The sequence below is a fragment of the Elaeis guineensis genome, chromosome 8, assembly GCF_000442705.2.
Source record: "Elaeis guineensis isolate ETL-2024a chromosome 8, EG11, whole genome shotgun sequence".
Classification (NCBI taxonomy): Eukaryota; Viridiplantae; Streptophyta; class Magnoliopsida; order Arecales; family Arecaceae; genus Elaeis; species Elaeis guineensis.
Genome location: NC_026000.2, coordinates 136,010,115 through 136,082,203, shown reverse-complemented (window position 1 = coordinate 136,082,203; position 72,089 = coordinate 136,010,115). Strand labels below are relative to the sequence as shown.

The 72,089-nt window shown below is 34.6% G+C and overlaps 5 protein-coding genes and 1 long non-coding RNA gene across 6 annotated transcripts in view; 3 read left to right on the top strand and 3 right to left on the bottom strand.

Moving 5' to 3' along the window:
* The window catches only part of LOC105049381 (heat shock 70 kDa protein, mitochondrial), a 3,825-nt gene extending 2,188 nt beyond the window's left edge, over positions 1 to 1,637 (bottom strand). Inside the window, exons 1-3 of the mRNA XM_073262026.1 lie at positions 1,439 to 1,637; positions 350 to 426; positions 177 to 255 (exon numbers count right to left, since the gene is read on the bottom strand). Of these exons, the coding sequence (XP_073118127.1) occupies positions 177 to 255; positions 350 to 426; positions 1,439 to 1,519 (237 nt within the window). The 5' untranslated portion in view covers positions 1,520 to 1,637. The remainder of the gene's footprint in view (positions 1 to 176; positions 256 to 349; positions 427 to 1,438) is intronic.
* Positions 1,638 to 18,689: 17,052 nt separating this feature from the next.
* LOC105049380 (pyrophosphate--fructose 6-phosphate 1-phosphotransferase subunit alpha) lies at positions 18,690 to 29,900 on the top strand. The gene is made up of 19 exons (XM_010929002.4): positions 18,690 to 18,858; positions 20,024 to 20,196; positions 21,175 to 21,287; positions 24,041 to 24,115; positions 24,215 to 24,328; positions 24,409 to 24,476; positions 24,709 to 24,792; positions 25,184 to 25,237; positions 25,581 to 25,661; positions 25,774 to 25,867; positions 25,942 to 26,015; positions 26,161 to 26,271; positions 26,613 to 26,657; positions 26,757 to 26,813; positions 27,137 to 27,241; positions 27,331 to 27,447; positions 27,576 to 27,679; positions 28,149 to 28,314; positions 29,480 to 29,900. The coding sequence occupies exons 1-19, from the start codon at positions 18,769 to 18,771 to the stop codon at positions 29,606 to 29,608; spliced, it is 1,854 nt and encodes a 617-aa protein (XP_010927304.1). The 5' UTR covers positions 18,690 to 18,768; the 3' UTR covers positions 29,609 to 29,900.
* On the bottom strand, positions 29,631 to 30,282 carry LOC140859708 (uncharacterized). Its single transcript, XR_012143415.1, has 2 exons — positions 30,147 to 30,282; positions 29,631 to 29,864 (listed from the first exon to the last, which is right to left on the bottom strand). It is a non-coding gene; the product is annotated as an uncharacterized lncRNA (long non-coding RNA).
* A 3,592-nt stretch (positions 30,283 to 33,874) lies between these two features.
* Positions 33,875 to 37,901, top strand: LOC105049379 (uncharacterized protein At2g39795, mitochondrial). Its single transcript, XM_010929000.3, has 3 exons — positions 33,875 to 34,244; positions 36,503 to 36,852; positions 37,546 to 37,901. Exons 1-3 carry the CDS (start codon positions 33,960 to 33,962, stop codon positions 37,703 to 37,705), a joined length of 795 nt encoding a protein of 264 aa, XP_010927302.1. The 5' UTR covers positions 33,875 to 33,959; the 3' UTR covers positions 37,706 to 37,901.
* A 1,686-nt stretch (positions 37,902 to 39,587) lies between these two features.
* LOC140851246 (putative calcium-binding protein CML19) lies at positions 39,588 to 40,022 on the top strand. Its single transcript, XM_073242806.1, has one exon. It carries the CDS (start codon positions 39,588 to 39,590, stop codon positions 40,020 to 40,022), a length of 435 nt encoding a protein of 144 aa, XP_073098907.1.
* A 1,692-nt stretch (positions 40,023 to 41,714) lies between these two features.
* LOC105049378 (uncharacterized) lies at positions 41,715 to 57,943 on the bottom strand. Its single transcript, XM_073242562.1, has 8 exons — positions 57,318 to 57,943; positions 57,030 to 57,147; positions 48,987 to 49,122; positions 47,588 to 47,624; positions 47,242 to 47,479; positions 46,487 to 46,613; positions 46,314 to 46,411; positions 41,715 to 42,157 (listed from the first exon to the last, which is right to left on the bottom strand). The coding sequence occupies exons 1-6, from the start codon at positions 57,555 to 57,557 to the stop codon at positions 46,516 to 46,518; spliced, it is 867 nt and encodes a 288-aa protein (XP_073098663.1). The 5' UTR covers positions 57,558 to 57,943; the 3' UTR covers positions 41,715 to 42,157; positions 46,314 to 46,411; positions 46,487 to 46,515.
* Positions 57,944 to 72,089: the final 14,146 nt, after the last annotated feature.

Sequence of the window (72,089 nt, the reverse complement as noted above, 5' to 3'; positions counted from 1 at the left end):
CTTAAAATTTTGATGTGACCAAAAAAAAAACAAAAATCTAAAGAAGTTTAATCATAAGCTTCCTTTCGAGTTGGCATCAAAAGCAAGTGGCTTTGATTCAAGAGTGAAGAAACCAAATACAACTTAATTAGTTCTTTAAACAGAAGCAAGAAGCAACTAGGCAAGCACAAACATACCTTGCCCTCCATGACTGAAACACATGAGTTTGTGGTACCCAAATCAATCCCGATAACATCAGCTCCAGCAGGTTTAGAGCTACACAAACCAATCAGATAAGATAGCTCAGCTACTATTACAAGCAGGGCAGAACTGTGTAAGGTATGGAGGAGGGAAATGAACATATATCAACCTGAATGCTCTTGCTGTAGCCGCCAATCTCTGAGATAAAGGAGACATGCCATGTGATGCCTTCAGAAGACCAGAAGCCTGGACATATGTAACAATGTAGCAAAGGTAAGGAAAACTTCAAAGAAGATCTTCTAACTGGTAAATTTTAACTCGTCAATTGTTTTGAGTAAAAAACAAAGAGATCTAATCTTTATAATCCATGAACTTGTAACCATACATTCTCCTTATAAACAACCAACAAATCTAAAATTTTTTGACTAATTTTATTAGAATCCATTCATAAATCTTCTCTTATCTGTGCCTAACAGATATACAACCTACCATGATGCAAGCAAACCTATCTAAAAAATAAGAAAAATTTTCCACATAGCTATGACCTTGCTTCATAGCTAGCGGGCCTCAATGGTAACGTTAAACCTACCATTGTGAACTGGGTGTCATGGGTTTGAAATAATCTCTATAGGGAGCCTCGTGCACTGGGATGCTTTTTTTTTTTTTCTTTGGCCAGCTCACAAAAAAAAAAGGAATTACCAAATAATAGATTAAACAACTTCTCAGCCATGTCTCATGCACAAATTTTCCCTCAAACTTGCTAGTTACGATCGCCATGTGATCTGTAGGAACACACAGGCAAAGGATAACAGCATTCATACATGAAATTGTTATTAATCGAGAGCATCATATATATATATTTTTTTTGATGAATGATTTTATATTTTCTATGTGACAAATGACTAACTTTTTTTTTCCTTTCTTTCTCTAACACAAAGTCATGGACTTGAACGAAGTTTACAACAGGTTCTGGTATAATCTAAATATCATTCATATTAGCAAATACAAAAGAACGAAAGAAGAAACATAGTCCAACATATATATTTCTAGAGAAAAAACCATGCAAATTTATTATCTCACACTTGAAAAAACTCTTTTTTTCCCCTTTTTCTGCAATCTATTGGCCTCCACATATTTGAGACATATCTAATCAAAAAGATTGCAACTTCCTTAACATCAAAATTACAAGATTAAAAAAAAAAAAATCAAAACGAAGAATAACTAGAGATTAAAGATGAGAAGAGCAGCAGACGCCGACCTGAGACAGAGTGGAGGAGACGCCGGAAGCCAAGGCCTTGGACCTGGCCAGCCTCGAGACGAGAACGGAACCGATCGCCATTAGAAACAGGAGGAGAAGAGAGAGAGAGAGAGAGAGAGAGAGAGTTTAACTAGAGAAATCTAGGGTTTTAAAATGGGACCAGAGGTGAGAGACCAAAACCCTAGACAAAACCTTCCCCCCGCCGTGGTGGCTGATGCCCTTAAAAAAAACAGAAAGCATCGCACGCCCGCAAGAAGGTTCTGGACGCGCGGACTTTCCTCCTCTCTCATTGGTCGTTTGGAGAGCCCGACAAGATCCAAACCGGATCCGCCGACCTGTCCAAACCCGCTTTCAAAAACCGGTTCGACTCGATCCATTGATGACTGATGAACCGATTAAGTTTGGATCAAGTTGGACCCATTTTTGTACCCTGGACCTGTCAACCTGCTACAAAATGTCAAGACTGATAACCATAAAAGTAAAATGGATCCAATCTAACGAAGGTATTAGTTGGATTTAGATTGATCATTTGGATCCAGTGGGTTCGAGTTGATGGTTTGTCTCAGTCCAATTCAAGGCTGATGCAAGTTAAATTAGAGATATATCACTTGATCGACAATAACCTTTTCTTCCTACAATTTGTTAGATAGCTTTTAGAAGGAGGAAGATTAGGCTTTTATTTGGTATGTAGGGGAATATATCACTTTGGTTTCTTTTTATTATTTGGTAACTGGTAGCACTTTTCCCATTTTTTCTAAAATAAAATCTATTTTTAATTGGTAATAACAATTAATTGATTTATCTATCTAATCAAGCTAATCTAAATCCTGATATGGTTTGCATCTTTTTCATGGTCAAATCTAGATCTAGTCTCAAGTAAGAATTTGTTGATCTGAATGAGCAAAATTTAACTTGCTCCAAATTGCCACCTTTTGCTGTTTAAATTGCCCCAACTCTTTTAATAAACCAATTAATGGCTCTTTCAAGGGTACATTAAACTTAGTGGATTTTTTGATAGATATTACCTAAACATTTTCTTGTCAATATGAGATGCATTAAAGTAAAAATCTAAGTTGATAGAAAACTTAAAAAAAAATAAATAGATTTTGCATTAATGATTGATTTGACATCAATACTCAAAAATTTAATATCAATTTCATAATCTGGCCAGATTTGAGCAAGAGAAAGATTTTTTTCAAAAGCTTTAAGGCCAACAAATAGAAGATGTGATTCCAACAACACAAACTTGATTTGTCAAAATAATGAGATTCGTGAACAATGATGGAGTAAAGTTATTGATGGTCAGGTATAGATTTTTCCAGTAAATAGATGGAGAGAAAAAAAAGAGTGGACCAATTATGTAAGGTTAATGGAGGTTGCCAAGGAGCTTAAAGGAGGATCTGAGGGAGGTGAAAAGGATGAGCAAGCAGACAAGTGAAAGGGCCTTGTGATCCCAAGGTGATGGATCCAAAGGCGAAGCAAAGGCTCTTCTTCACGTTTTAAAAGAGGGTGAGACATTCCGTACCACTTTTTTCTCCTACAAAATTCTTAGATCTAAATTTTTGCAATTATTTTTATTTAATTTTTTAGCTGAACTTTTACTTTCCTACCCTGCCAACTATTTGATTGGAGGAGTCCCATTCCAATTCCGATTTTCGGATGGAATGGAATGGATCAATCTATATAGAACTCAATCCTATTCTCTTCTATAGATTCAAATTTTCATTCCAATTCCGATTCCGATTTCAGACACGAACCAAAAGCTTCAGAGGATTTGATCATTCCGATTCCGATTCCAAACCATTTTGATTTTCATTCCTATTTTGATTTCGGTTGCAAACCAAACATCCCCTAAGGAGACATTTGGTTCGCAACCGAAATCAAAATGGGAATGGGAATGGGAATTGCTTGAAATCGGAATCGGAATTGCCAAATCCTCCGAAGTGTTTGGTTCACCCCGACTCGAGATTTTGAATCGAGGGTCATGAAACTGCCGCATACCCATAGAAAACTCTTTCCATGAGCATGCAAGGCATCTTATCATACTATCCTAAAACAACAGCGGAATAACTAGTCAATAATTTAAATCTAAAATATAACGATCTAAATTTTTTTCTTTAATATTTCAATAAATTCAACAATGATTCATAGTCCTTACATCAAATTCAATAAGACTTTCAACCGAAAATAAAAGTATAGAGATTCTGCTTCTGATCACTCTTCCATTCATATCTTGTATCATCTTAATTTCTCAACATCTGTAAAAACAGTAAAATAAGAGGTAATGAGCTAGACAGCCCAGTAAGCAATGATCACTTTTCAACAGATTTCATCAGGCATTTAAGTAAATCATCATTTATAGAAAATAAGCATATAGAGTTCATCAATTCGAAATCAATTTTAATTATGCAACATAATTCATGCCAAATTCATTTCTTTTTCAAAATTCAAGTTTCTTTCAGATTTCAATTTTTTTGTTCTTAAATTCTTTTCGTCAACCATGAGCTATGACCACATTTTTTCTGTGGCAGGGTCATAATACCGCGTATCTGCTGCGGTAGGCTGCGAATCATCTGGCAGCCATATCCTTTGAACCGCTGGTCTCGCTGGCGGTTTGTCGCTAGTCTCTCTGGCGACATGTCGCTGGTGACATAAACCCTCAGGACAATCAATTGCCAACGTATATGCCCCTATTGGCAGGTCCTTTACATAGTCAGGTTGTCAATTCATCATGTTTCTTATATTATAATTTTCATAAATCATATTTCATATTCTAATTTCGATAATAAAACATATAATCATGTAGTATCGAAATCAATTAATATAATGCATCATGAAATCAATATGTTCAAACATGCTTCATCATAACATTTCAAATAAGATATTTTCATAATAAAATATCATTCATCCAATTCATGTATCGTTTCACAAATCATGTCAGAAAAATATATTATAATTTATCGATAAATCTAAAAAAAGTGAAACATTACTTACCTCAAACGTATTTTCAATAAATCCACATAATTCTATAAATTTTCTTTCAAAAATTCTGTTCGTAGATCATATCACAATATCCCATGATCAAACATCCACAATCCTATACAGAATCAATTTCAATAATTAGAAAGAATACGAATACCATATTTCAACGGTTTAGATTGGTCCGATCATCTAATTTCATCTAATCAAAATCTAATTAGGACCTAAATGATCCAAAGTTTGACTATCAGATCAAATCGGATAAGAAGTGATAGGACCGAAGTTTCTTCATCGATTTCATAAAATCAAGTGGAGAGAAAAATTAGAGAGAGAGAATCATGAGGTACAATTTGAATTGATCAGACGACACAATCCAATATTATGATTGGTCCAATATCTCGATTGTGAAATCAACATGATCAAATCAAGTTATGGCTAGATCGAAATCATGGATGATCAAATCTAAAGATTCATGGTCTGATTAAGGTGGGTGCCAGTATGCTGTCTGACAATCATGGATAGAGTTCTTCATTAGAATCAGATCAGGACTATTAAAAGAAATTTTTTCATTCACTAATCTTTTTTTTTAGAGAGAGAATCAATCAAAGAGATAATATTTTTAGAGAGAGAAAATTCTAGAGAGAGAAAATCATCTTAAATTCTTCAGATAATATGATTCAACAAATTCGATCGATCAGATCAAATCATGCTAAAATTATCATGTGGATAATTCAATAAAATCATGAGAAATAAAATCTAAAAATACCTGATCTGATCAAAGTGGATGTCGGTGTATCGTCCGACGATCACAGATCAAAAATCCATCATGAGAATCATTTAAATTCATCATCATTCTTCTCAAAATTTTAGAAAAATCTTAGGAGAGAGAAATAATATAAGGGAAGATTCTAGAGAAGAGAGAGAAAGTCCAATTCTAGAGAAGAAAATACTAATTCAGGCTGAAGGGAGAGAGGAAGAGAGAGAAATTTTTTTCTTATATTTTATTATTTATATCATTATTTATTAATTAATTTAATAATTTTTCTTTTCTTTTCTCTTCTTTTCTTTCTCTCTTTCTTTCTCTTTTTCTTTTTTTTCTTTTTCCTTCATGGAAGAGAGAGGAGAAAATCCTATTTATTATTATTAAATTATTATTTATTATTTTTTTTCTTCTTTTTTTTTTTTTTTCTTTTCTTTTTCTTTTTCCTTTCTTTTTCTTTTCTTTTTCTTTTCTTTTCCTTCTTCTTCTTCTTTTCTTTTCCCGTGGGTTCTTTTTGGGCCGAAACAGGGACTGTGAGGTCCCCTCATTGGCTGCCGATCGGCGGTGCAGCCGGCGTGGGGCAGCTGTCGGCAGGAGGGAGGTGATCCGACGGCAAGAGGAGGCCAAACCGGTGGTCGACGGTGACCACCGACGATGGAAAAAAGACAAAAAGGAAGATTCTTCCGCAACAAATTCGGTGACTTCGGTCCCGGCGAGCGTGCACATCGGCACGGGAAGGAAGAGGAGGAGGGAGGAGGCTTACCTCCGTCGCCGGCGAAGCTTTTCTGGCGAGAAATTAGACGGCACAGTGACGGATCTCCGTGAGAAATTTCCGGGATTGCCGCCGTTTTGCTCCGAATTTCTGATGAGAGGAGAGAGGAGGGTTCTCCTCCTTAAATAGGGCCGGAGGGAGCTCGTCTCCGACTCTGATTGGGAGCCGGCGAGAGGAGGAAGAAGACTCCCTTCGAGAGTCTTCTCCCCTGTTTTCTATTTTTTTTTTTGGGCTTTGTTACATGGGCTGGGATTTGTTATCGGATCGGGCCATCACATTCTTTCCCTCTAAAAAAATTTCGTCCTCGAAATTTTTCTTACCTGAGTCTTATAGTTTCTTACTCGAATCTCATCCACAAATATTTAATATTCTAATTCTTGATATAAATTCATTCTTAAATCATTCCATAAGAAAAAAGTCAGTACATTAATATTATATGAAATGGAACCATTTATTTTCTTATTTATCAAAATCAACATCTCAAAGATTTTTAATATTTCAAAAATTTCGAAATTATACTCTCATTCTCTATAAAATAATGTTCAATATCTCATGACTCAAATCAAATCTATCTCTTGTGAATAGAAGAAGGTCAATATCTCTATTCTTGCATAAAATTTTATTCATCATCATTCATTTATTTATTTATTTATTTCAAAATATTAACCACTCTTAATTTTAACCCGTCATGAGATAGGAAAACATACTTTCGTAAATTATACTATGACATCCTAATTAATCAAAATTCAAAAATATTTTCTCTTATTCGTACTTTCAAAATTGAAGATTTATCATTTCAATCTCATTTTCGAACTTTTGATATTTTATTTCTCGATACAACTTCATCATTAAGTCATTTCATAAAGATCAATATCATCAATGTTGATTGAATCAATATCACTATTTCTAATCATCGAAATTTTCTTACTCAAACCCTCAAACTCTTAAATATTCTAATTCTTGAAGCAAATTTTATCATTAAGTCATTCCATAATAAAAATCAATAACTCAAAAATTGATCTAAATCAAAACTATATTTTTCTTATAATCAAAATCAATGTCTCTATTCTAAGTAAGTATATCAATTTTCTTTATCTAAATATTAGCAACTCTTAATTAATCGATTCATTATCAAATTAAATTATAAATAACTCCAATCCTTCTTTTGTAGAATAATCGTCAATATCAATAGATAACCTCAATCTTTTCTATTCAGTCAGAAAAATAATAATGATCAAAAAGTCCAAACTTCAAATTTTATTATACCTAGAGATAATTATTTGAGTATAATAATCTAAGATCAAAATCATTATTCGATAAACGATCTCAAATTCTTCCTAAATAATAGAGAATTGTAAAATTCAATTTTAGGATAGAAAAAATTTATCTCTAAATATTCTAAATCTAAAATCAAAAATCAAAGGTCCACTCATCCTAGAATTAGGATGCTAACTATTTTTGTAGCACAGTAAGTGGAAGCACCACTTTTAAAAATCACATTAGGATATCTAAAATAATTTAAAATTTTAAAATATTATTCTTTCTAATATCAATAAATTTCTCATATCAAACCATATCATCTATCATAATTCTTTAACTCAAAGGGTCAACATTCCTGACTTACTCAAAATAATCCAGATTACCATGCTTCCACTGCGCACTCTGATCTAACAATCAAAATTTCTTAGCTTTACCATAAAAAATTTTGATCAAATTATTTCTTTACCTTATCAATAGAAAAGACCTAAAATTTTAAATTTCAATGAAGTCAAAGATTAACTTTCGATTCTCATTCATACTTTTACTGGTGTACAATAATCTTGATTAACCCTTGAGTCCAATATCATCATATAGATTTACTATAATCAATATGAATCAAATCTTAATTCTCATATCAATTCAATTTGATAATTTTCAAATCAAAATCTTTATAAGTCAAGTCAATGAAAAAAAATCCTTCGATGCTCCATCAAATTTGGACATAATCAGAATATATATGGATTTCAAATCATTAATATATATTTTTTTTAAATTTCTATCATCAGGATCTTCAATATCTATCAAATATCCTTTCATAAAATCATACAAGCTTAAAAAAAATTAAATCTCATTTAATAGTAGATTCAATTAGGGACCTCATTAACAAAAGCAAAGGAACTCCATATCAATTCCTAAATCCCAAATTTTTAAATTATAAATTCACATGGATCCCTTAATCTGAAATAAATATAAATCAGATCTTTTATCTTAATCTAAAGATATCAATTTTTCATTAACAACCTCAACAATAATATCAGAAAATCTCTTGATCAACTTAGATACGAAATCTTTAAATTGAAATTTCATATACATCATGTACTCTCCAAGAGACATAATAAGATCCATTATCTAGATCTAAGGATGATGATTCAAGATTCTAGTACGATGAATATTCTACAAACTCATAATCAATTTCATCAATAAGAAATAGGCTTCTTTGCAATATCTCAAATATGTATTCATCCTAATATGCTACTTTATATATGATCCACATACCAAGTTTACTTTCGATAAATATTCAATCAAGCACCATAAAATAAAACTTTCTTAGCCCATTCTGGAACAACATTTTATTATCAAATCTTTATCTTGTCAATAATAGTCAACTTCTCAACTAAAAGTAATATCATAGTATTATTCTCACATCGAATTTGAACTTACGATTCACTTAAATAACTAATGATCAAATTAATAACCACAATGCACAATAAAATTTTATGTCAATCCTTTTTGTAATTACTTTCAATCAGAATCTAACTAATCATATAATGATCAATAGATCATCCATCATATTTCAAACTCTATATGTCATAATCTCTTATGATCCTTTCATACATAATCTCAATGTTTAATCAAAATTTATAAATACTTCTCCCACTACAATCATCAAAGATCTACACTATAATGTCCCTAGTGTCTATCCACTTACACTAATTCTATATCTGATTTTATGTTTTATAATTCATCCACTTATGCTCTGATACCACTATAATTGTCACTCCCCGACCCGAGATTTTGAATCGAGGGTCATGGCAACCGCCGCATACCCATAGAAAACTCTTCCCATGAGCATGCAAGGCATCTTATCATACTATCCTAAAACAACAGCGAAATAATTAGTCAATAATTTAAATCTAAAATATAATGACCTAAATTTTTTTCTTTAATATCTCAATAAATTCAATAATGATTCATAGTCCTTACATCAAATTCAATAAGACTTTCAACCGAAAATAAAAGTATAGAGATTCTGCTTCTGATCACTCTTCCATTCATATCTTGTATCATCTTAATTTTCAACATCTGTAAAAACAGTAAAATAAGAGATAATGAGCTAGACAGCCCAGTAAGCAATGATCACTTTTCAACAGATTTCATCAGGCATTTAAGTAAATCATCATTTATAGAAAACAAGCATATAGAGTTCATCAATTCGAAATCAATTTTAATTATGCAACATAATTCATACCAAATTCATTTCTTTTTCAAAATTCAAGTTTCTTTCCAGATTTTAATTTCTTTTTTCTTAAATTTTTTCGTCAACCATGAGCTATGACCATATTTTTCTGTGGCAGGGTCATAATACCGCGTATCTGCTTGCGATAGGCTGCGAATCATCTGCAGCCATGTCCTTTGGAACCGCTGGTCTCGCTGGCGGTTTGTCGCTGATCTCTCTGGTGACATGTCGCTGGTCTCGCTGGCGACATAAACCCTCAGGACAATCAATTGCCAATGTATATGCCCCTATTGGTAGGGTCCTTTACATAGTCAGATTGTCAATTCATCATGTTTCTTATATCATAATTCTTCATAAATCATATTTCATATTCTAATTTCGATAATAAAATATATAATCATGTAGTATCGAATTCAATTAATATAATGCATCATGAAATCAATATGTTCAAACATGCTTCATCATAACATTTCAAATAAGATATTTTCATAACAAAATACCATTCATCCAATTCATGCATCATTTCATAAATTATGTCAGAAAAATATATTATAATTTATCGATAAATCTAAAAAAAGTGAAACATTACTTACCTCAAACGTATTTCCAATAAATCACATAATTCTATAAATTTTCTTCCAAAAATTCTGTTCGTAGATCATATCGCAATATCCCATGATCAAACATCCACAATCCTATACAGAATCAATTTCAATAATTAGAAAGAATACGAATACCATATTTCAACGGTTTAGATTGGATCCGATCATCTAATTTCATCTAATCAAAATCTAATTAGGACCTAAACGATCCAAAGTTTGACTATCAGATCAAATCGGATAAGAAGTGATAGGACCGAGTTTCTTCATCGATTTCATAAAATCAAGTGGAGAGAGAAAATCAGAGGAGAGAGAATTCATAAGGTACAATTCGAATTGATCAGACGACACAATCCAACATTATGATTGGTCCAATATCTCTATTGGTGAAATCAACATGATCAAATCAAGTCATGGCTAGATTGAAATCATGGATGATCAAATCTAAAGATTCATGGTCTGATTAAGGTGGGTGTCAGTACGCTGTCTGACAATCATGGATCAGAGTTCTTCATTAGAATCAGATCAGGACATTAAAAAAATTTCTTCATTCACTAACCTTTTTTTAGAGAGAAATCAATCAAGAGAGAGAATATTTTAGAGAGAGAAAATTCTAGAGAGAGAAAATTTTAGAGAGAAAACTCATCTTAAATTCTTCAGATAATATGATTCAACAAATCCGATCGATCAGATCAAATTATGCTGAAATTATCATGTGGATAATTTAATAAAATATGAGAAATAAAATCTAAAAATATCTGATCTGATCAAAGTGGATGTCGGTGTATCGTCCGACGATCACAGATCAAAAATTCATCACGAGAATCATTTAAATTCATCATCATTCTTCTCAAAATTCTAAAAAAATCTTAGGAGAGAGAAATAATCTAGAGGAGGATTCTAGAGAGAGGAGAAAGTCTAATTCTAGAGAGAGAAAATACTAGTTCAGCTGAAGGGAGAGAAGGAAGAGAGAAAATTTTTCTTTCTCATATTTTATTATTTATATCATTATTTATTAATTAATTTAATAATTTTTCTTTTCTTTTCTCTTCTTTTCTTTCTCTCTTTCTTTCTCTTTTTTTCTTTTTTTTTTCTTTTTCCTTCACGGAAGAGAGAGGAGAAAATCCTATTTATTATTATTAAATTATTATTATATTATTTTTTTCTTTTTCTTTTTTCTTTTTTTTTCTTTTTCCTTTCTTTTTCTTTTCTTTTTCTTTTCTTTTCCCGTGGGTTCTTTTTGGGCCGAAACAGGGGACCGTGAGGTCCCCTCGTTGGCTGGCCGACCGGCGGTGCAGCCGGCATGGGGCGGCCATCGGCAGGAGGGGAGGCGATCCGGCGGCAAGAGGAGGCCAAATCGATGGTCGGCGGTGACCACCGGCGACGGAAAAATGGCAAAAAGGAAGATTCTTCCGCAACAAAATTCGGCGACTCCGGTCGCCGGCGAGCATGCACATCGGCACGGGAAGGAAGGGGAGAAGAGAGGAAGGGGAGGAGGCTTACCTCCGTCGCCGGCGAAGCTTTTCCGGCGAGAAATTGGACGGCACAGTGACGGGTCTCCGTAAGGAATTTCCGGCGATTGCCGCCGTTTTGCCTCGAATTTCTCGATGAGAGGAGAGAGGAGGGTTCTCCTCCTTAAATAGGGCCGGAGGGAGCTCATCTCCGACTCCGATTGGGAGCCGGCAAGAGGAGGAAGAAGACTCCCTTCGGGAATCTTCTCTCCTGTTTTCTGTTTTTTTTTTGGGCTTTGTTACATGGGCTGGGATTTGTTATCGGGCTGGGCCATCACAGTTTGGTTCGTGACCGGAATCGAAATCGGAATCGAATAAAATTTGAATCCAAAGAGGAGAGTAGGGATTGAGTTCCATATAGATTGATCCATTTCCATTCCACTCTGAAATTAGAATCGGAATGAACTCCTGCCAACCAAATGGTTGGAATGAGAGTCATCCATTCGATTTCGATTCCAGACTCCTAATCCCCTCAATTGAACACCCTTATTATTTGAAGCCTCTGGATTGAGTATATCCTTGTATCAAAGAGGTAGAATTTACTTCAAATCATCTTACAAGGAACGATCATGTGTCTCGGGAATCAGCTGAAGTTTCAACCAGTGATATTGGTTTTCTTACCATAATAAGATCTTATAGGAGGATCAACATGTTATATTAAGGGCAACTTTTTCTTATGGGGTAACAAACAGCACAACTAAGCCCTATAAAAGACAGTGGTGCTAACAGAGGGAGGACACAGGACTCGATGATGTAGGAAAGGTTGAAATCTAGGTCAAGGACCAAGATTTTTTGTCTAATTCTTTTTTTCATTATTTTTTTCTTTTCATTTTATCTCTGGGATGGTGACTCGGAGGTGAAAGCTTTGTTATGCTAGCCTATTTTGTTTTTTGGCAAAAAATATGGAGATAAACCCCAAAAATTATATTAGAATTTTAGTGGAGCTTGGTAGATGGCATGAACGATTATCCACAAATACAAGGAATGCCCTAAAAGATCAGCAATATAGGTTTGCAATCCATTTTTGGATACACCTTATTACTCTTGCATACAACTTGTTTCAATTTAGACACTTATGGTACATCTGAGAAAGAGCTAGAATTTCTGTATACATCAATAGATAGTTATTAATATATCCATGAGAAAGGAAGAACAAATAAAGCTTTATAAAAATAAAACATTCCAAAAATTTAGTTACAATTCTTTAAATTTATTTATTTTTATTGAAATATTAGATGTTTTAGAAAAACTAGTTTTTCCAAAAATTTTCTTTCGATGAAGTATATCTATAGGTTCTTGGCTTTTCTTTTTTTGACAATGTTTATTCCAAAATCATGATTTCTTAGAATTTTTAGTTCAAAATTTTGAATTAAGATCTCCCCTAGATATATTTATCTTTACCATATAAAATTAAAAAATTTAAACTCTTAAAAATATTTTTATAGGATTGTGCTCATCACCTTTTTTCTAAATGGTGAAACCAACCTATATATAAATTTATAAGATTCTACTCATTTCTTTAGTATTGAAATCGAATTAGATATGGATCAGATACTAGCATATCTATATTCATATTTATTTTATTCGACAAATACAAATATGGATGCGATATTATTTGAATATAAAAATATATATTCATATTTATTTTAAATGGATACAGATATATTTGGACACTGAAAGTACTATTAGAAATCAGTCTTTCAACGAGGATATCACCAAGAGATCTATCTCTCAAAAATCACTGAGGATTAGAAAGAAATTTTCAAGGAATGTTTAGTTGCGTCCAAAATCTAATTTTACTGAGAAATCTTTAAGCGATTTGTTAAGAATTTATTGTCTTTAATAAATTCTTTAGGAATCCCTCGATAACACCTCCGCCTACTGAGTGGCATGACTCATTACCCATGGAGGAGCCATCTATCAATTTTTTATCTCATGTATTTGACAGTGTGAGTTTGATTGACCCTATGTATATAAGAGGCCTGAACCAACTTGTTCTTGAGCCGACCATTAAAGTGGATAAAGTTTACATCATAGTGGAAATGAATAAATAAGTTTTGTAATTATATATTCTTATTTGACATATATTTTTATTGTTATTTCGTATGATTAATTTGGTTAAGTGTTTAATGTGTGGATTCATCAGTTCGAGATGTCACATCAAATGAGTGTTTGGCTGAAACAGTGTTATAAAAAAACTTGACCTTAGTGGGGAATGGGAGAGCAGACAACCAAGGATGAGTTGTTGCACAGATTTGAGAAGATGTATTAGGTTTTTACTTAGTTCATAACATGAGTAAGTTATTATGATAATATAGCATAAGTCTTCAACGTATTTTGCAGATAAGGTACAAATGATCTCCAGTATAAGATCATGATAATAGAAAATATTGGGTGAGTACCAATAGATGTCTATTTACTGATATGATGAGTGAGGTACAGAAAAATATATTGATGAGTTAAAAGAAATCACGAGCCAACTTATAAACATGATCCGTAAAGTAAGAGATATGGGATGAGTTATGCCAGAAGCAATATTGGCTTAAAGATAAGTGACAGTAGAAGCTTAAAGCTGATGGAAAAAATCAAATGCAGCAAAAAAGGAATCGATCACAAGCATTAGGGGGTTCATTCTTTTTGTGATATATAAGAGAAGATAATTTTTTATTAAGTATTTCTCAATTATTATTGATATTTATATTCAATTATATATTTATGATATAATAATTTATTATAGATGTAAGAGAATGGTGAAAACCTACTATTACAATATTTTTTGATCGCACTACAAAAAGAAAGAGACAGGTGAGTTCATGGATGCAAAATCCAGGAAAGTTAGTGTAAATTTTTAATTTTATATCAAATAAATCTATATATTAATATATAGTAACATATGTATATCTATAAGTATATCCACATCCAAAAAAGGTTCTTTTAATATATCTTTTAAGTATATCTATTTATATTAATATGGATATTTTCTATTTAAATATCCTGAATGTAGATTTGAAGTTATTCTAATATTGATTGAGAATTATTCTTGGATGTCTTGTTATGGTGGTGGTTGGATGTTAAATTGAATGGTTGGTATGCATTATTAATAGGTGGTGTGTTTGCTAGTTTGGAAAGTCATAGTTTTAGGATGAATTTATTGAATTTTTGAGAAATATCTAATAATTTTGATTTTCAAGTTTACAGAGTTGGATTGTTACATTAACAGATAAATTATTGCTGTTCTATTTATTTTTATTTTTATCCATATTGTCCATGAAATAAAGATATTTGCTATTCAATTTTTTTAAAAGAATTGAACCTTTTCAATATATGGTTACAAGAGGCATATAAGGTTGCTCTTTAGAAAAATATGGCTCAAAAATTGAATTACAACCTTCATGTGATGCTACTATATGGGTGAAAGTGACAAGAGGTGTTTCTAAGAATAAGGTATACGAATTTAGATCGCATACACATGCATCTAATGTATTCGTAAGGACTCATATATTGTACTCCACTTCTTAATCAGACGATCCTTCAAGGAGTGCATCCATCATCTACTTTGCTATCTAAAAAGTTATGAAGATTATGCAGAAATATATTATAGAGGTTTTGATGAACTCTCAACATAAAGAGATGCTGTGATCTTTTATTTTTGATTTTGATTTTACATCTTCTGAGCAGTTGTCACCTCTTCACAAGAAATTGAGTCAGATAACTCTCCAACCGATCATTCATGTGATTGAAATTTAATTATGAACTTATTAAGTGTAGTTTTATGTTTAATGCTGGATACTAACTGGAGTTGAATTGTTTAATATTTTGATGTGTTATGTTTATTTATCGATTGAAATATTGATGGACCTAAACTTATATTTTATGGAAGCTTTTTTACTTAAATACGTTTGCTCAAAAGTGTTGTATTGTTTTATGTTATAAAATATTTGGTTATAGATGATATATTGAGAATTAGAATATATATAGACCTACTATTATATTTCCAAAATAGTCTTCCAAGTAGAAGCTTTATTAAGAGATTTGTAAGAAAAATAGAATGCTAGATGAAACTTTACCAAGGAATTGTTAAAAATTTTTTAATAAATCTCAAACTATCACTAAGGGATCGTTGGAGGTTATTACTGAGGGATCTGTGAGGGATAACTTCCTCACAAATCATTCAACTAACTAATTTTTAGCGAGGGATATTTCCTCGATGAATTCTTGGTAATTATCCAGGATTTTCGAGTGTATTTTAGTTAGTGAATCTCTTAAAAAATGATCGATTCTTGACAAATGGCTTTTAGTTTTACCAAGAAATTTTTTTTGTTAAAAGTTTTCGATCCCTTGATAATTATCGAGAGATTTCTGAGGAAGACTTTCACCAACATCACATATTCTAAGGAATAGATTTTTCTTGAAAATCTCTCGGTGAATCGATTCACCAAAGGATTTTTGCTTTTAATAAGGGAATTAATCCCTCACTGAAAGGTAGATTTCTGATCGTGAAGTATGGTTATAATTATAGATATAACTTAGATAATTAAATTTTATAATAAAAATTAAAGATATTACTAAATAAATGATGAATTAAGTTAATAATATGTTTATATGGTTGTATAATTTTTTAAAAATTAAGAGGTGCGATATAAAATTATATAGAATTACATGTAGATTCGATATTCAGATATGGATCGGATAGTCGTCTATCGATATACATATCAATTTTTTTTGATAGATATGAATATAATATGGATATTAGTTGGATCCTTAAATTTTTGTTTATATCCAATTTGATTGGATATGAAAATGGATTTGATGGATAACATTCATACCACTTTTACCCCTACATGCCTCCCTTCCCTTCTTCACGATCCCCTAATAACAACCTATTTTTACTGGCATGTTCCTAATAGAAAACTTTGTGTGAAATGCCTTATTTATGCGGTACCAACAATCATTTATTTTATAAGTGATTTTTATATAGAAGTTTGAATAAGTTGTGGGCAAATCAGGCTATACTAGAACCATAACATCGTGAGTGTGTAACATTTGCATGCTATGCGGCTCTTTTATATATTATATATATATTGGCACCATAACACGTATTGCTGAAAGCATCTTAATTGCTTCCATAAATTTTTTTTTTTTACATTTTGATGTCCTTTTCTCTCTCTTTCCCTTTCCCAACCTAACTATGGTCCTAACCAAACTTCCATACCTACCTACCCCAACCACTATCTCTAATGTCCAAGACAATCACGATAAGACCAATATAGATTTAGCATATCTAATATTTGAGATAATCGTGATAAGACCGACATATATATATATATATATATATATATATATATATATATATATATATATATATATACACACACACAATAATATTATACTCATCTTATAGTTATTTTTGTGTTAATATTCTTATCTTATATATTTCATCTCATTTCATTTGCTAGTATTGCTTCTATATATTGAGTTTTTTTATTAATTGTAGTATTTAACTTTTTTTTTTTCGTTTCATCATGTTTCTTTTTTCATGTTTTGGGTTTATATTTGATTTTGTTTAGATATTTCTGTTTTATTTTTTTGTATTGATAAATTTATGGTTAACTGTATTCAAATTACATGTTCTTTGATATCATTTTCTAACTGATATTTTTTATTTTTATTTCATATATTCTTATTCTTTTCAAACTTAATGTTGTGCATTTGGTCTTTTTTTTATTTTTAGTTACTATTTGGTTTATTCCTTTCGTCAGATGCGCATAGGACGTGTCCCTTTTAGGGTTCGGTCAATAAGCATAGGACGTGCATCGCCTACCCAAAATCTGGTACAGGAACAGTGGATGGCATGCGATATGCATGCATATAATTAATTGAAGAGATTTTTTTTTTAAAATAATTTTGAACCAAGAAAGCGGAGTACTCAGGGGCATTTGCAATCTCACCAACCAATCGAGATAAATATTTAATAAATCCAAAAAGAAAAAGCCTGAGGCTTTTTTTTTGTTTGGCATATGAAATCAGTATGTGTTGATCAATACACTTCTATCTTGCTTCATTGTCTCCTTGCAGTATGGTTGCAAGGGTGCAATTAATGAAAAGAAAACTTGCACATCCATTCAATCCTTGTGATTTCACATATAGTGAGATGACTTTGGTTTGCCATCTTCTGAGATTATATTATACTGGCAATTAGTGCCCCTTTGCAGCAGCACAATAATAATAATAATAATAATAAAATCATTCGTCATGAATGACATTGCATCAAAAAGTTATTGAATTAGTTTAATGTATTGAGATCAGTAGATATCTGATCATGTTGCTCCATTTGTGTACCATATAGTAGAGATAAACCTTGGTCAAACCTTTTGCATGCAAGAGGAATTATGTGTTCCTATAATCCTTCATATAATTAAAAGATGTTTTCTCTATTAACTAATTGGCATGAATTAAATAAGATACCATTTGATCAAAGCCTACCTAAAAAAAAAAAAAAAATCATCCATTTAAAGCTATGTTAAGGCCCAAATTCAACATGCAATGGATTTAACCAAATTCAACAAAACTTAGAATTTCCAAATCTATTATATTATACTTAGACCTGATCCATTGAATCCATATAACAACACTTCTCATTTGATCTTGAATTGCTTAAATATAAGAGAATAATGTGGCGAGTGATTGTTGGACTGGTCCGCCAAGCCTATTACGCCTAATAATTACCCTTAAATCACAAGCAAGTAGAGATCTTATATCTATTAAACCAAAAAAATTCAGATCCTTTATATCCATATCAAGCTTCACCTAATAGTCCGAATTCAAGCCGTGCCCCCACCACAGGCCACCAGACCCGGATCCGAAAGCAATAAAATATATTCCAACAGGAAACCTCTACACAAAGTCCCATAAAAATTCCTATACATACACTCAATCGTCCGCCCAAAAGTGAAGCACTGGGTTTGGTGTGGCACGTGGATGGAAGATCATGCATCCGCATAGAGATTAATATACGATCCGTACTCCGTATATACCTCAAAGTGGCTTTCTTGTAAATATAGAAAGTTAGTGGGTCTTTGTGTAAATATAGGGCAGGTGGTTTGGTGTTGCTGTAAGTATCGCCCCCGGTATTAATACCGCTTTCCAAGGGGCGGAGAGGACACGGAGACGAAAGAGAGAAGCGGAGAGGATAGAGAGAGGGAGAGAGAAGACAATGGATTCGGATTACGGCGTTCCCCGAGAGCTCTCGGATCTTCAGAAGCAAAGGACTCTCTACCAGCCGGAGCTTCCTCCTTGCCTTCAGGTCCCTCTTCTCACTTGTAGGGTTTGGTTTTCTCGCCTCCATTGCGCTTCTTCGCTCCCGTCCGAGATCTTTTTCTTCTTCTCATCCCTTTCCCGTTTCGAAATCGATGGGTTTTCACTTTGTTTGGAGGATTCTTACGCTGGTGATCGGCTGTTAGTTCGTGTGTTTTTTCTGTGGTTTTAGATTAGATCGGGCCGGGGTTTGTGGCTTTATGGACAGTGGGACTGGGATGCAGGCATTGCTACATGGAAAGATCGGATCTTTATGACGTTTTCTTGTGTTTATTTTTTTTGGTTGTTTTGATGATTTAATCTGTTTTCTTGTTTTTCATCTCGTGCTGGTGATTGGATCTGCTGTAAATGAGTGGACTTTAATTAGTGTTTCGACCTTTGACAATTTTGAAGATTATATTTTCTTTGGTGTACTCTGTTTTGTTTTATATTAGCGGTCATTTAATTGTACAGTGCCAAGTTATCCGTATTGTAGATCGGCGGATTGTGTAGTTTAATAAGGCGAGGAACGGGTATCCTTTTTGAGTACTGTTCTGTATGCTTTGACCTTTTTTTTCGGTTTGGGTGCATTTTTTGCCTTTTTCCTATGACTTTGATGTAAATTCTGGAACCAAGTTATATTTTTGACGAAGCTTTGACTTTTGCTGAACTGTAAGAGACTCAATATATGCTCGATGGTTTCCTCTTCTTCCCCCTCCATCTTCTTCTATCATGCTTGGTTGGACATGTTGCTTTTAATTTTGACTGGATTCTGCTCGTGATTCTATGTTGTGAACAAGGTCTTAGTCTTGGAAGAAATATGGGATGGGTTCCAAGCCAATATATATATATCCCATCTGTCTCCGATCTCATTAACATAGAGATTGTATTGACTCGTAAAAGTTTGACTGAAATGTCTCTGGAGCCTTTTGTTTGTCGGTATTATCAAAGTCATAGATTGTCTGTATCAACCGGTAAATAAACCTTTGTTCTGCCCTAGCTCTGGTAAATCAATATTTTCATCATGCCTAGTTAATAATGATTTATGTTTTATTTAATTTATTGCATCTTGTGTCATGCTGCTTTAGTGGCAGTAAAATTGATCCTGCTTGATCAGTTCTCTGGGAAGTCAGTCTTTAATTTTTCTTCGTTTTTTCCTGCTTCGCCTAATTCAGGGAACCACAGTGAGGGTCGAGTTTGGTGATGCAACAACCGCTGCAGATCCAGCTAGTGCGCATGTGATCGGTCAAAACTTTCCCCACACATATGGGCAACCTTTGGCTCATTTTCTGAGGGCGACGGCCAAAGTTCCTGATGCACAGATCATAACAGAGCATCCAGCTATCAGGTTTATACTCACCTGCTGCTTTTCTTTTGCTTTCTAATAAATTTTGAATCTTCTGTCTTATTTGAGCGAATTCTTGAAATTTTGGTTTCGAGGATCTAAACAAGAGTTACATGCTAAGTAAATCTTGCAACCTGTTACCTGCCTCATCATGTGACTTTGTCTCCTCTTGAAAGGGGGAAATGAGCAAGTTTATCATTGTAATAGTCTAATAGAAGTACTCAAGTGCTAGAATCTCTCACCTGGGTTGCACTTTTACTTTTCTGGCATCTTATTCTGAAGAGGTTGTTACTTGGCATGCGCCTCCACAAGTTTTGAAACAAATTATATTATGTTATGGTCCTATATGTAACTGTCTGAGTCATCTTACTGAAAGCCATCTCAAAAATGTAATTAGCCTTCTTCATTTTTTCACCTTTGCAACATACATACTGAATGTAGTTGTAGGCATGCTGATCCAGTTAGATAGGGTGACTAAGCACTTCTCATGCATGTATGCCAGTGAGAATGCTGTTATGTCTCTTTCTTTTTGTAATGGTTCATCGTTATAGCAATTGCTGTTGGTAGATTGGTAACTTAATGACTCTCTAAGGTGCTATACTTTGTTTTTTTTTTTTTTTTTCCTTTTAATTTTTTACATTCCTAAAATATCCAACTTTTCCTGTCATAAACTCGCGTTTATGCAGGTATTGCTGAAGCTGAGTCCAGCTGTCAATTGTCTATTCTAAAGATTGGACAGATTGTTTTCCTTGATGGTTTATTTTATCTAAGTGGTGCCATCAGTGAATATCAAACTTTTTCCTTGAATCTTTTTGTTAGTTGGCTTGTTGTTTCCATATAGTATACATTTTATTTTCTGATATCCACAACATCATTCTTCCATGGGAAGATTGGTCATTTGATCATCATTATATGCTTATGGCACATTAGTTTATTTCCAGCAGTACTTACAATTTATATTTTCAAATATCTTTATTGCAGGGTGGGTGTTGTATTTTCCGGGAGACAATCACCAGGAGGACATAATGTTATTTGGGGGCTTTATGATGCTATCAAGGCTCACAACCGCAATAGTACTTTGCTTGGATTTGTTGGTAAGCATCTGTCTTATGATGCATATTTATGGCCAAATTTACAAATAGCAATTTTGTGTTCATTATTTTGTGTTCGTTTTTATGAATTAGCAAAATTCGGATAGCTTTCTAAGATCAGTAATGTTTTCTATCTTTTTCTTCTTGTTATTTACACGCTCCTACACTTTCTTTGGTTGCTAATCAAGTGCCAGGAAAGAAACTTTGTGGAGAAACTTCTTTTCCAGTGTCTAGCAATTGAAAAAAAAAATCAGGGAGGGATGCCTTGTGGGGGGGGGGGGTGTGCAAAGTTTTTAAAGTAACGTAAGGAAAACTAGTTTTTCTTTTCTAGGTTTTCTAGGTTCAATTGAAGAAGAGAATTCTTTTCTTTTCTTTCCATGAAATACTTTTGTTTTCTTTATTTTTCTTGGCAATCAAATAGTGCCTAATTGATAATAAATTTGAGAGAATAGTAACACAAGGAAAATATATCAAGATAACCACATCTTGACCACTTTCTTTATTGCTTTCTTTGCAATTTTTCAGTCCAACCAAATTGGATGTACTTTCAGTTTTCAATTCATCTCTTTTTCCTCTGGTGTACTTCCCTCTTTCCTTTTGCCTGCCACCAGACATAATCTATCTAATATCTCTTTTTGAAATTACTTTTTATTGGATCATCTTTCTTTCTCTAGTTTTAGTTTCAGACCTGATACTATTACTCCTACTGTCGATCTCTTTTGATCTTATACTTGGTATCTTTTGCAATCTTCATCTTTTAAATGAGGGAAGATGGTGTAAGTTGACCAATGAGTTACAAATTCGCTTCAAAGGGATGTCCAAGCTCGTCTGAAATGTTTGTTGGCTTTGGTATGGTCTTGTGACTTGACAAGGTGTGTCACTTGTTGTTGTGGGTCGAAGACTGTTGTCTGCTGATCATTATATTAGAAAAGAGGAAACGTTGTTATTAATCATGTGATGCTATGCAAGAATTCATTTTTTATTCATAACAGTGTGGAAGCAGATACAGCTAGCTGCTGTGATTTGGTTCTCAGCTTATCGCTATATATGACAATCTGTACTGCTGCATGGTTAAAAACCAAATCTCTTCCTATTACGTATCCTTTTTTTTCCCAAATAAGTAGTGATGGGTAATAGATGAATAGGATTTTCATAACATGGGAAAGGATGTCAAGAACTAATGATATTTTCGCTTTTCTCTGATTGTAGAAGGCCCTTTGATTTGCCTTTCTTCCGTTTCAGGGCTTCAACTTAAATTTCCTGTCTGGGCTTTTACTTCTGATATTGCCCCATCCATACATTTGAGTGCAAGAGGACATGCATACTCTGATTCCATATCATTTAAGTTTCTCTGGAAAACACGTGTTGCACTTTACTTCCTCTTCTCTAAGGATTGGTGTATCAGGCAAGTTAGGAATCAGTTAACAAGCCCACGCTTCCCAAGCTAAACATCCTTTTGATATCTAATTCTAGCGCAATAAATTGCCAAACTTTTCATCGGTAAGAGTATGCTCAATTAAGGTGAAAGATTATGGAATACAGATCATCACCTGGTTGATTGGCTGTAGTGATTGCAACTTCTATTAATTGGTTACATTGCCAAATAAGAAAGAGAAGTCATCAGTGCCTCAAAGCTGCCCACTGAAGCGGACTTGTTGTCATGACCAACCTATTAGTCTCTTCATAATTGCTTATTCCATTTCTTGCTCCTCTACCTATCTTGTTCCATCATTACCCATGAATATCTCCAGATGATTTAACTAGTTTCATTTTGGGTCGATAAAGCCATGTCAATGGTTTCCCTTTCCTCGGGTGGACCTACAGCAGAAAAAAAACCTTGTTATTTTTAATAAAATCATCATAATAAATCGAGTTATAAGTTATTTCTCCTCCTCCCTCCATCTTCCCCTTTTCTCTCTCCCTCTTTCTTTGTACCATTGTGATAAAATTTATTGTTATCAGTTTCTTTACTACATAAAAATTCATGTCATGTGCTCTAAAATTCTTTTTTATCCTTATTGTATGAATATATCTAATTACGGTACATGTGACTTGGATTGTTTCTTCACTGTATGACTGCAGTAGCTGTGCACTTGATTAATATTTCTTGACGTTGATCATGGTCTTATTGAGACATGGATTCTATTTTTCTATTATTTCCTCCCTCTTTTAAAGAATGGCTCATGTATCTATTTATCACAAGATTTGTTGAACCATATTGAACCAGCCGGTTTGGGGCGTACGAATCAGACTTCTTAGTTTCCAGCATGATTCATCCCATCGGTTCGAAATATCTACATTTTTATGTAAATTTCAAATTAAAATAATTGGCAAATGATTTGCCAACTTCACTCAGAAGAAAGTTGGAAAATCATTTGCCGATTTCAATTTGAAATTTACAAAAAAAAATGGCAGCCCCTATTTCGAAATGAAATAGGAGCAACCCCCTGTTAGTGAGGGCTTTCGAGGCCTCTCTCTCTCTCTCTCTCTCTTTCCATCCTCCCTTTCCCTTCCTCCCTCTCTCTCTTTCTTTTCCTTTCCTTCTCCCTCCCCCCTTCTTTTCCAGCATGGACCTATATTGTGCTGAACTGGTCACTGGCAGGTACCCCCTCTAGTATCTGTTCGGCCCTTGGTCTGTCACCTGCAGGTTCCATATTTTGGATTGCTTTATTTTTAGTGAGATGATTCTAGTGGCTCGGTTTTTGTGATGAAATAATTTTATGTTCTTTTGCTAATGCCTCTTGTTTTTGTTACAGGTGGCACTGAAGGTTTATTTGCACAGAAAACTTTGGAAATTACAGATGATATCCTTTCCACATATAAAAACCAAGGTTTGTTATAGCTTGTCTTCATTGCTTTTTTTTTTTTGGTTCTTGTATTAATGCAAATTATCTTCCTAATTTATGTGCATATGCTTTCTGCTTCTAAAGGTGGTTATGATTTGCTTGGCCGGACAAAAGATCAAATTAGAACAACTGAACAAGTCAATGCTGCAATGACTGCATGCCAGGCGCTGAAGTTGGATGGTCTTGTCATCATTGGAGGTGTGTTTCATAGTGTGCTTACTAATATATGTTATCAGACATCTGGGTCACTCAATATGCATTTCCCTATGTTTCTTAAGGAGTTACATCCAATACCGATGCTGCGCAGCTTGCAGAGACTTTTGCTGAGTCACAATGTTCAACAAAGGTATTTGACATGTGGTTTTGGTATTATTCTACGGAATGAGTCAATTGTCAACTTACCTTTTTCTTGCATGCATTTAGATTTTCTATGCTATTATATTTTGGTGTTACATAATAGCTCTATACAGAATCAGGCATTCATTTTCCTGCCAGGAAATGCTGGTTTTTGATGCTTCAGGTATCCTTTGGTTTAAACTGGATAAGTTCAATATCTAAGTTTAAAAAATATGTGACAGGTAGTAGGCGTTCCTGTAACTTTGAATGGGGATCTTAAGAATCAGTTTGTGGAGACAAATGTTGGATTTGATACAATTTGCAAGGTATGTTTGTAACATGAAATGCTGTAGTGTTATAGATGTGTTAGGGTAATTATGAATATGATTTGTTGTCAACAGAACCTTAGTTTTTTATTTTATTTTCTAATTTTTCATCTGGGAAACTCACTCCATCTTCCTCCTTATTACGTTTGGACATACTACCCACCTTGTTAGATGTAACAATCTTGAATTATGCATGTAAAATTAGTGTAACATAACATTTCAATATTATATCACCAGGAACTTGACATTCAATTTTTCTGATAAATTTAACGAGGAACTCCTAACAGTCATGATTTTTTTAGCAATATTAAAAAATAGATTTTAAAATGACCATAGTTTCTAAGCTTTGCAATGTCATAGTGAGGCCTGTTCATATGCATTCTCTTTTCAGGTTAATTCACAGCTCATCAGCAATGTCTGCACAGATGCGCTCTCGGCGGAAAAGGTAATGCATAGTTCATTTCTGTAAGGCTTTACTTGTCAAACTAGCTTCAGCAACTTGGTTAGACCAAATGAGTTTATGGTTCTCCAAGAGTCCAATAGTGTTGGCACAGGAGTTTTTTTTATAATGGTTGACTTGGGCTAAAACATGAATGTTGAAACTACCTGTTTTCCATGTTCATGCAATCAACCATATTCCAATATTTATTCTTGTTTCAATCAATGGTAGATTTTGTCACCAGATATCTTTTTTGCTTCCTAAACAAGCAGTTTGTTGTTAATTTTTCCTTGCTCAAACTTCATCCTCAATCTTCTGGCGAACTAATGTTTTGCATTTTGTTTTGCAGTATTATTATTTTATTCGGCTTATGGGTCGCAAGGCATCTCATGTGGCCTTGGAATGTACTCTCCAGTCACATCCAAATATGGTTAGACTTTGCATTTGATTTCACTTGGTTTTCTCTTTTTACCCTGATATTTTGTTTATTTGATGATATCTGTTTTTTCAAGTGATTTATAATAACTTCAATTCTTTCTCAGGTCATCCTGGGTGAGGAGGTTGCTGCATCAAAACTCACCATTTTTGACATTACAAAACAGATCTGTGATGCAGTACAAGCCAGAGCAGAGAAAGGTTAGAAGTTGTTGGTTTGGGCTTGTGAAGGTTTATTTTGTCAACTTCTGATATACTTTTTGTTTCTTGTGCAGACAAGCATCATGGTGTAATTCTTATACCTGAGGGGCTTGTAGAAAGCATACCTGAACTGTATGCCTTGCTCCAGGTACTTGGCCTATAAAATAGTGACTTAATGATTTTTGTTTTCCATGTTTTTTGGATCAAAATTGGAAGCGAACAGTTATATTCTTATTGTTCTTCTAGCTTTGCTGTGGCTTTGGACATTTACTAAACTGTTATATGTGGTTTAGGAAATCCATGGTCTCCATCTTCAGGGTGTGTCGGCTGAGAATATCTCTTCACAACTTTCACCATGGGCATCTGCACTCTTTGAATTTTTGCCACCATTTTTAAGGAGACAGGTTATTTTTTATTCCTTTTTTATTGGTGGCTACAAAAAATAAAAAGGGATTGCCTAGTGCTCAAGGCTCCTGCTATTGCGGGGTTGGAGGTTGGGGGGGGGGGAGCGGCGGGGTTGGGAGTGAGCGTCGGATGTACGAAAATCCTTAGCCCCACTTGTGGAGAGATTGTTTCCATGTTTCGAATATGTGACAGCCAGATCACAACAGAGCAACCTTATTGTTGTGCCAAGGCTTACCATTTATGGTTCCTATAAACATGTTGTAAATTCATATTTGTTACTTGCTGCTTGATTTGCTTGAGATATTTGTGATACTAGTAACATTTTCTATCTATGCTACAGCTGCTTCTCCATCCAGAATCTGATGACTCTGCACAGTTATCCCAGGTAAAATTTGGTGCAACAATTCAAAAAGGTGGAATTTTTTCAGAAAAGCATTATTTTGATTATTGTTTTCTGAATTTTCCTCTATTTCTTTATGTTTAGATTGAGACAGAGAAACTTCTAGCTCAGTTGGTGGACAAAGAAATGAACAAGCGGCTGGTGAGTTTAAATCATTTATATGATGATGACACAGAAAATCACATCTTCAACTTGGATTAACAATAAACACATTTACTATATTTTTCTTGGAGTGGTACTGCATCATAAATCCATATTGTTAATCGTACATTGTAACTTCATAATATTGCATTTCTTAAGTTTCTTTATCTGTTGCTTATATATGTATTGCAGTATTGTTTAATGGACTGATAGTTGGTTGCTCTTTCCATTTATATCTTGTATGCTATTTCCGTCATTGCTGGGTCATCCCTAGCTTTAAAATGTTCTTATGCAGTGAATGTTTTATTTTACTATCTTCACAGAAAGAAGGCACATACAAAGGAAAGAAATTTAATGCTATCTGCCACTTTTTTGGCTACCAAGCTAGGGGATCCTTGCCTTCTAAATTTGACTGTGACTATGCTTATGTGAGTTCCTACAAGGAGTAGTTTTCTTCTTTTGCTTTGCTAGTTTTGCTATGACCAATGAGTTTATTTGTGAAACTGTTTCCGCTTAGGTTCTTGGGCATGTCTGCTATCATATACTAGCAGCTCGTTTGAATGGTTACATGGCGACTATCACAAATCTGAAAAATCCTGTGAATAAATGGCGGTGTGGTGCTGCTCCAATTACAGTGAATCTCTGTCCTGTTTATTTTTCTAATTAGTGTTTTTTTTTCTCCTCAATATACTGTTTGAACACTTGGATCCAACAGTGTGATCAAAATAAGCTACATGTAACAATCAGTTTTGATTATTCTAGGCAATGATGACTGTGAAGCGATGGTCACGTGGTCCTGCAGCCTCTCTGATTGGAAAACCTGCTGTTCATCCTGCCACTGTAGAGTTGAAAGGAAAAGCATTCGAGTATGCTATTGTTATAACATTTTACTGATATGATAGTTGCTATCTCCTATTGCATGTTCTGAATTAGTTACCTTTCCAGGCAGTGATCTGAGCATGTCTAAACATACTTGCTTTGCTGGTGGAACCATAGTTCTCTTTTTTTTTGTTAAAGCAAATGAACTATTTTCCAACCCTTCAATTGCTTTCCTTTTAATATAATATTCTTTGAGCTGTATGCATTTTTCCCTTCTCCTGGCAACTGCAAGCCTACACAGTCCATTTTTAGTATGCAATCATGAAGGATCCTTTGAAAAATTATTGGGCAGTCTAATGTTTGAGATAAGTTCAGTTTGTCTAGAGTTGGATGATCTTTCTCGATATGCTTGGATGAGAAACATAAGATTCAAGTGGCCTAGTATCTAATTTGTCATTTTGTAATATTGGTTGCGTGTGTTTTCACTTGTGTCTAATGTTGAGATCTGGGTTCCAGGTTGTTGAGACACAATGCTTCCAGCTTTTTGATGGATGACATATACAGAAACCTTGGACCTCTTCAGTTTGATGGACCTGGTGCTGATGCTAAGACCATTACATTGTGTGTTGAAGATCAAGATTACATGGGCCGGATTAAATTGCTTCAGGAGTATCTGGAAAAGGTTCTAATATTTCGTCGTTCTATGATATGATAATAATCTTCTTGTTCTCCCATTTTAGCTGACTGTTTTCACGTAGATGATAAGAAAAAAAGCAGTAGGAACTAGAATGAACAGTGCAGTAGCAACAAATGTGAGAATATTGACTTCCACAATCTCATTGGTTTTTTTACTTCGCAATAACTCGGGATCTAACCCTATAGAGATAAGATACAGTGTATTCTGGTTAGTATGTTATTATGGTAAATCGATGTCTGGTTTGTATCCTAGCTGATGATTTAATTATCCATTCACAGCATCTTTTTTTTTTTTTTTTTGACGTTATTTTTTTTCACCCAAGTGTAGGAACCACCCCTGGAGGACATGACACCTACTCTGGAACTTCATTCCTGCCTCTTGATTATGGCCCCCACTGACCCGCTCGCCTATCCCTCCCCAAACGCCACCAACCGCGCCCCCCCCCCCCCCCCCCCTGTTTAATCTTTGTTCCCTTTTTAGGCTTCTATTATCATCTGAATTATTCCAAATTATTAGCCTGTGACTGTGACAACACTATATCATTTATCGTTATTTTTTCCCAAAAAAGTGAAAGTCTCTGCAGTGTCCCTTTCCTATGTTGCCACAACCAAAAATGTCACCCCTGTAATAATTCTGGGCTTCCTTGTGTGATAAATTATGTTTAAATTTTGTAGATACTCAAACTTCTCAAATTTATCCATAAACTGCTTTCCTTGTGTTGCACCCAATTCTGCTTCCCTAGTTACCCTGATTCAGTCTAGTATGATTTTTGCAATGTCTCTTTGGTCCTAATTTTCTGCCATAATATATACCTCTACTAATATCACTTGGTTAAATAATAGGCCATTTCGATGCTATGCCAGTAAACTAACATTCTTGTCAGTGGATATCCCCTTTGTGAGCTAAATCATAATGCCTGCCTGCTCCCATGCCTGCTTATCTCCTAGTCCCAGTCAATACAACACAACCTGGTCTGTGGCTGCCCTTAAACAAAATAACGAATTGCAAAATCTTGTTTATGTCCTGAAGTGTTAGTTTGTAAACTGCAGCCTCAGCCCTTTTCTTAGTTGTCATTATAGCAGCAGTTCTTCCATATTTGTTGCTGCAAATATAGATCTAACTCTTGCACTCCTATATTTTGTTTTTACAGGTGAAAAGCATAGTGAAGCCTGGGTGTTCACAGGATGTCCTGAAAGCAGCTTTGAGTGCTATGGCTTCTGTGACGGACGTGTTGTCTGTGATGGCTTCTCCCACATTTAGCAGCCAGCCACGTCTCTGAGTTGCATCACTAACCATCCTCAATAGCGGACCCATTAGCAATGTCTGTTTTCCATTTATTTGGTTTTCTTTTTCCTCCATTCTGTCTTTTCCCTATTGTGAGTGTTTGCAGGGAGTAAGAACTTTCACATGATTTATCTGTCTCCACTTTTGGTTGGCATGCATTTTTGTTGATGGTTCAAGTCACTAGGACGAGTCCATTGCTGTACTTTGAAGTTGAGTAATAATACGGTTCTGTCTTATAACAAAGTTCTTTCCTGCATCGAATAATGATGATTTTAGCTATTTCTGAATTGTTGAGGACTTATATCTGGAAAATGTTTATAAACCGGGAGAAAACAACAATATATAGAGAGGGAATTGCTGTAATTGTGAATGTTTGGTGTTGAGCAGCTGTGTGCAGTTGCTGAAGGACTTCCGGATTTAGTTTCAGTGACTATATCTGATAGGTTGGGTATATTTGGTGGAAACCTGCCTGGAAAACCCCTGATAAGGAGAAAAGCCGGGAGAACTAATGCTGTGCGAGTAGTTTGGCTCACCTTGTCGGATTCTTTCCAGTCTCCTGGAGGCATCTTTAAGGGCTGGAGATTTCACCAAGTGGCCTTCAGCTGAACCTTTTCGAGAACTGTGATATGGTTTTCAGATCTATCATATGCTGTAGTGTTGCATGAGCAGAAGGTTGAAAGAGTTTGTTTGAAATTGGATTTGTGATGGAAGCTTGATGCCATCCATTGTGGGATTGTTATGGACCACAGGATTTCCATGGCCAGGAACCCTTTGAGAAGGTAAAAATATGTTCTGGAACCCTTAAATTCCTTTGTGAGCATCCTGCAGCCTATGGTACCAAATCATGGTTGGTTCAGTTGCCAAATTGTTGATGATTGTCTTTTAATTTGCTTGTACTGGAGTTTCGATGGTTGCTGTGAATGCAAATGGGCCGGTCCAGTGTAAAAATTTATATTATTTGGCTGTATCATTATTTGTTAATATGTTATATCGCTTGGACCAAGCTTGGTCCATTTGTGTTCTCATTTTCCTTCCTGCCATTGATGTCCAGGGGATACATTTATCAGGGTCTCGTTGAATCTTTAACTAGCTTATTTACGTGTTGTTATTCCTTGTAGAAGTATAAAAGAAGGCAAAGGATGAATAAGTTTGTGCTGTCTCAAGTTTTTAATTAAATTTTTTATTTGTTCAGGGGGACTCGAAAAGCCTCCAAAACCATCATTTATTGTTATAAACATACAAATAGACAATTGTTTTCTTCTTCCACTCTTTTACTAGAAACTCCAGGAGTAGAGCATTGGAAAATATGGCAGCTGTTATTATTGGAGATAATGGATGATAATGTGTAATTATGGTATTATTTGAATGCTATTTCCATAATTATCATTTTCAACCTTTGGCAGAGCTTTGAATTAAAAAATATTGATGTAACTTGAATAAATAACAGGCATCATCTATATTTCTAATTGCCTATATAAAAAGCACAAGGTCAGAAGGGTCTGCTAGATCTTAGTTTACATGAGTACAGTGATAAAGTCTGATGTTAATAACGATTGCACTATATAAGGTGGAGTGAATTTGTTCATATGCTGTTATTCAATTGGCGGTAGCCATGATAAATGAAGATATTGAACTTTTCTATAACAAAACTGAATTTGTTTTGGTAACATTTTCATCATTTGGGAAGTTCAAGTTATGAGAGTTGGACTATGCACTAAATAAATATTAGATTTTTAATACAATACTTAATGGTTTATAGTCAATAATGGATCATTTAAATAAAAGTCCAAACAATTGAATAAATACCATGGGAAATGCCTAGAAAAAAATTCTTATGTTTCCAGTGTCCCTGATCTAAGCATTAATGGGATGGAAAAATAAAAGTTTTGAATAGTATGATTCCATGTATTATTATAATCCAGTCATAAAAAATCTAATTAGTTCATATTTGTAATTTGTCCATGTATGAATATATTTAAATCATGACTCTTATCCTACAAAAAAAAAAAAAATATTTAAATCCAGATCAACAATAAAGTAGGAATATGCCCTATTATGTAATTTGATGTATTAGTGCACTTGATGGAATTATATTCATTTAAGGGTTTTTTATATGTATATCTTTTTAAATATTCAAATTTACATAAATATCCTTTTAAAATTGATAGCTGCATGTATATCCTTATAAAATATCTTTTTTTGTATATATACTCATATCATCTAACACGGTTAAAAATTAATGATTTAAAATTAAAATGACTAAAATATCCTCATAGATAGATATGCAAAAGAAAAATTTATAAGGATATATATGCAAATAGCAATTTTATGAGTGTATTCACACAAATTTGAATATTTAGAAGGGTATACATGCAAAAAATTCTTAACATAAATACACCTCTCTTGGTTTGTTAATTCTTTCCTTATTTTACTAGAGACAAATTAACATATATATATAAAATAATAAATTTATTTTATTTATTAATTTATATAGATAAAATGATCTTTTTATCAAATGATAGATCAAAATTATTTTATCTAAAAAATAAATAAATCATAACCATCCATGTTTCCTCTAATGTGTAATAATATGCTTCTAAAAAAAGTATCTAAATCTGATATTAGATGAATAGCTTATACATTTGCATAGAATGGATATAGTTATGGATTTAGATATTATATAAAAATAAAAATTTATAATCTTATTATATTTTATTTTAAAAATTTTTATCAAAAATATCTTTGTGAAGTATATAAGGTATATTATGTTGTTATAAGATGGACATAATCATCCCATCTTGCATAAAAATAAAATAAAATATAATATTTTAATATATAAAATATTATATAATATCGTCATCATGTTGTTATATTATGTAATATATTACTATATTGTAGAGTAAGAGGGCCTGAATCCATCTAGATGAAATAGATAAAAATTAAATTAGAATTTTGTATGTGCATATCCTTCTAACATTCAAATTTGTATGAATATCTCCATGAAATTACTATTTATATATATATCCTTAATAAATATTCTTTTTGCATGTCTATCCATCAGAATATTTTAGTCATTTAAATTTTAAACTATTAATTTTTTAATGACATTAAATGATGTGGCCACATATGCAAAAAAATTAAAAAAAAGAAGGATATATATATAAAACAAGTATTTTATGAGGATATACATATAAATATCAATTTTGAAAAGATATTCACACAAATTTGAATATTTAAGAGGATATACATGCAAAAAATCTTTCTTTTAATTTGTAAGCTAAAGATTTTCAAAATATATGATTTTTTATTAATTTGTACTTACTTTTAAATGTGGATCAAAATCAATGATGCAGACCTTTAATTTGATTATCTCATTATCGATTTTAAAATTATTAATCTTTTATAAAATATTTAATGATATCTAACTTTTATATGAATTACTGTCTATACAATATTACTAAAAGAAAAAGGTTTATTCATTATTAGATTTCATCTAACAGTTATATGACCAGAAAGAGTTTTTAGTTCCTTTCTTTATGAATATTTTTAAAAAATACCATTAAGAAGTTAGATATATAAATAACATGTATCTCTACATATTTTTATATCTCCATCTCTTATATATATGGTTTCTCCTAAATATCCCAAAATCAACAAGACTTTGTTCTAAAAAAAATATCTTTATCCATCTCTCATCCATATCTCCAACCCATTAACTCTTTCTAAAATTTTAGAAAACAAATAAAGTCATTGATGCTTTTTTTCTATTCCATATATTTTATCTCTCTCATTCCTCAATCCCTTACGCTCTTTTCTTATTAATGCATTTTCTAATATGCATTACATGCTAGTAACAAAATATTATCTAAATAATATCTATTATTTACATATCTATTACGTAATGCAAAAAAGGAGCTTTTTGAAATTGTTACGAGGGTAGTCATATTAAACAATTGACAAATCCTTGCCTCCTTGTCTAATGAGAGCTAATGAATACTAAACTTTTTTTTTTTTTTTTTTGTTTGTCCAACAAGACATGAGATTGAGTCCTATCTTCAGCTACATTATTCAAAAATGCCAATAAGTCTATTTAGTTATCTATCAAAAAAAAAAAAAAAAAAAAAAAACATTTTGATGTGTTTCCCCCATTCCCTTCCCCAAATCCACCAATGACCCATCGGAGGGTCCAGAAACTTCTGATCAGATGTCTAAATATTACCATCACCAGCGGCTCCAATCCCCCCAGCTTTAAAAGCCTTAAACCCTGATGGGTGAGGCCGCCACTCCCTCCTCTCCCCTTAAACCCTACCTCAAAAGAGCGGAAGCTCGAAAGGAGAAGAAGAAAGATGTCGTCTACCATCGCCTCCTCTCTCCTTCGCCGCACCCTCCGCCTCTCTCGATCCTCCTCTCTCTTCTGCCGCTATCGCCAGCCGCAGTTCTACTCCTCTCTCGCTTCCTCTCGCTCCTCCTCCTCCCCTTTGATCCGAAGGGCGATTCCCCAAAGCCTCAGGAAACCCCCTTCTCTCCTCTCCTTTCGGTTCGCCTCCTCCAAGGTGTCGGCGGATGAGAATCTCAAACGAATCCTCGATTCCGAGATTGATTGCGTCCTGCAATCGGACACTCACGGACAGGTAATGCCTTCAATATCTCATCACCCTAATCGGTCGATCAAGGAGTTTTTCTTTCCTTTTCTTTTTTTTCTTTGTTGTATTTTTTTTTGGTAGCTAGAAACTATAAGTTATTGTGAAAATTTCTTCTTTTGAAAGATTGTTTTTGGACTTATTTTCTTTTCTTCCGACTTGAAGATTTGGGGAAAACCTTAATTCTCGTATTAATTTCTTAATTTTGCTGTTAAATATGTGTTAAGTTCAAATTTTGTGGTCATGGAGCACGATATCTGGATAAGATTTTCGATGTATTAGATTTTTCACCATATTGGCGTTGTGCTCTGGTTGTTTTCTGAGTTTCTTTTTCTTCCATATCAATGCAATGAATATGTTGTTATATTAATGTTCTTACTCAGTTGTTGCACGTGAAGAAAGTGGTCAATAAGTTAAACCCATATTTTTGAAAATCAGAAGATTGCCCGAATCAAATTAGAGTCTCACTAAGGTTTGGGCCTACAAGTTAATTGTTAACCCAATAAGCCCAACAGATGGTTCTAAGTGGTGTGAAAGTCGGAAATTTTACACTGACATGATGATGTGGTTTACCAATGTATGATTTATAGTTCTAATCACTGATTCCATTTTCAACCTTCATCTAAAAATATTTTGAGTGGAATCAAAATGTTGTTAGGGTGTGCTTGGTTGGAACTAGTCCACTAGCCAGGAGCCTGACTTTGGTAGGTTGTCAGTTATTTAATGGATGTTTAGCCAAATCAAACAATTTGGAATTTTCACTTTCAATTGAAGCTGAGGGTATTGAAGGCTTCGTATTGATGCTTAGCATTCTACTTTGATTATTTCTAGAACAATGTACTTGTATATTTGTCACGCAAGGGAGTGGATATTTTGTTGATTATATTTATATTGATTCTTACAATTAAGGAGTTTGTGGAGAGCCAGTGAGACTTTTAGTTTCCTGTGGCATCATGTGGTCAGTCAGATGGAGAGTAGCCAAAAAGTTAATGGCCTCAAATATATATGAGAGACATAGGATCCCAAGTTCAAAACCAACCTAAGATATCAATTCCATGTAATTGGTCTTAATTATGAATTAGTGAATAATGGAGAGCTATATTTGCATGCCCATAAATAACTAAGGGTCAAGTTCTTCCACATATGGGAGTCAATGGATTCCATATCTTTTATTCATTCACGATCGTACTGGGACATGGTTTCAGAGTTGAAGAGATGAAGGTTCTGATTTTTTTTTTTGGGTTTGCTCTCTGTATGTCATTGCTGATCACAGAAGCTAGTTGATATGTATCGGTTTAGGACAAACAGGTAATCATTAACAACTATTTTTTTGTTTGGATTTATTCATTATTTTGGAGTTTTTGTTATGTGATATACTCTTTTTATTTTCTTTTAGTGGCTTAACGAAATGGTTTTTTAGTTACATTGGTTTAACGACTCTCATCACTCGTTTATTGGGGGGCATCCCATGATCTTTCTTATCACTATGCCTTTTTTGTCTATGTTCCTGAAGCTCTGTTGCATCTTTCACTAATGACTCATTGACCTGTTTGCTTAGCTCCTCATCTCTTTAGTATTCAACTTGATTTCATCACTGCAGTAAATGGATCTCTGTTTTTACAGTGTTTGTTTATATTTTATTCATGCTGTGAAAGTTATAGGATAACTTCTTGTGGTTATCTTCTGTTTGAGACTTGATAAGGAATTGAAAATTACATCTTGACAAATCATGAAGTGCACAGAAAAATCATCCTTGTATTTTGTCTCAGTTGATTAAGAAATTTGTGTGTGAAAACTTTCTTGAGTACATTGTTCGGATTAATGAATCCTTTCATCAGATTATGCACATTCATTCATGAATAGTCACAATGTTGAGATCTAAGAGTTTTTATGACAGTTTGGGTGTGCATGCACTAATGCATACATCATTTGAACATTGGAGCAATTGTCTGCATCCACTCATGAAGTCAAACTATAGTGAGCACAAACAATATAACGGCGAGTATTGTTAACATTGTAAAATGTTTAATCGTTCTTTTGTAAATGTGCTTCAGTTGATTATATGAATTGCAACTTAAGTGATGGTGCCACACTCACCTTAGCTTTTCAGCTTGTCTAAGTATCTTTGAATTAGTGAATGACTAGGATTAATTTACTACTTGCTGAGTCCTGGACTTGCCTGTCATGTACATTGGAAGTAAAATTTTTTAAAAAAATGTCAAAGTAATCTGTTCAGTTTCTCTTTGCAGGAAGTTGAATTGCCAGATGGGTTTCCCTTTGAGATCATCGACAATCCTGGCGACCAGACAGTCGTCCTTAAACGAGAATTTGCAGGTGAGAACATCCAAGTCACTGTTTTCATGAATTTTGATTCAGAGGGAGATTTGGGTGAGAATGATGAAGATGGGGCTGAGGATGACAACAATGAGAGCTCTTTCCAGCCAATCATCTCTCTGGTTGTATCTATTGAAAAAGGAGAGGGCCCTATCTTGGAATTCTCCTGCAATCTTAATGCTGATGGGCTTGAAATAGAAAGCATGGCCATGAAGAAGCATGATGCTCCTGATGATCAGGGTGCTTATCAAGGGCCGGAGTTTTCGTAAGTTCCTTTTATCATATTTTCTTTTGATCTATTTAGTTATTGAGTGTAAGGACCAAAGTTTTCATAAGTTCCTTTTGTCACATTTTCTTTTAATCTATTTAGTTATTGAGGTGTGTTAATAGGAATTTGATGTGAATTTGCATGCAATTAATCCATATTAATTAAGCAAGGTTTTGGGCGAATGTGATTTGGTACCTAAATTTTATTCAGAAACTATATCCTAAGCCTGATTTCACGGGGTGATTTATATGTTATGGAACGAGAAAGGGGGTTTTGGAAATTCTGCTGGTCCTCAGGATAATTGGAGTCCCTGCTTTGCAGGCTGATGGCAACAGGAAGGGCCTTTAAGTAGGGGAATCTGACTGCGGGATTATCCAACTGGTGACCCTGATTACGCAATGATTGGAAGAATATTGGAGGAATGTTGAAAATAAACAACTAATAAGGACAAGTGGTTAGAATGAGGAGAACTTGAGGGCATGTGGGTGAATTACAGACACCAAATTATGAGTTCTAGACATTACTTGCCAAGCATTTTAGAATTATCTTTTATTCATTTTTGGTGATAAAAAGATGGGGGCAGAAACTTTGGATAATGAAAAAAATCAGGATAATTATTATTCTTGAATATCTGTAAATATTTGTATCAAAACAAAAGGCTTTCTTCTTATGTCCACTCTTTGTTTGCAGGGATTTGGACGAGAACTTGCAGAAGGCCTTGCACAAGTACCTCGAAGTGAGAGGTATTAAGGGCTCCCTGTTTGACTTCTTGCATGAGTACATGATGAACAAGGATGAGAAGGAGTACTTAGCATGGTTGAAGAACTTGAAGGAATTCGTTGGGAAGTGAATACTTCATTAAGTTTGAGTTTAGATGTCTTTAGGGAGAGTTTTGATATATACGTCTCCAAGGATGTGTGATTTTTAAACTGTCTTGGAAAATTGTACTTTAATGAGAAAGGTGCTTCTTATCAGGGTGTAACTTCAAATAAGTTGCAAACTATCATCTTAATTTATCATGATTTATCAAGACATTGATTGTTGGCTGTTTGTCGGTAAATAATGTTTTGTGTTTTTTTCCCTTAACTAGTAATTAGAGCTTCATTTGTTTTGTTAGGTACCTTGCACATTTGGTATGATTTCTCATTCATGTCGATCTACAGGAGAAATTTCCTAGCATTAAAGTTTGACCAATGAATGTTCTTGGTGTCAGCCCACTCCCAATCTTTTGTAAACAAGAAAGCATATGTTTTTGAGGATTTATCATGAACTGCTTGAATGTGATTAAAACGTGGTCAGATTCGAATTGATTGATGATATGATCTGAAAAGGGAGAGGAAGATGGAGGACATTAGAAGAGAACAGTATGGAGATTCTATTATAAAACAGAAATTTTGTGATATGGATTCGGCATTTAAACTACTATATTTTCCTACCAAGAGCATGGACGACAAACTCCTAAACCCCATATTTGCTTTATTTTTATGTGCATGGCATGATACCTATCTGATGCACTGATTTACTTCTGAACAACTATCAAGTAATATCAAAGTTTCCCTTCTTTTTTTCCCTGACATGTCCTTTGTTTATGGTACAAGTTATAGACAGAAGAAAATGTGTTCTGTTCTGTGTGGGATTAAGTAGGTGCTGCTTTTGTTGTGACTCAATCATAATGCTCCCAGAAATATACAAGAAACATGGCTTTGTGATGCAGAGGTGCAGGTGCGATGCTAAAAGGTGAGCTATTGAAGTCTTTGGTAAGAAAAATGGTGGTCGTGATAGAGGGCTCAGCTGATACCCTGAATGATAGATGGTTGCAGGGGGGATCTTCTTTTTTCTGTTCCTGTCTCTGTTTCTTCTATAAAATACAATGAAATCTTATTGCTGGGGATTCATTGCACGCTGGAGAGCTAGTGGTCAAGGCTTGTGTTGTTCCACAAAGAATGGCTGTGTGATGTTGAGAAGGAATTATAATCGTTCATCAATCTAATGGGTATCCATCATGAACACATGTCAAAAGGTGATGGGTGGGTGTGATTCCAAACCAGAATCTTGCGATTCCTGTTCTCCTTGGCCCAATTTCATGGTCAACCCCATTCCATTTGTTGCATGGTTGGTGATATCACCTTGACCCTTCTTTCTAGCCTGTCATCATCTGGACCTTGCATCACGTCATGTGTGTTTCATCATCATTGCATGCGTGGAGAGTATGATGTCACACATCCTAATGTCATCAAACATTCTTTCGTTGCAATTTCTTGCCTTTCTCCAAACCTTTGACACGTACATTTCCTTCCCTTTCTCGGACATTCCTGGCCATCAAGGCAATTACAAAAAAAGTAGGACTGGTTAATGTTTTGGTGATGAATATGATGTACGAAGGCAGGGGATGAGACTGGAATCAGATCACCCCGTGCAACACGCACATCCATTCATCACGCACGGCACTAACATCGGCCATGCATCACGCACGGCTTCTCTCCATTGTGAAACGAGACTTTGGCTTCTTCTATGGTGGACTTGACGACCAACGTCAGCCGTATCTGAACCATTCCAACTTCTACCATGTACAATTCCCTCTCCATGCTTTCATGGAAGTTCTCTCTCTCTCTCTCTCTCTCTCTCTCTCTCTATATATATATATATATATATATATGAAGCCCCCACAACCATGAAAGCTAAGCCACCTGATCGAATCATTCATAAGTTGATCGATTCCTTGAGGCATTGAGATGGCTTGCACACGGTTGCAGAGAGAGCTCATGGAATTCGAACGTGTGTTCCAGCACTTGGATGAGGATGGTGATGGGAAGATATCGCAAGATGAGCTGAGGAGGTGGCTGAGGACGATCGACGAGGAGTCGTCAGCAGAGCAGGTGGAGTTGTTGTTGGATGGGAATGGGGAGAGTTTGATTGGGTTTGATGAGTTCATGAGGTTGGTAGGGGTGGTTGGGGATGAGGAGGGGAAGATTAGGGAGCTGAGGGAGGCCTTCTGGGTGTTTGTGATGGACGGGGAGGGGTGCATCACGGCTAAGAGCTTGAGGAGGACCCTCAGTCGGCTAGGGTGGTCCAGGTCCCTTGAGGACTGCATGGTAATGATCCAAAGGTTTGACATCAATGGGGATGGAGTGCTTAGCTTTGAAGAGTTCAGGAACATGATGTTATGATACAATCTCTTTTCGTTTTGATCGCTTTCTCTCGGCTAAATCCTTGGTGCAAGCCCAGGAAAAGATCTTGTTTTTCATCTGTATCCTTCATTAGATGCTGTGAACCGAAGCATATCTTATTTCATTGGCAATATTCAATAAGACTGATCACCAATGCCTTGAGTTGAAATAAAAATAATGTAGATATCAATACATGTTTTTTTTTAATCAATAAGTAGTTAATAAGAATATCATGATGGGTGTTATGAGTTGTTTGACTTCTCACAACGGTTAAAGTTGTGAAATATGATTCAACCTCGTGAAGATCAGAGATATAAAGATAATATTATGTTGACGAGTGAACGTAGGAAATGTGTTTCTTAGGTTTCTATCTGACTCCTAGTTATAATCATTTATCTGAATTTCTGATTAAGCTGCTTGAGATCCGATAACCAATCCCTGATTATCATATAATATGCTTGTCTATTCTATACATTTGTTTTTGTTTGTCATATGCAAAATTTCATATCCACACAATTAGATACTGAAGGACATATAGGTTGAATAGTTAAACTTTATGACCACCAAATTGAAAGTATCATTGAATAAAATTAAATTAAGCCAATATCATATTAACATAGCCGCCTATTTTTCTTAAAGATCCACGAATACTGTATAAGATTATTTAGGATTACAAATAAAAGAGAATATTTGGATACCACTGGATACCACCCATATCTTTTTCTTCCTTCTTTTTACACACACACACACATATATATATATATATATATATATATATATATATATATATATATATATATATATATATAAATTAAATATATTTATAATCATTTAGATTTGGATACAAAAACAGATCCAGATGGATAATATGAAAGAAAAGTTATCTTGCTGACCTTCAAATGTGACAACAGAAAACAGACGGAAGGGTGAAATAACATTAACCCTTCCTTTAACTCATCCTCGTTCTTTTCTATCCCTTAATTTTTTTCATTTTTTTTCACCCTCAAATTATCCCACTAACTCAAAAACTTCAACCAAATAAAGGTTTTATTACTCCAGGAATATATTGGAGGTGGGACAAATCCCTTGTTGACCTGATTGATATTTTTCATTGCACCAAAATATTGTATGCACTTAGGAACAAGAGAGAAATGAGAGGAAAGAGATCCTGGTGATGACAAAAGGTGCGATGACGGACCTCAAGCAGAGTCCGTTGACCTGATCGACGTTCCACCGCACAGTCCATTCATAGCCAGCTATTCCAAGGTAGGAAGGCATATTAGATTTCACTGCTGACCACTGATACGGTTCTTAACCAGCTGACAGCCCTCAAGCAGATTCTGTTCAGGCTGAGCATTGACAATTGACACCAGCAGCCTGGAATCAGCCCATTCTCTCTCGCTGCACCTTGTAAGTGATCAGTGTTGTGCATAGAAAAATATCTGGATTTCCAGTTGCTCATGCTCACATGGTAACAGCTCGAGACGACTCAGTGTTGATAGCAGCAGTAGCTTCAGGGGACTACTGATAAAACTTACAGGAGTCCATTTGGTTGAAGCTATCCAACGTGTCAAGACGACCAAACAAATCAGAGATAACACAGCTTCCCAGATCATAACAGCACAACTTGAGATTGGGAGAAAGGGGGACGATGATCAAGAATACTGAATATGCAACCAATGAGCCAGTATGAAGTTTTCAGACCCTTATTTCAGTTTAGAATAACTAGCTAATGACAGAATCCAGTGACACCACTGGTATCCATCTATGAGATCATGCTTTACTACAATGAACGACTAGTTTACCCAGGAACCACAACAGGACATGGTACAACTAGATGCAAGCTTTAAAATTTCATAGAATCATTTTGATTCCATTGTAACCTTACACTATATACTTCCTATGGATTGTCGGACTCCAATTCCGAAATCCAAAATCTATCCTATCAAGTTGTTGAATCCAATTTTGGGATCCAATCCTGCTCTGCCGGTCATCGCAAACTCCAGCAGGGCATGAAAATTTACAGACACTTGACTGCAGCGTGATGAGCAATCCGAGCTCTCATGCTTTCAGCTCCATCAGTTGGAGCCCTGGATGACTTTGTGGTGTCTCTGGTGACCATGACTAGGAAAAACCTGCAACACGTTTATAACTGGTAATTAGTCTTGTGAACCCCCACAGTTGCAAATAGCATAGAACAATGCCACACAAGTATAAAATGCATCTAGCATTCTATTGAAAAGTTTGATGTAGGACAAAGCCTGTAAAATTATTGAATTCACATCATTGGTCCTATAGGAGTTTGGTCACTATACATGGCTAACGGAGTCATATCCAAAAAAAAGGTTATGATATGCATATCAAGAAAAACATGTCAATAAAGGAATGGAAACACGTTCCACCAGAAATCAGTTATGTATAACAAGCATGCAAAGCTGGCTGAGCACATGCAAATGAAGGGGACAATCTGCTTTAGTGCAAGAAGACAATTGATACAAAAATATAGCAATATTCTGATTGTAATATACTCTAACCTATCAAAGAAAAAACATTTTATAAGATGCACACCATTTATGACTTTTTGAGAGTGTTGAGAAACAGACATAAAAGGAGTGCATTTAATTGAAATCAATGCTCAGAGCTTCAGATTACTGCAAATAACAAAGGCATTGTTGTTACAATAAGGGAGATGTCGAATCTTTTAGCAGGCCTTAGCATTTCAAATTCCTTTGTCTGCTTGATTTGCCCCCAACCACTTAATATGTGTGCATTATACTGTTATGTCTTCTATTGAGTCACCAATATCAAAAATTTTAATAATGTAAGGATCTAATTTGACATGTATAAGTGGTGGAAGCAAATGAAAGCAAACAATGAATAACATTTTTTAAAAAAAAAAAAGAGCAACAACTCCAATCTATTTTGTAGGTTTAGGGCAAAATGCACCAAGAAGAGAATTAAACTACATATCTACCCGAAAACGATGTAACAACCCCATAATGAAGTACTTAATCCACATTTCTATTCAGAATCGAGCCATGTGGATCCACTACACATGGGCTTTGACTCAATGGATGAGAGGCATTGCAAGGAAAATGCAACACTAATGATTTCCACAATTTGTTCAAGAATTTTGGATTGTAACAAGCAATAGGGTAAAAGAGACTGATCTCTAATCAACTCTTAAAACATACTCTGGCTTCGGACGATAAGCAAGAAATATAGAAAGCATTGGCTAATTCTGGAAGATGGCAGGTCCAGGGCTGCACTATGTGGATTTGGTAGAACCAACCTGGTCATTTTTGTCTGAGAGCTTTCTTGCTTGCTTAACCCTTCATATTCGCTCGTTGGCAAGTTCTTAGGAAAGGATTTGTTACCATCTAGGAGTACCCCTCTGACTACTGAAGTTAAATACAAGGCTCTTATGCTCTCTATTGCATTGCCACGTCAGGGTTTTTTTTTTATTGTATCTAATTGTATTGTATTTAAATAGGTGGTGTTCTCCTACCTTTTTAATGAAAATGAAGTCCTGAAAGAAAACATGAGATTCTTTTGCAAACTATTCAAGTATTCCAGAAATTTAAAATTTTGGATAATTGTGGAAATTGAAGCCAAAAATGCATGAAGCTGAATAATAATGAAGAGATTACTAAATCATAGGATGTCCCCGTCATCTATCTCAAAAAATAGGAATTGAGGGAATTGAGAGAATATACAACAAGCTTCAAAAAACAACGAGTGTATTACATCAATTTCAAGAGGAAAAGTAAGTCTTAGAGTAGACCTCCAAGGATTCAGGATTTTACATCCACTGGGCAACAAAACTTCGCACTATGCTGTTGGACCACACATGGAAGTCATTGTTAACTGTAAATTAATTCACTGCTACAACAAAGATAAGTTGCTTTATATTCAAAATGAAATGGAGCTGTCATAACAATTTCAGTGATACTAAAGTTAGTGCAGAAGTTCTTCACCAAAAAGATGAGCTCTTTATAGCACCCTATTTAAGGAGTGTTAGTTACGTGAGAATCTGACTGTTTCAAAGTTGAGTTTGAATTTTTATTGGAAATGAAAATATCAAAGCAAATGATTTCCAATCCAATAAAACATGATGCCCTTGTAGCATTCACAAAGGAAAAAGAAAAAAGAAAAAAAAAAATAGAATTAAAAGTTGGATCAAGTTGGTTGTCATTGCCTATTAGTGCACCTAAAAAGTATGGAACTAAAGTCACTTTGGTGCAATTTCAAAATCCCTATCCGGCAAAACAACAAATCGTATACTCCCAGAAACAATTGTTGTTCATAGTTTTTCCATTTCTCCTTTTCTGTTCCCACTTTTATTCCACTTTGCATGTCAAACCCATGCCATTACAAAACTCAGGACAACTGAACTTGACAATTAAATCTTTGAACAAATGAGGCTAAGATCCAATTTAGTTGACATCCAAGTAAAGAGTTGCAGAAGATTCCGATCAAAATTACTGAACACAAGGTCAAACCTTTAGCGCTGGATACCGAACTACATTAGAAGAATGAGTCCACCAAGACAACTGACTCTCAAGAGAGGCTCAGGTCTGATTTTCCAATAACATCTAAGAAAAGAATGGATGGAGAGTTCTCATGAAATATGTTATTAAAGCAAGGAGCAGATCCTCAAACATAGATAAAGTAACCAATGTCGGTTGTTCTTCAGAATTCTCTTTGAATTACAGCAATAACTCTCTTTTACAAGTCCACAGCTAAGTCATTCTTAGTATTCCCCAGTCCCTTCCCCCACTTATCCCACCCCTTCCCCCACTTATCCCACCCCTCCTATCAAAGTGGGACTCTGCCTCCTCTCTCAAAGGTGGCAGGGCCCACTTATAGCACCAAACCACTCCTTAGCTAGGGTGCAGACAATTCATGTTCAGGTCAGATTTGGCTAGATCTGTACCCAAACCTGACAAGAGATTTGGATTCACTTTCCCAATTTTGGATTCAATCAAGTTTATTAACACATATTTTTAACAATCTAGAGCATATTTCAAAAATTACTATTTTGTTAAACAATTTTCACTAATATCTTAGCTTTCACCACAAAAAATGGTGATGATTAATTTATTGACTAGAATGCCATATTTGTATTATCATTTGCATATTCATGACCATAACTGATCAACTTTAACCATTCACTGAATGCCATTTCAGTGAAGTCAGATGAATGTTTGGTGGTTGTGGGTTCAAAGATAGGTACAGCTTTCTTCTCAGACTTGAGTACTTTTGCCTAATGAAACTGATGCCCATGGCTTTTTCTTCTGATGCAAACTCTTATATTAGACTAGTTTTTTTTTTTTAATTTTTAAAAATGTAAATCGGCAGATGATACATATAATTGAAATATAGAATGTGAATATATAGTACATAATATATACACACATACAAATACATTGACATATGTGAAATTTAAAAGGAAGACACCATAAGAATGTGTTCAATTACCAATGAATTATTTGTCAGATTATTGGTTTGCATAGTCATGAAACCTGCTAAAGCTAATTGGGTTAGAATTAGGATAAAACTTGCTTGTTTTCTATTGGATGTGTTATATTAGTGGTTTATCAGCCTCTATTGCTACCCTACATAAGGCGATTTGCCATTATAAACTGATGCATGAAATATAAAAAAGAAATGACAAAATCAACTAAAATATACTCTTAAAAAAAAAAGTTGATCCTAAACTGCAACTCAAGAAACTACCTCCAAAACAATCCTGATTCAATAATAAGCAATCTCTTTTCTCCCAACCATTAAAGTTTTAAAGAGAGTTCAGTACACCTTAATCTCGAACAGCCGCTATTATTCAGAAAAAGATCAGATTTTCGTATTACATTCACATGCTGAACTTTAAAAAAAAAAAAAATCAACATACCCACCGAGATATGCCAGTTATGAGTAATAAGCTGTTCTGCTGTCAACCATTTTCACTACAAGCCAGTAGAAGTTTCTGTTTGAATTATTTGGAGTACTGACTACCAGCATTTTCAAATTGTATTAACACAAAAACATAAAGGCAGCAAAGGTGAAATTGTAAAGTGCTTCCATAATGATGATCATAATTTAACAGAATTATATGCAAAACATGCAGGCATCCATGAATATAAAAAATAATTATAAATCTAGTTTCATTATTTTGAGATTAGTTATATGGGTCCCACTTCAACATTAGTTCCTATATAAGGCCAAGTCCTTAACAACAAGAAGTGTCCTCAGATTATTTACATGCATAAATGGATGCGGAGTCCAACTGACCTCTAGAATGCAAAGATGATAGCTTGCAAGGCAAGAATGCATGCGACTGACATAGCAGTACTGCTGTTCTTGGTCCTGCAGCAATCTAAGGATACCTCCTATCAATAGTAAATGCACATGACAGTCAGTTTGAATAACCATCGAGATCACACAGATTAGAAATGATGTTATACCTCAAGATGTTATCACCCTGATGTGCATTTCAGCTTGCTGTTTGGCCTGAACCACTGCCCGGCATAAACTGTGGAGAATAAGCAGGAACTAACAAGTGTGGTGGAGCTGGGATTGGTGCTGCTACACCTGTAACATGAACAATTTTGTTCACCAAGGACAGCCTTGTAAAAGAAAAGCATGTGTGCAGTTTGAAAGACAGGAAGCATAAAGTAATCTATGCAGATGACTTTTTTTCCAATCTTTTGGTGTTTGACATGATATATCTGGGAGTAACATCCAATAAGAAAACAAAACAACAACAATTATTTGTAGAATGCAAACGACAAGCATATATCAAATATTTGCCCACATCTTACTTTTCTGGTTTTATAGGCTTATAAGATATGGATCCTCAGAAAGCCATCGATAATCTAACCCTTAGCTAGTCTAGAAAGGTCTAAGTGAAAACTACAAAATGCCTAGGATCCCTTATCTTAACCCTTTTAATCCGACAACCTCACCTTTGCTGTCCCCAGCTGCCCACCCATATCAACCCAGCATCCATCCTAACAAAGATATCTTTTCTAGCTGTTAGTTGCCAATACATTACAACCCTGCACTATATTCATGCCTTCTACACACCATATGAAGAAAAACTACAACACACAAAGCAACCCTACAAATTTAGAAAGTCTATCTACTGTAGTTATGTCCTTTTACACCAATGAAACTTAATCCACAAAACAGAGAGAGGATTTTCCAAATGAAATTTTGCCTGCTGGATAGGGAGCTTGAATTGTGGGTCGCGGTGCAGATGTTACTCCATTGACATTTGGCCCACTGAATTGCACGAAATGATGGCCTGGCATTGTGTGGCCCTGAATTGCTGTATAACCATGCCCACCAGGGATAGGCTGGCCCAATTGCCCAAATGGGTAGACAGCTGTGTTTACAGCTCCAGGAACACCATAAATCTGAACGTATTGCTGCCCCATATAAGGACTGTAGACATTCTGCAAATGAAAAATGTGTCGTAACAGCGGAAGCAGCTGGTTGCAAATTTATTGCTCCAAAAGAAATGTTCACCAGAATAAGGATAAAAAATGATAGGGATTCTCAACCTGTGGATAGATGTATTCGGATCCATATGTAGTGTAACTGCAAAAGGAAGCCAATAAACCTTTGAATGTTTTACCTTTGGCACCTTTTATTAAACATAGACATATGATTAACTAAAGTTATCAATTATGAAAACAATTCCTTGAGAGGTAGAAGCAAAATGCAGCAAGTGTAAACTCTCACCATGATATAAAAACAAAAGTAATTTATGGAAAAAAGAAACTACAAACAATTGGTTTCGTAAAACATACTTTATTATCCTTTCTCATCTTTTTTCCTCAAGCATTCTCCACCCTACCAATTTTAACCTCATACAAACTCTACTGCCTATCACTACTGGTTTTCATCTTTTTTCCCCTTCCTTTTGTTTTTGGTTCTGTCTTCTTTTAAAAAGAATGGAAGTATCATTAATAAAAGAAACAGAATAGGGATTTTTTATCTTATTCACAAATCTCTTAGGTCATGTTTGGAAGCAGAGTGACGGAGGATAAAAAGGACTTAATCCAGCTATTTCACAAAACAACACCCACACCCCACTTATGCCGGTCAAACTAGCTTTTTATCCAGCTACTCCACTTAACCCAAAATAAATTACTCCACTCGAAGGGGGGAGTAATTTGTTCCTAGTCTAATTCTCCCAAAACTACCCATCCTAACCATTCTTTTCTTCTGTCATCTCCCAAATGGAACTCAAGAATACTTTAATATTTATTATATTAAAAATATCTTTTTGATATAAAGAGCATAATAATAACATGTTAAGCATTCAATCATTAACTAATCTATTATTTTAATATTTATCATAGTTAAAAATATTCAAAATATTATCTTATATAATATAATATTCTTACTATTATAGCACAAAACATATAGAAATAGTATTTTTGACATTCAATTATAATTGGCTAATTATCTTCCTATAGGCAGGGGCAATGTTATCCAGCCTATAAAAAGAAGTTCTCTCTTAACCTTCTTATTCCAATTTTCCAATCAAATAACATTCAAGTTTAACTTCTGGAATAAGAGATCCTGAAACAAACAGAATTCATGGTTAGTCCATTTACTCTGTGAAGTTACCAGAAAATAGAGAGTTAGGAACAGATTATTCCACTAAAACTATTCCGCTTCCAAATGCAATCTTACCCAAGTTTTGGATTTCAATCCTGCATATCATGTTAATTCCATAGCTGCATATTAAAACCAAAGTTGATAGTATGATACCTTAAGTTATTTTTTTCTCCTTCCTCATATATTATATTTCTAGTATTTTTAATTCAATTCTCCGAGTAACTACTTCAAAACCAAGGTATCTTTTATTAAGAAGATTGGTTCAAACAAATTCTAAATCAGAAAATTAACATTTGAGCCAAGTAATGAACAATGCTTCAGAAATCAACTTACGCATATGGTGGGTATGAATACCCATGATGGTAGCCAAAGGGAATTGGTTGGTGATGAGCAGAACTTCCGACGTATGTTCCACGTGTAGCTGGAACACCTCCAAGGTAGGGGCCTACTGACCTTGGGCGTGCTACAGAGAAGAAAATTGGGACCAAAAGGAACAACATTTGTATCATGGTAAATTAAATCATACGTCATAAGGCTAACTTAAAAAATACAAAGATAAACATGAAATGATTTCATTTTCTTCAATTTCTTCATGTTGTAATACCTTTTTTACCTTCTTTTCTTTGAAGAGAGAGAAAAAAGGGGTGAGAGGTTGAGTCATTGGGAGGTTGTACACCAGAATCTGAATATTGAGACTAATATAAATGTAGTAATATTTCAAACAAAGGCTTACCGTACTTGGATTAGGCATAACCAAGGATAAGGGGGAAACACCAGTATCCTACAATTAAGTCTACATGCTACATGCAGAAAATCAAGGCTACATTTCATTTTCAACAATGAATAAGAATTGGAATGGGAATGGAACACAATGAATCAGAATCACGATTCTTGTCCCCTTATTTGTATTTTATTAATTATTTTTTCTTTTATTTATATATTATATCTGAAATCAAATGTTTTATTTTGCAGTTTTATTTCAAATTGTTTATATTTATGTTTTTATATTTTATTTTTACTCAAATTTTTAGATTTTCATTTATTATTTTCTTATCTATTACTTATTATGTATTATTTTCTTTTCATATTATTTAATTTTTGATATCATCTAACATATTTTACCTTTCTATTCATTTTATCTAACAATTTATATTTATACTTATATTTTTATTTTAATAATAGTTATTTGTATTTTATATCTTTATTCTTTAACTCATGTTTTCTAATTTTTATTTACTTTTTTTGTTATAGTTAATTATTTTATTTAATTTTTAGTATTTTTATCTTTTCTGTTCAATAGTATTCCAAAATTTGTATTTCTATTTGATTTTGTCTTTAACATGAAGTGTACAATGCCCAATTGCTAGTATGTTATACATAGTAAAACTTTAAGTAATAGTTGATATAACATTACAGCGTAGAAACTTGATATTTTCACTATTTTTAATTTATATTTATTAAGTATTTATTTTTAATTAGATCATAATCATTGATAATAATTTATATAAAAATATATCTTTGCTACTATTCTATACCACAAATATTATTAATTAGTTTATTACCAAAACATAATCATTCGTTTCTATTTTCATGCGAACGACCATTCCTCCCATGTATGAGTGAAATCACCATTCCTTTAAATAAAAAAATTATAATTCCGTGGGAATTGTAAACCCATCATTTATTATTTACCAAATATTGCAATGAGGCCAAAGTTTTGGCCTCTATTCTGTTCCAATCAACGAAAGCTGAACCAGTACCGTCCGATATGCTAGTAGCCAGTTGGTATGGTACAGTACCATACCGTACCATACTATACTATACCGACAATAAAAAAATCAAAAAAAAAAATCCATCTGCCGATCTCTAAAAAAAAAAATGAAAACAAGGCCGAAGCGGTCCGTACATAATTGAGTGGTTTAGCTCGGTTCGGACCGGTTCAGGCCGATTAGGCCCTGATTCGAAAAATAGGGCTTAACCGGACCGTTTCCGTACCGGTTCGGCTTGGTATGGGCCGAACCGGGCGATTCAGTCCGGTTTGACAAACTATGGTTCCAATACTTATTCAAGCAAACCAAACATGGCATTAGAGTTTTGGCTTAAAATGCAATGAACCATAGATGAGAATAGCCACTCTAAAAGCTTTATTCTTCATATCAATTTGATCTTCATATATCAAGCATAAAAGTGAAGTCATACCATTATTAAAACAAGAATCAGAAGAAAAAGGAGGACAACAACTGAAATAATGTCAATAATTTTTTCATACTGAATATTTCTTAGATAGGAAAAAAAATCCATTTAATTTCTCAAGGACATAAAACCCTTCTAGAAAGAGATCTTTGAGACTCCCCTAAAAAGAGACCTTTAAGAGACAGAAAAAACAAAGGCACAACAAAAATTACTCCTAAAGAGACCATATTATGCTCAAAGAAATTTAATCGTACTAACTCAACTACAACTTAGAACCTGATGTCTCCTCCTTTAAGGACTCTAGCATGGATCCTATTATGCCTTTTTCTATGCATTATGTTGCATCGTGCAAAATCTAGCACTAATGGAAATCTGCAGGCCAAATGAGTTTACATAAGGAGGCAGAAGAGGATCTACAGCCTTAGTCACTGAAAATTAATGACAGGAGTATCTGCAATCTGATGATGTCACAATGAAATCCCAACTTGAATCTTCGAACTTTCTTTTGCATCTCTCTTTCAAGTCTCCTAGGACCTTATCATGATGATCTTTCATAAGGTAATTTTTGCAGATTCAATACATTACCACATGACCAAGTCTTAGTTGTTTGTAGGGATAGAGTTGTGATGGCTGAAGTCATTTCTAAGGATGGAAAGAGACAAGATGGAGAAAGAAAAGGAGTGGCTGCCTAAAAAAAGTGATCTGCAATTAAGGATGATCTCCAACCAAATCTGGAAGAATCTCCATATAAGGATGATATATAAGGTTTCCAATAAAAATTCTATACGGTAATTAAAAATAAGAGTTTCTTATTTTCAAAAAGATTTCATCCATCAGCTTTTATTCCCAATGTTCCATTAGCTTGTCTAACGGTACTACGGAACAAGGTATATCAGAGCAAGACAAACCATAATAGCATGTTTTGCTTGCATAAATGAATCTACCCTATTTTGTGTGAGCCACCAAGCCCAACAGCATTTCATGTTATATTCTTACCTGACTCAAAATACCTGCAAGAATCTCATTTTCCTGTTTCATCTGAGAATTTTCCAAATCCTCTCTCTCTCTCTCTCTCTCTCTGGGAATCCAGCAGACCCAAAGATTGCCCTCTCTTTGGTGTTTTCTTAAATCTCCTGTGCATCTGCCAATATCCTCTAAAACCCAAATCCCATTCAAATCATAATTTACCAACAGAAATAACATCTAATTGGTGACTCAAATTATTGAAAATATTCTTGGAATGAAACAGTGGCTATTATAATGGTCCTTATCAACCATTATAATAGGTAATAATGTACAATGATAGCATAATAACATTGACATTTAACTAACTCACAAGCTGCAGAATTAAAATTTATCTTGTGAATCAGAACGAAAGTTTGAATTCCAAATATCATTTTGCAAGCTGCCAGGCATACAGGTACATGTAGACAAAAGCTATGTGCATGAGGCTTGGACCACAAACAGTCCTCTATGAATGTAAGCCCCACATTTGATTCATGCAAGGCCAATGATTTAAGAGGGTAAAGTTGATTCATGCCATGTGTAAGTAGTGCTACTCTAGATGCACTTGTACATTTAGCTTTTTTTTTAATAACATTTTCCTTTTAGTGGGACAATGAAAATAGAAACAAAAGAGGCACTTATAACAACATGTCTATGAAACCTTCTTGTTTTTTCGTAGATAATAGCCTTGTTCTTTAAATGCTCTCTACAAACACAATAACATATTGGGAGGACTCCTAATAGTACCAATGGCTGTTATTTCACACAAATTATTAATGTAACACTTCTCTTCTTCCTAACTCTGCGTGTGCTTAAGCGTGCATCTAAGGTGCACAACCATCCATTTGACACTAGCTAGCATGCCAAAATTCAGAGTCAAATCTCAACACACCTAGCCATTTGAGTCCTAGAGCATAAATGGTAAGTCATCTATTGTTGCTTCAAAATTACTTACTATTAAATAATTTAAATTTGATATAGCACATATAATTAATACTATGATTTAATGACACTGTTGATATTTATATAGTACTTTAGGAGCATAAATTCATTTCGAGCTGTTAAGTTCCCTTTAAAAGTGAATAGCTGTACAATTAGTTGAATTGATCAATGACCCAAAAATACAGAGTTATTATTCTAAATAAAAACAATATATATAGTTTTCTTTCTTTTTTATAACTTAAATATGGTTGTTCATGTAAGTAACATATACATCAAGTATCTCTTAATGTGGGAGTTCTGTTACCTATTTAAGTTTGAGGATGATCAAAAGTAGGTTAGGCATTTTGTTTTCAATTTCATTGTAATTTCTGGATTTGTTCTAGGCAATATCTTTGATAAGCAAGGTTCGCCATTTCAATGCTGGACCCCGTAATGGTACCATCATATTATGGTGTCGGTACATGATTTGGTATGATATAAGACAATGTACTGAGTATCAATACGGTATGAGTAGAGGTGTGCAAATGGTTCGGTTAACCGAAAATCGAACCAAACTATTAATTATTTTGATGTTTGGTTTGGTTTTTTTCTGAAAATTTCGGTTTTGGTTTAAAAATGAACAAAAATTTTTTAATCGGTTCAGTCTTTGGTATTTAATTTGATAATTTTGGTTAACCAAAAATCGAAATTATCTGATCCCTTTTGATTTAATATTTATGTTTGGACTAAATATTACTTGAACCAGATGGTCTAGTTAAGTCGTGCCAAATCCCACGATAGATAACACGCTATGTTACCCCTTGTATTTGATCAATTCCCAATTGCACACCATCCACTATGCATCTACTTCACGAGAGGAGGTTCCTGTTTTGAGTTTAGAGTAGTTCATTTTCAAATGTTGATATTCTGAGAACATATTTATATAGATTTTGTGCTTTTTTTTTCTTTATTTCTTTGAGACCTCATTTAGGTAAGTCAGATTAATGTTATTTCTTTGGTTGATATTCATGTTTAGGAGAATCTGTGACAAAATCTCAGAGTGGATTTTTTTTTTAAAAAAAAAACTATCTTTCATGATTTATTTAGTCTAATTTTGAATCAGACTCACTTATTACGTCCTTTCTAAACCATGGTCCACCTAGACTAAGCCCAAGTACAATTCTGTAGCCCAAATAATGAAACTATTAAAGAATTTGATAAGTCTAAATCACAATCAAAAGCCCAGCATAAAGAAGCCCATAATCGAATTACCGAACCGAACCAAATTATTTTGGTTTGGTTTGTTTGGTTTTATGCTATTTCGGTTCGGTTTAAACTGAAAAAACCGAATGCACACCCCTAGGTATGAGACACCTATTGGTGTGCGACGTACCAGATGGTACGGTAACCATGCTGGTAAGTATTGTAATCTATATGTTGAGTACAATTAATCTATACAAGTCTTATTATTGGTACGAGACACCATATTGGTGTGCCCCGTACCAGATGGTAGTTGTAAACCATGCTGGTAAGTATTGTAATCTATATGCTGAGTACAATTGATCTATATAAGTCTTATTATTGATATAGGTTAGGTCGAAATCTCTTCATATCACTGGGACTGCATTTTAAGGTAGTTTGACACCATGAACTAGGGCTTGCCCAAATGGTTACACCCCACAAAAACCTAATTTAGGTCCTCAAATCCAAAATTGAAAGTTAGATACCTGCATCTTATAACCCTATTGTTGTTAACTCCTTTTACCTTAGCTATCCTACATGACTACATCATTTCTACCATTTAACCCCCAAATCGGTGCCTGTGTTGGTATACTAGTTTAATCAAATATGGACGATAATGCTATATCCTCAATTAGGGATGCTTTGTGACAAACATGAAACACTGATGATTGTTAAGTTAGACCACGCTCCATACCAATGTATTCACCATAGTATTAGTCACAACCCCCTCCCAAATTCTTGGTGAATCATAACTATGAGTTTGTCAAATAATTAAGCAAATGATGATCTGAAAGTATGAATCTTTGACTAGTTCATGAGTTTCCTATTTACCTAACTATAGGATGATGAAAGAGAAAATTTAGGATAAAGAAGTTGGATGTCATGGTAATTGGTCTTCAAACACTTCATTCGCTCCTGAAAGATCCAAACTCAAAAATCAATGTTAGCCCACCCAAATTGGAGATGCCTTGCTAATTATGATTTACACCACTAAAAATTCTTAGGAACCAAAAATCATACATTTTGGAGGTTATTAACCTATTCATTGAGTATAGAAGTAGATGGCTCTAATAGCATCACAAATATTTTGCTATGATCTATATATAAAATCTATCAATAGTAATAAATCCATGTATTGAAATTTATACATCATCATCAGTAGTGCAAATTTTCAATTCATGTGCCTTATCATGCACATTAGCACGATTACCATTCATTTTTATATCCTGGATAGACAGAATCTTCTACCTAGTGTAACACATCTACTCCAAAATCTTCCTAGGATCTCGAACCCACACCCACACTTGCTCCCATTTCTGGCAACTACATCTGAATAAACCTGATGCATAACTAGGAAACTACCAAACTATATTGTTTTTGTTTTATAGATAATTTTAATGGTGTAGATCTTCAATTTGGAGAGCTTATTATTGATTCAAACCAGTGGTGTGGATCTCCAATTTGTATAGAGAGATTATCACCAATGGTGTGGATCTCCAATTTGGACAGTTTTTTTATTGATTCAAACCATAAAATCATTTAGCAAAGATATTTCGATGCATAATCTCTCTGTGTAATTGATACATAAATACATACAAACATCTGAAAACACTGATGTTGAACGAAAATATTTATAAGTCAAGGTTTTTGGAGGTTAAAAGTCTAACATGTCAAGACATCTAGATGCTCTACAGTTGTGCCAAGTATCTAGGTAACATTGCTAACAAGGTGGCAGAAAACAAGAGTACAAGAATGAAAAGTCAGAGGTATAGAGCAAGGCAAGAAAACCACATCATCAAGAGAGAGCAATGTGCTAATAAACTGAACTATAACATGAATATATTTCTAATATTTAGGTGAGAGATGGTGAAAAAATGAGGACATCTTTATACGATAGTATTAAATGGTACACCAAAGCAATTGGTGGCACATAATTCATAAAAAACAAGCTTAATAAGCACATAACAAGACTTATCTTTCTGCTTATGGAAGAAAAAAATGTGTTTTTGAAATTCCTGTTCTTCTAGTTATATGTGGAGAGCCAACCAGAAATTTACCAGCTTGATCAGTGTTTATCAGGACGCATCCAAAAAGGAGGCTTATGTTTTCAAAATTCTTAGAATTATATCAGACTTGCTCAGACTTCTTTAAAATTAGAAAAGTTATGCCTTGAGTTCTTTTGATATCTTCTTCTGGTAGCGTACAATCATGTATTGAAAGTGTGGATTTCTATTAGTAATCTGTACCATCTATGGAAAGACACTTCTATCTTCTTTTTCTTCTTCATATACAAATCACAACATTTTCAGATTGCCCTTATTTTGCTGGTACAGGCATTGGTCTCCCTACTCAGGATGTCTGATTCAGTCCAGAGACATTATATCTTATATCGAACTTGACGGTAGATCTCGAACCTTAAACTTGAGATGAACAAAAATAAGAGATGCCACTATATGTCCATCAACGTTCTTCAGGAAATTCTAAAGAAAAATTGTATTAAAGGAAATATTGATGCAGCCAAAGAAAGATGGGACTTGAGATCAATTAAAAAGGTCATATATCAATGCAATCAAACAGTAGCAGATGAAAAAGAAATGCTATAACCCCTCATCCAGCACACTGGAGACAATGAATGACATGGTGCCTGCCATAATCCAATTAAAGCACTGCCAGTGTGATGAGTCATTTAATCATACAAACATGGAATGCATGAATTAAAAGTCTTAACTTGGGAATTACCCATAGTTAGTGGCATAAAGCAGACAAATCATACAGAGGAAACACAACCAAAAACAACCGTATTGTATTGCATGAAAGGCCACCAGACCACAAAATTTAACCAGAAAAAGACAAGACCGATATCATCAGTGAACTCCTACAACTCTAGACTGGAATCAATTCACAAATTTTGAGAAATAATGGAGAACGAATAAACAAGAACGAACAATTCAGCACCTTAAGACAAAATTCTCATTAAAAAGAGCAATCAACCCTATATGCAGAAAATTACCAAAAGTTGGACAGGCTGAGGCCGCCCCAGCGAAGCCAAGTTACAATTCGCCCGTCTGCCATCTATAACCGGGCTTGGGTCGGCGCATGCCCTTCTTGCAGATTCTGGGTCACGAAAGGTCACCTAAATCCTCCACACCAATCCACACGCCATTAAAGAAAATCAGCAGCAATCCCCCATAATAAGAACATGAAAACAAGAACAAAAAAGATCGAATCTTTTCCCCGTTACGCAATTAAAGAAACAATCTTTCTTTCGGATTATCCAGAAAGACCAGGACAGGAAACACTCACAAAACCGTAGCCCTTCGACCTCCCGGTGTTCTTGTCAGTAATCACGACGGCCTCGAGGATCTCGCCAAACTGCTCGAAGTGGCGGCGCAACGTCTCGCTTTTGGTCTCCCAAGCCAGCCCCCCAACGAAGACCTTCGTGTAGGTCGTATCCCCGAAGGGGGATTTCAAGAAGTGGAGCCCGGAGCTCGAGCTCGACGCCGATCCCGACGCCGAGCCCGGGCCCGGGCGATGAAAAGCCATGGAATCCAAACCAGGAGAGGCCTAATTCGGAGATCCCAGGAGCCGGATAGGGCTACAAAACGGGGAGAATTAAGAGAGATAAGGTGATCCTGTGATCGATCACGAAAACCCTAGGTAGGGCTTAGAAAAACCCTAACCTTGATGAATTGGAGCAAAGATTGGGTCAAAGGGTACATAAATTTGGTGCGAGTCACCGTAACACGACATGGAACCCCTCCAATTAGAAGATTGCTAAGAGAATTGAAGCAATCTCTCCGCTCTGCAAAGATCGCAGAGCAGGAGAAGAAGGGACAATGATCTCGGAACGGGAAGAAAAGGGAATTCCTGAGAGGATTCTTAAAATATATATATTTTTAATAGCAAATGGGCGCGGGCCCTTTTATTCGGTTTTTTTTTTGGTCCAAACCCCTGGAGCCCTCGTCTTTATATATATATATATATATATATATGACCATTTTGTTATTAATGATAAATAAGATAATTAATTTGGCCTTTAGTTTCGCTTCAGTGGCTGGCTTCATCTCCAATTCAATTTTTTTCATAAACCTTATCAACCTATTATAATTTTGAAAAAACAGTTTCATTTTTTTAATTTTTTTTCATGTATATATCAATTTGCAAACATAATTCCTTTGAAAATCCTTTTATTTCATGACTATTAAATTTAGCATGTCAAATGCATGATATATAACTTTCTTTAAGGATGCCAACCGGTGATGCTGGAAGTCCTTGATAGGTTGAGCACTTTGTTATGACTTTAAATCTTGCTTCAAGCATGATTCATGATTTCAAAAAAATAGTCCATTTTCCTTTGAAAAATCTTTTTTGGCAGGTAAAAACAAATGGCCCTTTATTTTATATTGATTATAATTATTTAGCACGGTATATGAGTTGTTGTAACTTCTAATTAAGTGACCTTCTGGTGTTTCTACCTAGGATCAAGTCCTCTCCTTCTCATTACATTATTTATTGAGTTTCATGGGAATGATTAAATATCACCAGAAGGTGACAAACTGGTAGAGAAGACAAAAATGAAAAAGAAAAAGAAAAAAAAAATATAATCAATTCTATATATGCAAAAAGAAAGTAAAACATGGTGAATAACTGTTCTCTTAAACTTACTGGATTTTCAAAGGCCTGCCATAATCTATTGCTCATATCTTATCTCATTGTCAATCATAACTGAGTGTTGGTTTTTTACTTATTGCTGACAACTTGGAAGCATGAGCAACAACTCTTTATGATGAATTAATTTGCTATATTAAACATAATTGAGGTATCCATTTGTTGGAAATAACCTTACCTTCATTAAAGCATATTCATTTGCTCCGAGTTTATCGAAGAACCGATGAAGTTCTCCTGACAACAATTGTTATTAGTTAAGAACTTCAACTACTCAAGTCTCAGCAAATAATCCTGATTGAATGAAATCGCATTCAGAACAACCTAGTCTGACAATCGACAGTTGACACTGTATTAATATTTTTATTTGGGTACGAGACACTATATTAATTAATGTTCTAAATGTATTGCAGTATGGGCTAAATATGACTCTATGCTTCGGAAGTCATGTTTATATTGATATAGACTGTATTAGTGTAAGTGTGGTCAGTTTCTGTTTTCATGCCGAAGAAGTTTGCGTGGATCCACAAAATCATATTAGTGGATAATGTTCTTGGAAGTCACGAAATCTCAAAAGCTTCCAAATTATATACAGAGAGAATCCAAAGTAGGATGATGGGAGTTGTGATGGAGGATAATTGCATCTTTTGTTTGAATGGTTAGCTACTTCGATGGTACAAGCTTTATTTAATGGAAAAAAACAAAGAAGTCACTTTCTAAAACCTGGTAAGGACCCACCTGAGCTGGTTTGTATTTTTTTTAAGTCCTTGTTACACATCATGGACCACATATTTATCAACAAGTTGCAGTGAAAGTACTAAACCCATGCTGGCTGAACCTATGGACAACACTTTACTTTGATTTCGGCTGAAATTTTTCTTGAAGTATCACACTCAACAAGGCAAAGAAATGATACCTCCAACTGTTTGATCTGAATTTAAGTAATATAAAGTGATTATTGGCTTTACAACTGAGTCCAAGATAGGGGAAAAAAAAAAACTTTTCTGGTTCCAACAGAACAAGAGGAGAGTAGACCCTCAATTTAATTACGATTATATGTGTTCTATAAGCAAGCAAAACTTTTCAGTTCCAAATTTAGAGAGCAGGTGATATAATATACAATTTGATAAATTTCTGATTAAAACAAGAAACAAGAAAACAAAGAACAAGAGAACCTAGAAAAAACACGTTGGGTTGTGAAAATTACATAGAAAAAACAAAGACATATAGATTCTAGTCATCTCTGTGATAGTAGTGTTAATTTAAAAGAGGACTATGGAAACTATGACCCTCTAGATCCCCCAAGAGACCTGCTGCTCTGAATATTCAACAGTATCAGCAAGGGTTGCTTCTGGTGTCCTGCATTTCCAGCCCAACTTCTGTAATTTCTCTGAGGTCATGAGTATTTGGATCTACTTCAATGAAACTGCAATTTGAGGAAAAAAAATCAAAGAAAAAATTGAAAAAAGGATCATATGGTATTTTCTCAAATAAAAAATTGGTAATAAAGCTTACTTCTTTTGTTAAGTGTAGTTTGGATATAAATCTTTAGAATGTCAGCCATTTCGTTAATGGGGTGCACAATTGCATCTCCAACATTGACAAGATGCAACATCTTTTTCTTCTTGGGTCTGGGACCTCCTGTAGTGCGATCATATTCAGGAAAACCATCAGGAAAGCTGAAACCAAAAAACTTCTAGCAGAAAGTACATTTGCACATGTATCTAAAATATGAGGATTTTAATAACTAAAAATATGATGGCAAATCGGATACGATAAACACTTCAGCTACATGATTCAAACTCTCTAAAGATATTGTTGATGCAGAATTTCACCGATGTCGGAGAAGCTGGAGTCAAGAAAATCGCGGCCGCCGTCGGGACCTGCAAGAAAAGTCTAAATCGAAGTTGGAGGTGCTCCGATAAGATCCTCCGACGCTCAAGTCAGTACTCTGTCTCAACAGAAATGGAGCACTCGAATGGAATTTTAGCAGATTTCAAGATAGAGTTTAGAGCTTAGAGAAGAACGTATTGGAGGATCTTTTTATAGACGGGGGAGCGTAACCGCTTGACAACAACGTCCGTAACTGCCTGGTAGTGGGCCGTTCAGGACCACGTGGAGTTTGTTACGGAGAGTGGAGTGGTGTCCATTGTCGCGACTTGCCAAGAGTGGTGGGGCCACGTGGAATCTGTTATAGAGAGTGGAGTGATGTCCGTTGTCGCAACTTGCCGGAGAGTTCGGGTTGGATGGCTGAACTTGGCTGGGACGTCTGGTGGAGCGAATGGCTCTTTGTCTCAGCAATCTAAGAGAAGCTCGGATGTTTCGAGGTTCTGACGGATCAACTGTTTTGGGTGCCTTAGGCGCTGATGCTGCAGGCGGAAGTCATCTGCTGTAGAAGCTCGGATGAAACTTTCTGTGGAGAAGTCCGGCAGGAGTCCGATTGCTAGAGAAGTCCGTCTGGAATTTGTCTGATGTAGAAGCTCGTCTGAAGACTGTCCGCTGGAGAGGTCCGGTTTCATGAGGAATCTGACAGAAGGTCGACCGATAGTGGAGTTCGGATGGCGTTGTGGAAGTTCGTCCGTGGAGGAGTTCTGAGGACACTGTGAAAGGTCGACCGCTGGAGGAGTCTGGGATGCATTGTGAAAGTTCGTCCGCTGGAGGAACTGGTTGGAGGTCAACTGCTGAACGAGTCCGGATGTACTGTGGAAGCTCGGACGGCCGAGGGAGTTCAGAAAACGCCGCACAAGATCGGAAGCCAGAAGAGTCCTGGAGGGTTGCCTCTTACGAACTTCGACTGGGTTATTTTATATCCAACAGATATCAGCAGAAGTATAGCTGAATTATGCTTTTAAATGGGCTAACTACTTAATTAGATGAATGATAGAACCGACAAGTTTAGGATCTGATGCTGTTTCATGCACAGAGACATCTTTCCTTTTCATGCTGTGGACAATGCTGTGCCATCCGTAAAAATATGAAGAGGTTCTTCAACATTAATGCCTAAATTATAACTTTCAATAGGATTATACTTGGGGAGGCTTCAGCAAGCATTAACTATATTCTGATGACCAGCGCCAATAAGACCTGTTAGAGATCAAAGTTAGATTTGTCCCGGGCTCAAGGTTGAAGGGTCTAAAAAGAACAGAATATCCATAAACGAGATGATAGAACTAGTGAGAAACAATCTGAGATTGCTCACTTTGATGTAGGCTAGCCCTTATCTTATTTTCTGATTCAGTCCGAGACATTATATCTTATATTAAACTTGACAGTAGATCTTGTATATATGCTAAACTTGACAAGAACAAAAACAATATATGCCACTATATGTTCACCAGAGTTCTTCAGGAAATCCTGAATCAGAATTGAATTAAAGGGAAATTCCGAAGAAAGATGGGACTTGAGATCAATTAAAGAGGTCACATATCAACAGAAACAAACAGTAGCAAATGAAAAAAAAGAGAAGCTATGATCCCCTCATTCAGCAAACTGCAGACAATGAACAACATGGTGCCTGCCAACATGCACTTAAGCACTGCCAATATTATGAGTAATTTAATCGTACAAACGCAGAATGCCGAAATATATTTATTTTTTAAATGTATTTTATATTTATTATATTATATATGAGTAGTAAATATGAATTTTTTTAAGCATTAGCAATTTAACATGACTTTTTATTTTTTATTTTTTCCAAACTTCTTTTCTAAATATGCTTGAAAGTAATGGAATGTGGTCGAATTTGTTTGACAGGGGAGAGGTGGAGCACTAACAGAATGTGGTGGAACTTGTTATATGGATGTTTTGTTTTGTTTTTTTGGGTGGGGCTGGCGGCGGTGTGGTGGGGGTGGGGGTGGGGGTATTGGGGGGAGGCCAAAAGTAGGTTGGTGGGGTGGGTGGGGAAGCGCCAAAAGTTGGTCCTCATTTTATATCTACGCTTAATCACTTTGGATGCGTAGTAAGGTTCTCATGCATGTCCACACCCTCGTAGGAATGACAAGACCTCCAAAAAAAAAAAAATTTTTGCTCAAATTAATCATTGAATTTTATAATGGATCCAGCATACTTCTCCTGTTTAAACTCAGGTGCCCTCATTAAACTAATATTTAAATCTAATTATAAATATTACGATCAACTCATAATCAACCAAATGGATCAGTGCTATACTGTCTTTTAGTTTACATAGACTTCGGATTGAATGTATTTTGATATTGTTTATAATATTCTAAAATTTTATTTAAAAAATAACGAAAAAATATTATTTAAATTTTTAATCTTGTATAAGTATCCAAGATCTATCTAGTGCATAATGTATGTGAAAGTAAATATATACTATATAGATCCTCACACCTTATCTTATATTTAGATATTTTTATAAATAGATCTAAATAAATAATTTAATATCTATTAATATTTTACATCTTGGAAAGATAAATTAAAGAGAAGTCTACCTAAACTTTTTTGAGATCCAGGATCCAATTAATTAAAGCATCAAGGATCAAAATTGGAAATAAACCATGGGAAAGGCTGTTTGTCCTGGCCTTTCCTAGTAATAATTTTAAAACAAGCCACAATTAAGTATGGACCACTGATCTTCGACAATTTTGTCAAACATAGATCACCATTTTCTTTGGTACTTATAAACCTTGGATCCCAATGACGTCATCCCATTTGATTTAAAGAAATGTCCAGTGACATGCTTCACTAACATAAATTAAAGTAATCAAAAAGTTGAAGAATGTATCCGTGTTTTATTCAAAATGTAACTTTAATGTTATTAGCTCTATCTAATCATGAGATGGGGTTAAGAACACTCTGTTTAAACATAAATTAAGATCAATATATCCTACCTTATCCGGGAATTGCTTATACCCATTGAAGATTAAAAAAGTTAAACTAGAAAGCCTAAAAGTATGACTATAACCTTATTCTTTGCTTCTAATTATTGATGGCAAGCTCTTCTCTTATGGGCTAGTCTGGTAGCTAGACAATTAGTTTTAAGTCAGCTAGTATGGTTAAAAGTTAGTTTTGCTCTTCCAGTAATGGTCCGAAGATCCAATTATCCTCAAGTCCTTTAGATTAAAGTTTTAGCACAACCAGTGGATCAAAATAAACAAAAAAGTCCGACATGAAATTCTTCGTATTGAGAGAGGCCTTATTTTGATTTTTGCCATTAGGTAAATCTAGACTTGGCTTCAAATTTTTTTGTTGGATGAGGATTATGGATTACCCATGTAGACTAGGCCTAACTTGATCTTGGATAGTAACTGAGTCTGAATCAATCAATACCAAATTTGATCTAATAGGTTTAGAGTGTTTGCATACTAAGAAATTTGAAATAAATTAGAACACATGATGTGTAGAGTTACAATGATGAGTTTTGATGTTATAGTCCCCGGGATGACGACTTTTTGTAGATATTTGTCTGCAGGCATTCTTTCACCGCAAGTTGAAAGGAAAGGGTGGCCAGCCACCAAGCTGGGTCTGTAAAATCTCTTATATTGATGCAAGCGAGTTCAATTTAATTCTTGCCCTCCAACTCTGAAAAAACATAAAGAAAAGAAAATTAGAATGACTGGTATGCACTTATTGGTACATCTCAAATTATACAGGCATGTGGTGATCAACTAAATCCACAACCGTTTTTAATAATTTTAAGTGAATAGTTTTTCTATTCATATTGTTTTTTTTTGGTAGAAATTCTATTCATATTGTTCAGAAGTTACTACTCAGTGGGTTTGTAGATTCAAATAGATTTAATTTTACGAAAAATAAAAAAAGACATATAGATATTATGTCATCGAAAGTTATGGTCATCCTAATGTCATCAATAATAGATAATATTTCTTTCCTTTTTTCTGGCCTTTATTAACAAACTATATAAGATGTCATATGACATTAAAATTAAATGTCAGTTAGCAAGGGGATGGCAAATCCGGCACACTAGTGATAGGCCCCAAACCTACAACCTCACCGATTTATTAGTGAGTTGTGATTTTGTTAGGGGATGGCAATGGCGGAACTCAAATAACAAAATTACAACTCACTAATAAACCGATGAATTGGATCTAAAGTATCCACAATCAAGATGTACAAGAATATGGAGAAATAAATAAAAATATTGTAAAAATTACATGGTTCACCCACTATCAGGCTACATCCACGGGCATGGAGAAGATCAAAATCCACTATCAACTTGGGAGATTACAAAGTTTGAGAAGAAATTACCACTTTACAATAATGAGCTTACTACTTTCTAATGAAGAACCCTCTCCTTGCTACACCTCATAAACACCCTTCTGATCCCGCGAAGCCAGTTTCAGAATGCTCTAGGAATCTCTCCAATCAACCTTGGAAGCTTAGACAAACAAGAAGAACAAGAGAACTCATCACCACTAAAACCCTCTCCTCACCTCTCATCTCTATCCCAAGAAAAGAGAACATTCAAGAGAGTAATACAATAGAAGCTCTTTTTAGGAACATATAAGTAAGCCCAAACCTAACTAACCCATTACATGAGTTTTGAGTCAAACCTAAAATAATCCAAATAAGTTAATTGGTGAATTTGATATCATCAAACCCAATAATCTCCACCTTGATAGTAAATCATTATTCTCCATATTCCATGCCAATCATGTGCTTTATACTCCTTTCATCTTGAAGCCCAAGAAGATAGGCTCTATTTCAATTTCTCTATTTGCACTGACTTCGTAAGCATATCAACCATATTCTCCTGAGTGCCTACCTTCAACACCCTCATCTTCTCATCTTCTCATCATCGTGCTCTCTAATAATTTGTACAAATTTTAACTTGGATACCTTTCATGACAACTGTTGTACCTTTGGAAACTCTAATAACTTTACCTTGTCTAGTGAATTTGTAGTCTTTCTGATCTAATTTGAAAAAAAAAAAAAGCCTTTTTCAAATCCGAAACATGACGTACATCTTCAACTATGCGAACCATTCTATCAAACATTCGTAAGTGCACTGTAACAACTCCAATTGTCTAGCTACTTAAGTTATTTCTCATAAAAAATGTACCACCTTCACAAGCCTCATATGTGCTAAACCATGAACGATGTGGACATATATGATGGGTTGCACCACTATCAAGAATCTAATTTTGATGAAATATCAAACTTGAACCCACCATGAAGATCCTATTATCGATAACATCCGATGTTGACTCTTCTACTTGATGTACTTTAATGTTCAACTCGGAGCCATTTTTTTTACTACTTGATTCACCAACATCTTTTTTAAAATTTGAATCTCTTTGATTTCTACAATCCTTCTTAAAGTGCCCGATTTTATCACACAACCAACAACCCCTTTGCCATTTTGACCTTTAGATTTTGATCTATACTTGGGCTTGCTCCTTAAAAAATTTCTTGATTTGCTTTCATGTTCTCTTTGACGACTTCTCACTAAAAGAGCATCCATTTCACTTTTCGAACTCCCCAAAGTAGCTTTTCTTTGGAATTCATCAGTTAACAAAGCACTAGAAACAGTATCCATATCAAGAGAATCTTTTTTAGTGTAACTTAGACTTGTAATTAATGTGTCATAAGAATCCGATAATGTACATAGCAAAACTATAGCTTATCCTCATCTTTTATCTTCTCTTCAATACTTTCAAGCTCACAAATGATGATGTTAAAAATATTCAAGTGCTCGGAGATTTTAGTACTTCTTTCATTCTCAAAGAGTACAGCCTTCTCTTTAAAAAAATTCAGTTGGAGATTGACTTTGTTTAGTACAAGCTCTCTAACTTCATCTATAAGCCTAAAGTTGTCTTCTCCCCAATAATATTAAAGAGAACTTCGTCCGCCAAACATATGCAAATAATGGCTCAGACTTTCAAGTCCATCTCATCCCAATCATCATTTGACACCAACTCCGGCTTCTTATCCTTTCCAAGTAGAGCCTTGTGATATCTTTGTTGTACTAGCAAATCATAAAATTGCAACTTTCAAAACTCAGGGTTTCTCTTTTCATCAAATTTTTCACTTCCAACTGATTTGTAGCCATTGAGACAATTCGTCGAACATCTTGCGCTCACAATCTGAAGCTCTGATACCAAGTATAGTGGATGGCAATGGTGGAACCCAAATAACAAAATCACAACTCACTAATAATTCAGTGAATTTGATCTAAACTATCCACAACTAAGATATGCAAGAATATGGAGAAATAAAAAAATTAAAGAGAAAATCACAAGTACAACAACACAACACAGAAATTACGTGGTTCAACCACTATCAGGCTCCATCCACAGGCATGGAGAAGATCAAAATCCACTATCAACTTGGGAGATTATAAAGTTCGGAAAAAGATTACCATTCTACAACAATGGGCTTACTACTTTCCCTTTGCTACACCTTCTAAGCACCCTTCTAATCCTACGAAGCCCACTTCAGAATACTCTAGGAATCCCTCCTATCAATCTTGAAAGCTTGGATAAATAAGAAAAACAAGAAAACTCATCACTACCAAAATTCTTTCCTCATCTCTCTTTTCTGCCTAAAAAAAAGAGAACACTCAAGAAAGTAATACAATAGAAGCTCTTTTTAGGAACACATAAGTAAACCCAAATTCAACTAACCCATTACCTGAATTTTTAACTAAATTCAAAATAACCCAAATAAGTTAATTGGATATTTGATATCACCAAACCCAACACTAAAGAACATGCAAGGTTTACTCAATAAATAATAATTGTCACAATATAAGTTTTTATTTTTAGAATAGAATAATTTAACTTAGTAATAATAATGATTCCAATTACATATTAATCCAATAACATCAGGTATATTTATTCTTTATCCATCTCTCACAGGCAGACCCAACTTTAGTCCCAGAGTGGGTTTGGGATGTAACACAAGTATCGGACAGTAACTCCCCTTAAATATGTGAAGTGCAATCCATAATTCCAAGGGTGCATAAAGCTCATGACATAATTTGCAACTCAAATATTTCAACTTGTTTATATGGAATCACAACTACCATTGAGTGCTTCCTTCTAAACCATTTATTTGCATTGCTTATGATAGGTACATGTTGAAATGATCAATACATTCCAGCTTACAAATCAAAGGTTGGGAGAGATGCGACAAATTGATCTGAGCTTACTATGCTAGATAGAATCACAGTCTCCTTGTGCTGCACATGTTCAAATTTTTTAGACTTAATCTTCAGAAGAGTGGCACTCTTTAATATGAGATTAGCATTCTTTAATAACATGTCGAAACCTAAAAAAAAAATATATATAATTCTGAACCAATGACCATGGAACAGGAATCGGTCTGCATGGCCACAACCAAAGTACTTCAAAGAAGTAGCGGCCGGTGGCCACCACCTTTATAAAATTTGAATGCCACACTGTATTTGAATCTAACATGGGGCCACAAAGCTTCCCCATAAAATTCGAATGCTACACTTTGTATTTGAATCAAAGATGGGGCACAGAGCTACCAGTCCGTAGACAAGGAGATGCAATATTATCTCTTTGACTTTACTATTACATGCATTCAGCACATGCACTTTCCATAATATTCTGATTCTGACACAAGCTATACCATTCTTTGAGTTTCATGCCCAAGATCACATGATGTCACCAGCTCCATTAGATGTGACAGTACAAAGATATACGTAGCCAAGTTGGTAAAATTTGTAAGTTCTGTAAGATATGTATTTAATTTACATAGACTATACATCAAATAGATCTTGGATGTTATATAGAGCAAAAAAATGTAAATGATACTTTCTGTTTGATTTTTTGGATAAGATCTTGGATCGTGAGAAATCTTTTATGTTTTTAAAGATCTCATTAGTCTGATCTATCTTAAGAATTTTTCTTTTTTTCTCTTTGGATGTTATACTAGTCCAAACAATGGACTAGCAACAGATTTCGAAGGTATGGGCTAGCTTTATTAAGATGAAGTTACTCTTAAAATAGTCCAAAAGATGCATTGACTTGCTTCTAATTGCACCCAAACAATTAATGTATGTGTCTCCTTGCTATCCGCTTCCTATCCAACCCCATCACCACCTTATTGCCATTACTTGAAATTGTCATTACCATGCTGCCACTAGTACCCTCACCATAATTTATCACATGGTCTCCCCTTGCAAACTGGGGTCATTGGGATTTCAATAGATCCAGATATGGTGGTTGGAGGATGGAAATGGGCCTAGAATGATGGTTCACTGTCATCTTTCATCCCCTCAAATCTTACCCCTACATAAAAAGTCTTACCTCTAGCTAAATGTCTTCAACTGGTAAATGTCTGGCCTCCTTCTGTCTATACCTTAAGAAGTGAACAATGTTGGAATTTTATGTCAATTAAACATTTGATCATAAAATTTAAATTATTGTAGAACGGATTAGCGATGTATATCACAGTAAACACCCTCAGAAATTTTAGGTGTATGTATAAATGCACCACCTTTTGTGTCTATACTTTTGAGAAGCAAATAAGTTAGGAATTTTATGTCAATTAAACAATTGATCCTAAAATTTAAATTATTATGGAATGAATTAGCAATGTATGTCACACTTAACACCCTCAGATGTACATGGTGTATGTATGTATAAGTACACCTTATAGTGCGGCTTATTTACCATGGTCTTTAAAGACTCATCAAGTTTTCATACTTCCAAACAAAATATTGGTGGCTGCATGAGATAAGGTAGTTGAGCTACTACGAACATGATCCTCTCTCTCTCTACAAGTGAACATAATCTCTTTGCTGAGAGCTAAATTTCATTAAATCGCATGCATAATAATGGCATCATGTGTTACTCTGCTCGAGAGACAGCCGAGATACATGTCACTAGAACCTGTCCAATAATGCTAGATTTCTCAATCATCAACACAATGTCTAATAATGCACATAACCATATTAATCAAACTGGCAATAATGCTTGGCCAGTGCTATTGCTTACTGTATGTTTGGTCTCGGGATCATCCCTCATTGTTCATCTGAATTGTCCATTCAACCCCATCTCACATGATGCACGTCATGTTGGAAATTTGAAAATTGTTGAATTGTAATAGAGTCCCAACGAAGAAAGAAAATGAGAAAAGAGATCAGATGGCACAGCCCCCATCTTAGTCATAATAATTCAGGTCTACTATTTTCCTTTAGTTTGTTTGAGACATGATGATTTGAGTCCCCATCAAATTGGTTTCTAGTTGCTTATTGATGAATCTAATTAATGGCTACTGCATGCATGAACTCACCAAAATAGGCGACTTCAAATTTGACACCTCTTAAATGTCTAACCTAATATTTTTTTACCAAAAAAAAGGCAAATATCCAACTTGGTATAACCCATTCAATAATCCTTGACTGGACCTTCACATCACCATTTTTATATCTCGTTAACTACATGATCCAAGTAAGGATGGTGTTGATGAGAGTGACATTAATAGATAAGGACTCTAGGGGATTGGAAAGATTAACTTCAAGTCGTGAGACCATTAATTTCTTTCCTCTGCATTCTTGATGTAATTGATTTTTCCTTCAAATTTGATATCAGTCATCTTATCTGAATCATAAAGTCTTATGACCACAAACGACATAGATTTAGTAGGTTATATTTAGGGAGTATTTGCTTCACAACCAGAATTAGAATAGAAATGAGAGTCGGAATGGTTTGGAATTTGAATCGGAATGGCCAAATCTCTGAAGCATTTGGTTCATGACCGAAATCGAAATTGAAATGAAAATTTGAATACATAGAGGAGAGTAGGATTGAGTTCTATATAAATTGAGCCATTCCCATTCCATCTCAGAATCGGAATCGAAATGGAATTCTTTCCAACCAAGCGATTGGAATGAAAGTCACCCAGTCCAATTCCGATTCCATACCCCCACTCTCTCCAACCAAACATTCTCTTAGTGTATTCATAGACCCTGTACCCCTTATGATGGAATTTATCCATCGAGCCTTGTTTAGCTCAGATTTGCCATAAAAAAAGAGGGTTTTCATTTGGGCAGAATAACATTGATGTTAGACTTTGATATGAATGCATCGCAAGTCATTACTTTTGTATGATATCAACACAACTATAGTCTGTGGTACATTGAAATTTAGAGTCCAGCATGGCTTTATTGTTAACAATGGTTGCATTAAAAAATGGAACTTGGTTGGTCAAGAAATTAAGCAATTTGGTGTGCTTTAATAATGAGAGCTGTATTTTTTTCCCCTTGAGGCAAAGAAGGGTTGTATTTTTCCCGTAGTTGTTAAAAAAAAAACAACAACAACAACAACAACAAAGCAATTTTAAGAAGGTCGGTTGGGTCCTCTGTTAACTTTTGAGAGGTCTAGATGTGGAACCCTAGTGGTGGTGCCTCCACTTCTCAAACAGAGTGGTATGAAGAGAGGCTGAAAACAAACAAAAAGGAAAAAAGTCCAGCAAGAATGATATTTCACTCTATTGGAAACTCTTCTTTTCACTATGCTGTGGATCAAAACCACATGCTTATAAATATGGCTTGAGATAAGAAGATCAAACCATTTACAAGAAAATATTACTCTATTAAGTATGGATTTTTGTTGAACGTATTGCATCACAAAAGACACGAAGGTCCTTTATTACAATGACAACTTCTGTGGCATTTTGATGAAATATAATCACAAGATTTGCAATGTTTCACCAATCACTTGTATGCAGAAGATTTGTCATCTTTTAAGTTATGAAATAGAATGGTAAGATCATAAACCATGTGCTACAACAACTAAATCAAATGTATAGCCAACATGAACAAAAGTCTAGCAATGACATTGGTATTAGGTTAAACAAACCCAACAATAACTCAGTGCCATTCCAAATTTGGGCTAGCATTAATATTAGCATAGGAACTTTCATTTGACTCTTATCTTACAACCTGACCCACTACTGTCAGTTGAAAGAACACTTCTTCCATCATTCTAAGAACAAACATTGGCTTTATACTGTACAGACCCAGCTCCTCCATTTAATGCCATGAACAATTGAACATGACACACACCTACCATCCATATCCTGTTGGATATCGAAATCCAAATGTCCAATGCTGCCCGGATGGCAATGGATAAGACACCCGTAAAAGTTATTCTACCCATATCCAGATCCATTTAAAATTCTTCCCTTTTGTATTCATCACAACAAAACTAGCTTATGGCACTGTGCGATATGCCGGATGCAATTTTTTTTTAAAAAAAAATTATTTTATTAATATTTATTTTATATATCAAAAATAATTAAAATAATTAAAAAATATATTTTAGTATGACATAGCTTGTAAGCCATTTATAAGTTATTTTATGCTTTTCTAAATTTGGATTTCTTGTGGATCTCTTGCGGCCTAACTCATCTAAAATTCTTATTCTTTTTTGTATTAGCATTCATTCTTCTTTG

Bases quoted from the DNA above. Each gene is read 5' to 3' on its own strand.
- LOC140851246 (XM_073242806.1), top strand. From the start codon at position 39,588: ATGGCTTGCACACGGTTGCAGAGAGAGCTCATGGAATTCGAACGTGTG.
- LOC105049380 (XM_010929002.4), top strand. From the start codon at position 18,769: ATGGATTCGGATTACGGCGTTCCCCGAGAGCTCTCGGATCTTCAGAAG. The intron at 26,658-26,756 runs GTAAAATTTGGT...CTTTATGTTTAG, and splicing joins ACTCTGCACAGTTATCCCAG to ATTGAGACAGAGAAACTTCT. The intron at 28,315-29,479 runs GTTCTAATATTT...TTGTTTTTACAG, and splicing joins TTCAGGAGTATCTGGAAAAG to GTGAAAAGCATAGTGAAGCC.
- LOC105049378 (XM_073242562.1), bottom strand. From the start codon at position 57,557: ATGGCTTTTCATCGCCCGGGCCCGGGCTCGGCGTCGGGATCGGCGTCG. The intron at 57,148-57,317 runs GTGAGTGTTTCC...TGGAGGATTTAG, and splicing joins GGTCGAAGGGCTACGGTTTT to GTGACCTTTCGTGACCCAGA. The intron at 47,480-47,587 runs GTTGAGAATCCC...TTTCATTTGCAG, and splicing joins CCGAATACATCTATCCACAG to AATGTCTACAGTCCTTATAT.
- LOC105049379 (XM_010929000.3), top strand. From the start codon at position 33,960: ATGTCGTCTACCATCGCCTCCTCTCTCCTTCGCCGCACCCTCCGCCTC. The intron at 34,245-36,502 runs GTAATGCCTTCA...TTCTCTTTGCAG, and splicing joins AATCGGACACTCACGGACAG to GAAGTTGAATTGCCAGATGG. The intron at 36,853-37,545 runs GTAAGTTCCTTT...CTTTGTTTGCAG, and splicing joins TATCAAGGGCCGGAGTTTTC to GGATTTGGACGAGAACTTGC.